The sequence below is a fragment of the Nicotiana tabacum genome, chromosome 11, assembly GCF_000715075.1.
Source record: "Nicotiana tabacum cultivar K326 chromosome 11, ASM71507v2, whole genome shotgun sequence".
Lineage (NCBI taxonomy): Eukaryota > Viridiplantae > Streptophyta > Magnoliopsida > Solanales > Solanaceae > Nicotiana > Nicotiana tabacum.
The window spans coordinates 17,459,152-17,531,240 of NC_134090.1; the positions used below are offsets into that span (position 1 = coordinate 17,459,152).

The following is a 72,089-nucleotide window of genomic DNA, read 5'->3' on the forward strand; positions in this document are numbered from 1 at the left end:
TGGAGCGATAAGTTGCAATTTGAGGCTTTCAATTCTAAGGAAGGAATTTACAAAAAAGAATAAAATCAATTAAGTTGACTATTTTGTATTAGTACTAAATTATAATTGAATATTAAAAAAGAAGAAGATTAAAGTAAAAATAAAGTAATTTGCTATTAAATAAAAATTACATTGTATTCAAAGAACTAAATAAAAAAAGGAGAAAAGACTAAGGAAAGCTTCGGGGGGGTTTCGAACCTGCGTCACCACAGCATAGGAGAGAATTTAAGTGCCCAAAGCAACCACTTCTTCCATCCATCACTTTGTCTTTGAGGGCACCATTAAAATATTTAAGGGGTCCTGTATATAAGTACACATATATATAATATGTATATACAGAATTTTTGCCGAGGCTAACGGGGTCATGTGACCCCTCAACTACCAACCTAGGTCCGCCCCTGTGAGCGACGATAAATCATACAACAAAGGAGAAATATACCAAAAGAGACACAAATATTTAACGTGGTTCGATCAACTGACTTACGTCTACCGCGGAGATGAACAATCCACTATATAAAAAAGAGAGTACAAAATATCGAGAGAACAACCTCACGAAGAGGTAAACATAAGTGACACACTACACTTGTCCTGTAAAGTTCTCCCCCTAAACACTACTCTCAAGCTCCTATGGCTACATTGTGGATGCTGCTGAATGAGAAGGACAGATCTTCAATTTATAGAACTCCAAACATTTTCCTACACGAAAAAGGACTAGCCAAATATGAGAGATTTGTAGTTTCCTTCTACAAGAAGGAAAACCCAATTAAGATAAATATGTTGCCCTTTCCTTCAACAAATAGGAAAATCAAATATGGTAAGAAAATTATGCCAAACACCTAACAAGTAATTCTTTGAATGGGATCAAGCTATTTATAGAAATTTGGGGTCGGTTAGAAATTCTTTGAATGCATGTGATCAAGCTATATATAGAAATTTGGGGTCGGTTAGTAATTCTTTGAATGCATGGGATCAAGCTATATAGAAATTTGGGGTACGCAGTGCTCTGTAGTCTGTACAATCAATTATCAATTGTATTTTTGGTGCGCTTGTATGCTATATATGTTCTTTGATTAAGAATTTAGATGTAACAAAAAATTCAATAAGACAGATAAAACTCTTAACTTCCTCTCGGATAAGCTTCTTCAATGAAGCAACAAGGGCTCGGATGCAATGTTAGTGAGATTATTGATTTGTGATTTGAGAATCTGACTATGAGTAGGAAGAAGGGCACGGATCAATAGGAGTTTACATGTTTGCGACTATAAGGAACCTTTATGTTAAAATTATTATATGTAACCTTGCCTTTAACTAGATAAATCTATTAGATTTATATGTTCATGTTCGCAGTCAAACGTCTGATTTCTCATGTTGATCGTTCTCCATTATCAATATATCTTTATCTTGAGATATATATATATATTAGACTTCATATACCTTAAGGCTTAACTAAAGTTAATCATAACTTCATATAAATTAGTAAATAATAATGCATTCCTTATGTTATTTTACAACTTTAATCACATAACTTTGTGATTCCAGAATGTTTAATTTCAATTTGTCCTCCTATATTTGTCAAAACATTATTCACGACTTGGTTTATATGATATATTATTTTTTTAAAATTTATTTTAAGGAACTAATTCCGTACTCATGTATACATATTCAACAATGTGCAATTCAAAGTTCATTATTGTCGGTATGTATTTCTCGTGCAACGCATGAACTTAGAGACTAGTAGTAAAAGAAACTTGTAGAAACTAATAATCATCCATCACATCAACAAATAGTGTTTCTCTATAGTGGAGTAAGACCCATGGTCTGTTCACGTTAGATTCTAACTAGCCACTTAGTGCAAAAAGGAAATTAAAATAAGGCATTTTAACTAATATTGGGAATTTGATATTTCCCCTGCACTCCAAATGCACCCAGGTTTCTTCTAGATCGGCGAATAGGTTAAGAATGTTTTCTTTTGCCCGTATTACGTACTAGTAAATAAATATATTTACTTTTGCTCATTTATTTATTTTTAAAATAATCGATATGGTTTACTTATAGTTTTTATTACCTTGTTTTTACTATATTCCAATGCTTGTAATGAGTATTTTGATTTTCTTGTGTGCTTGATAATTATTCTACAGAATGAATTGATAGATTTTAACTTGTTTGGGCACAATAGTAAAATAACTTAGGCATCAATAATGAGATATACTTCAGCAAATTTCTTTTTTTATATAGTATCGAGAGATGTGGCGGGATGGATAAGATCCCTCTACCCTTAATTAGATGTATTCGGTTCGAGTCTTGGGAATCGATAAGTTCTTGATGGGGACCGCTTTTTCTTTGATGAACCCACCCGAATTAGTCCAACCAATGTATACGTAATACCAAATGATTATAATAAAATAATCTATAAATAAGAATTTGGTGGGAAGAAAAAAAGAAAGGCAGACCCAGAGGATTGGCCTGCCAGAAAATGCTCAATATTTAGTTTTCAAAAACAAATAAAATAAAATAATTAAGGATACCATTTCACAACACAATGGAAGTCCCACGAACTGATAGTGGTGAGCATGTTTAAAATTTTGGGTTGTCAATAATGTGTTATGTGGACATATTTTACCTGTTAATTTATTTTATATATGTACCTACTACGTAAACAATGTATAATTTTACTAAGCAGATTTGACTTTGCTATTTTCCACTGTGATTTTAGTGGTGAGCAATTATCACAAATTTATATATAAGCTTACCTGGGCCAGCTCTTTCAAGAAGAAGAAACCTTTTAATTTATTATCAACAAACTGATGCTCTTTGCTTCATATATTTCACTCATTTTTAAAAACATAATGTCATCTCCAGAAGTACTAGCTGGACTCAAAATTTGAGTTAAAGATTGCATCAGACAAGACAGAAATTTTAAGGTATAGTTCCCTCTCTAGATTGGAAATTCTTGTTTTTGCTTTAAGATAGTCTTGGCTAGATTGTGTAGCAATTGAAATTCTATGACAATGGTTATTTTTCATTTACGGGGGTTGAAAAGTGGCTTTTTTTAAATTTTATCCATAAATTGCTAATGTAGTGTTGAGTGCTTAATACTTGCATCTTGGAAAACATTAAAACTTTTTTCAGGAAACTAAGTCAAAAGATAAAAAAACATATCCTCAAAAATGTTCTCCGTCCTACCAAGTGAAAATGATGATTCGAGGCAAGTGCACATATAGCCATTCTCAAGGATGTTATCTAGAGATTAGCCAATACTTTTTTTTTCCTGAAATTTTAAATTAAAAATCTTTACTTTAGGACAATTCAAGGTATTTTTATTCTAAAAATTTGAACTGAAAAACTGAAATTCACGATGTATTATCTAATTTCTAAATAGCAGCCCTTTAGAGTGGCTACCTAGTGTCATTTCCAAGTTTTTTTTACACCTATAGTATTACCTCTAATCTCTTTCTATATTTCACTTAAACTAAGCTTAGAACTCTTTGTAGTTTATGAAAATGTCCTTTCTTAAGTATTATTTCTTCTTTGTCTATTTTTGCAACACTATCTAGGCGGATGCAGTTTATGTGTTGCAGGTTCAATTAACCTAATATTTCCGACATGAAGCACACATATGTGAAACTTCACTAAAACTTCTAACAAATATTTAACTCTAAACACATAATTTCAAAAGTACAATTAGTTAAATGCTAAGAAAATTAAAGATTAAACTCCGTCGAGTTTAAATCTTGGATCGGCCTGTATACTAACTGCTAGTTTCTTGATTAATCCCAGGGGAAATTTGGAGATTTTGTGACCAAAATGGAAGCAAATGAAGCAAGGGAATCATTTTTCACAACAAAACTATTTGGTCAAGAAACCAAGAGAACATGTGAAAGAATTTGGAGATGCTTAAAAAAAGATAAAGTCACTAGCATTGGCATATATGGAGTTAAAGGGGTTGGAAAAACAACCTTAGCCAAGCTAATAAATCATCTTCTCCAACAAAAAACTCAATCCCAAGTTATTTGGATAAATATTTCTCAAGAATTCAGCATCAAGGAATTGCAAAATGATATTGCTGCAGCCATTGGATTGGATCTTTTAGAGGAAGAAGATGAAGAGAAGAGGGCGATCGCGTTACACGAATCATTCAAAGGGAAAAAGGATTTTGTTCTAATTTTGGATGATGCATTAGAAGATATACCTTTAAAGATGTTAGGGAATCCTTTAAAAGTTGAAGGGGGAAGGTTGATAGTAACAAGTTGTTTGCTCGAAACGTGTCGAAAAATGGGATGTCAAAGGAAATTTGGAGTGAAAAAACTAGAAGAAGAGGAATCTTGGAGCTTGTTTATAGAAAAACTTGGAAATGAGAAAGTAGTAATTCCTCAAGAAGTAGAAGAAATGGCTAAGTTTGTGGTAAATAATTGTGGTGGCCTTCCACTTAGGATAATTACAATAGCTAAAAGCCTAAAAGGGTTAGAATTGGATGGTCTTAATAAGTGGAAAAAGGCCCTGGAAAATATTATTCAAGAATCTTTTAAAGGGGAAAACAATGATGTTATACAAATGTTGCTGTATAGTTTTAATTGTTTGAAGGAGCAAAACTTACAACAATGTTTCTTGTATTGTTGTTTGTATCCAGAAGATGAGAAAATTCCAAAGGATCAATTGATAAGTAGATTCATTTTAGAGGGGCTAATCGATACAAAGGAGACTCGCGAGGCAGAGTTTGAGCAGGGATATGAGATATTAAGCAGATTGGAAAGTGTTTGTTTGTTGGAAAGTGCCATAGACAGCAAAGGTAATCAATGTGTGAAAATGCATAATTTGATTAGAGACATGGCAATGAGGATCACTTATGAAAATCCTATGTTTATGGTAAAAGCCGGAGTTCAACTCAATGATGCACCAAAGGAACATGAATGGCTGGAAAATTTGGACAAGGTATTGTTAAAACTTTATTTACTTGACATTATATATAAAGAGATAATAATTGTATGTTATTTGTTATAATTAAAAGGTTTTGCCTAAATCAAAAGTTATTTGCTAAGGTTTAAAGTAAATCGGCCTAAGACATCTCATAAACTATGATCTTTTGTGTACATGTACACTGATGTTATTTCTAATATAATAATGAACTTATGAATAAGTTCATAAGATTATCTTAATAAATAATCTTATTAAATCGGCCATGATGTTTAGTAAGCGGTGTCAATATTTTAAGAAGTGAACTTATGAATAAGTTACTGTAACAAGATTATCTTAATAAATCACATTTAAATGTATTAACACAATTATCTTCGACGAGCTTTCTTTTTCTTGAAATGTTTTCATGATAGTCGCACTTTTCGTTTAGCTGAATATACCATTTTCTTATTGCATGATAGTTGTTTGGATGATATATTCATATTGGTAATATTTACTCAGATAAAACATTAGGAAATCTAACTCAATTCTTTCGCTTAGTCTTTCAACAGGATGCTATTGTTCTGATTTATGGAAATCTCTCTCAAATTAAGTAAACTTTGACAGCTTAAACTTTCTTTCAAAAACTTGAAATATATAGGAGAATATTTTATTAATTTTTACTGAATTACAAATTAAGTAGAATTTCGATTAGATATTTAAACTCTACAAAATATATAAACTTATAAAGTGCTACTCATATTTCTTAGTCTTGGAATTTCGTTGAATTGTCTTCTCTAGGTTTAGCGTTCTTAAGGTTCTTTTTTCAAAAAAATAAAAAATAAAAAAAAATATATATATATATATATATATATATATATATATATATATATATATATATATATATATATATATATATATATATAAAAAGATGAAGCCAGTTTGCAAAATATTCTTGTTTAAACTTTTTTCTTGGAATTCCGCTGCATTTTGTTGGCTGGTTAGTGTTCTTAAATTGATTATTATTAGTTATGAGGAGAAAACAAAAATGCTAGCAAGAGGATTTGAACTTGGGACCTTTTTCACATGACATGGAGCACTGCCGGACGGCTGAGCTAAATATGCTTTGTGTGGCAAGCGGTGTCATCCAAATATATTTACCTATTATATTTTCCTTTAATCATTTTCTACACATATAATTTAGAAAATTCTTTTAGCGAAGCGGTGTCACCAACGATAAGAATGAAGAATTTTATTAATACTCCTGATTCAGGTGCCCTTTTGCATTTAGGTCATCGAAAATTTTGTTCCTAACAGGTATCTCTAATGAGGAACAAGATAGCTGAAATTCCAGCAGGAACATCAGCTAAGTGTCCTAAGCTAACAACCTTAATGTTGCAGCAGAATTATCACTTATGGAAAATTCCAGATTCTTTTTTCGAGCACATGAAGGCGTTACGTGTTCTTGATATAAGTCACACTTGCATTGAGAAGTTACCTGATTCTGTATCCGACTTGGAGAACCTCACTGCTCTTTTACTTGCATTTTGTTGGAACCTAAGGTCAATTCCAACTTTGGAAAAACTCAAGGCGTTGCAGGAATTGGATTTGAGTGGCACCGCGATTCAAACTATGCCTGAAGCCCTTGAGACTATGTTGAACCTCAAATCCCTGAATTTGCATGCAATGCGTTGGCTCGAGAAAATACCAATAGGGATATTGTCCCAAATCTCCTCTCTCAAACGGTTAGTGTTATCGCATCATACAGACGTAGAAGGGGAGGAACTAGAGGAGCTAAAAGAGTTGGAAGAATTTCAAGGTAGGTTCTGTAATGTTCAAGACTTCAACCAATTCATTAAAGCTCAAGAAAATGAGGGATGCCTTAGGTTTTATAGAATTTTAGTAGGTCAATATGATGGCTTGGGACCAATGACACAAATCCAATTCAATCATAACAGGTTTTCCGATAAATTAGTCAAGTGTTACGGACTTGGGAAAGAAGATGAAGTGTTATTGCTTCCACAGGACATCGAGCACCTGAAAATTGAGAGCTGCAATAACTTCAGTGGCTGTCTTTCAGATTGTTTGCCGCGTCTTTATGATTCTAAAGATTTAAAGTACTTCAAAGTACGTTGGTGCAACAAACTAGAGTATCTTATGAGGATAGAAGAGGGACAAGAATCCGTCTTATTTCATTCTCTCGAGCATCTTGATCTCCTCGAGTTGCATAGTTTCATTGGCATTTTTGATGAATGGGAAACAAGTTTAAGAGATTCTATTTCACTAACTGGTATCTTTTCTTGCCTTAGAATGATACGAATCGAGAGATGTCACAGTATTAAGAAGCTATTTCCAATTGGTTTATGCTCAAACATGCAAAATCTTGAGAGAATATATGTACTCTCTTGTAGTCAAATAGAGGAAATAATTGCAGACGAAAATGATGGAATCATCGTCCTTCCTAAATTGACAAGAATATACTTATGGTCTTTGCCTGAATTGAAAAGCATATGCAATGGAAAAATGGAGTGCAACTCAATCAAGAAAGTGTCAATAAAGGAATGTGATAAGTTAAGGAAATTGCCTTTCTTTTTTTCCCCTGAAGAGGAAGATGAGAAATTTACCATTCCTTCAACTCTTAGAGAGATAGCTATACATTCAAGTGATAAAGAATGGTGGGAATCATTGGATTGGGATAGTCCAAACACTAGAAATGAGCTTCAGCACTTTGTTAACTATTGGTAAGAATTGTGTTCTTGATTGAAGTTAAGGTATTCAGACAACTCAATAAAAGGGCAGCCCGGTGCACTAAGCTCCTGCTCTGCGCGGGGTTCGGGAAAGAGCTGGGCAACAAGGGTCTATTGTACGCAGTCTTATCCTATATTTCTGCAAGAGACTATTTTCACGGCTCAAACGCGTGACCACCTGATCACATGACATAAATTTTACCAGTTACGCCAAGACTCCCCTTCAGAAAACCCAATAAGTTATGTAATAGTTTTTATGCCTATGACTCCAAATGTTTTTGTTTTGGTTTTTTCCTTTAGTCAGCTTCTATAGTTGAAGCTGAATTCTTGGTGGTGTAATTCATGTTGCAATGTCTTTTTTTTTTTTTTTTTTTTGTTAATTCCTGCTGATGTATGTTTCATCAGCAGGAATTCTCTCTGTCACCCGACTTCTTAATATGTTTAAGAAGCGATCGTTTGCCCAAGTCACTTTCATATACATGTAATCATATCTTGTATCAAATACTACGAAATGCGTACCTAAAATAATAAACTTTCAACTGCATATATATTCTAAAAATAAATCCTTGCTGTCAAATATGTTTCTACTGCAATACTCAATTTCTGAAAGTAAAGTAAAAATAAAAATCAAACCATCAAAGCACTTGGAATACAAAATGGCAAAGGAAAAGCATACACATTGATCAGATCCAAAGTATCGTCATCTATTTTTTCCTGTGGTCCTAAAATATTTAAAATTATTACTATTTTAAAGATAAAAATAGGGCTAACAACAAAGGAAAAGCTGCATGCGGCCGTGAAGCAACGAGTTAGTATGCTTTTGTGAAGAAATGAAATGTCATATATGCTCAACACTTCAAAAGAATTACTATCGTGAGACAATATGTGTGAAAAGTAGAAATCTGAACAACACATATGACACTAGAAAATTATAATTAAAAAAAAGATGTTAATTATAACTTCTGTTAGCTTCTTTTTAAGTACAAGTACTAAATTAATCGCCCATTCTATATTGGAAATAGTGCCTAAGCTTTGGGAGACGGCTAATCATTACATTAAATTGAGAATATCATCATTATGAAAGCAAAATTTGAAGCTTTCCTATCTCCTTTGTTTATCTACCCATTTTGCTTTTTGTACATTTTGACGAAATTCCTTATGTTTCTGTTATTAGGCTGAATTTTTTTTCTGCTTTTCACATGAACATAGTTTTTAGAAAAAAGACTTTATTTTTACAAAAATAACCACAAGAAGTTAAGCAACTTTCGTTAATTATGATTTGTCACCGTTGGATAAACCCTTTTATTTAATGAGCTTTTTTGCGAAGCCATAGCTCGTATACTTGTAGCAATAACTTTAGATCACAATAGCTATTTTATTATCAAATCCGGTACCGGTAAAATATTTCTATCTTAATAAATTTTTGTTCCAAGCCTTCGTAATACTGCTAATGGTAAAAAAAGCTTGTAGAAACTCATAATCGCCTATCATATCGACAAGTAGTGTTTCACATTACGGATTCTTAGAAGTGTGTGACTGATTCCTGGCTCGGAAAGTGCATTACGGATTCTTAGAGTGGAGCTTGTGCTCCACTCATGATCTTCGAGTGTGAAGACTTGATTGTCCACGACTTGATTATTCACGTCATGTAAATCAGATTTAGCTTACTGGAGGTGTAGCAGATTGTTTAGTAATTCTTCCTGATGTTGCACGTGAGCAAAAAAAATTATATTGTGCAGGACATTCTGCAGAGATTCGGTGTTCCTAGCTTGTTTCTGCAAAGATTTGGTGTTGTCCATGGGCATTGTCTGCCATAAACTCAAGGTTGATATTGATTTGAGACCCAAGAAAAAGAGCAAAAAACCGCGGCGCAGTTTTCAGATTTAAACTGCTTGATCCATCTTTGATCTTAGCACAGTAATCTTAAAAGGCAGTAGATATCGCGATGCCAAGTGTTGCGGAAGTCAAATGTATATAGTGTGAATGAGTCACAATTACTATACCAAAAATTATGACAGCCATCAAATCATAAATAAGACAATAAAGCAACAATAAAAGGAACATCATAATTTACGAGGTTCGGCCAATTTAGCCACTTCCTCGGACACAACCAATATTTTATTCCACTCCAAAATACAAGTGAAATAATACTAAAGAAAGAAGATAGTATGAATTTTCTTCACCGTGACTCCACCTTCTTCTATGATTTCTCGTACGAAATGATACCGAACATCAATGTGCTTCGTCCTTGCATAATAAACTTGGTTCTTCGCTAATTGAATAGCACTTTGACTATCATAAAAAAATGTGATACTTTTTTGTTCAACACCAAGCTCTTTTAGCAACCCTTAAAGCCAAATTGCCTCCTTCATAGCCTCTGTAATAGCCATGTACTCTGCCTCTGTTGTAGACAAAGCAACTGTTGACTGCAAAGTGGACTTCCAACTAACTGGTGCCTTTGCAAAAGTAAACACATAACCAGTAGTTGATCTTCGTTTGTCCAGATCACCTGCAAAATCTGAGTCATAATATCCAACTATAGACTGATTGCCTTCCTGCTCAAAAACTAACCCAACATCTACAGTATTATGAATATACCGTAGAATCCACTTTACAGTTTGCCAATGCTCCTTTCCTGGATTATGCATATATCTGCTAATAACTCCAACAGCTTGTGAAATGTCAGGTCTCGTACAGACCATTGCATACATCAAGCTACCAACATCATTTGCGTATGATACCTTTGACATATACTCTTGTTCAGCTTCATCTTTTGGCGACATAGTAGTACTTAACTTAAAATGGGGAGCAAGTGGAGTACTAACTGGCTTAGTCTTTTCATCTATGCCAAAATGTTGTAGTACTCTTTTCAAATATTCTTTCTGAGATAAACAGAGTTTCTTTGAACGTCTATCTCTTATTATCTTCATGCCAAGAATTTTCTTTGCCTCACCCAGATCCTTCATCTCGAACTCCTTCTTCAGTTGAATCTTCAACTTATCAATTTCTTCCGAATTCTTGGAAGCTATCAACACATCATCAACATATAGGAGAAGATATATAAAGGAACCATCTTTAAGCTTGCGCAAATACACACAATGATTGTACTTGCTTCTCTTGTACCCTTGCCGCAACATAAACTTGTCAAATCATTTGTACCATTGTCTAGAAGATTGTTTCAATTCGTAGAACGATTTTTCAAGTTTGCACACCATATTTTCCTTTCCAGCAACTTTGAATCCTTCTGGCTGAGTCATGTAGATTTTCTCCTCCAAGTTTCCATTAAAAATGCAGTTTTTACATCCATCTGAACTAGTTCCAAATCCAACTGTGCTACCAAAGCCGACATAATTCTAATGGAGGAATGTTTTATAACTGGAGAAAATACTTCATTGTAATCAATTCCCTCCTTTTGAGAATATACTTTGGCCACCAATCTTGCTTTGTAGCGAACGTCTTTTTGGTTAGGAAATCCTTCTTTCTTTGCAAATACCCATTTGCACCCAATTGCTTTCTTTCCCTTCGGGAGATTGGCCAATCTCCATGTATGATTCTGATGAAAGGACTATATTTCATCATTCATGGCAATCCTCCACTTATCTTCTTCTGAACTTTGGACTGCGTCTTTATAAGTGGTAGGAACATCATCAGCTACAATTGAGGCGGCACAAGCAACCTTCTCTATAAGACGAACAGGTTTTGTTATTGTTGTTTTTGGCCTGCTAGTTGCAATTAATTCAAGTTGTTGTTGAGGTTCCTGAGTTGGAATCTCTCTCTCTCTCTACTGGCTCTTCTTCTATAGGATAATCTTCATTTGTTTCCTCCGCTGCTTCTTGTGTAGGAAAAATAAATTTTTCCTCAAACTCCACCTGCTTAGAAGCACCCTCATTTTGTTTGGTATCTTCTGTTACCTTATTTACCATAACAGATTTATCAAAGGTAATATCCCTGTTGAATATTACTTTCTTTGTCATAGGACACCATCAGCAATATCCTTTGACTCCAGAAGTAATCCCCATGAAAATAGTCTTCTTTGCCCTTGGATCCAATTTTGACTCTGTCACATGATAATATGCAGTTAAGCCAAACACGTGCAAAGAGTCATAATCTACAGCAGGTTTTCCATACCATTTTTCAAATGGTGTCTTGCCATCAATAGAAGCAGATGGTAAACGATTAATGAGGTGGCATGCATATGTAACTGCCTCAGCCCAAAATTCTTTGCCCAAGCCAGCATTGGACAACATACATCGTACCTTCTCCAGCAAGGTCCGGTTCATACATTCTGTCACTCCATTCTGTTATGGTGTATGTCTAACAGTGAAGTGTCGGACGATGCCATCATTTTCAAAGACCTTATTAAAATGATCATTTTTGTATTCACCTCCATTGTGTGTGCGAATACACTTGATCCTCCTGCCTGTTTGATTCTCCACCATCATTTTCCATTTGAGAAAAATTCTCAACACTTCATCTTTGCTCTTCATTGTATACACTCACACTCTTCGGAAAAAATCATCAACAAAGGTTACAAAATAGTGCTTCCCACCCAATGAAGGTGTTTTGGAAGGACCCCAAACATTAGAGTGTACATAATCCAAAATACATTTAGTATTATGGATCACTGTACTAAATTTAACCCTTGTTTGTTTCCCTTTGACACAATACTCGCAAAAATCCAAGTTGCAAGCCTTTACTCCTTTTAACAATCCTTGATCTGATAAAGTTTTCAAGGATTTTCCTCCAACATGTCCCAAGCGCATGTGCCATAGCCTGGTTGCTTCTGCCTATTTTTCGTCACTGGATGTTACTGTTGTTGTCCAAATAACTGTACTACCGCGATAACGGTACATGTTATTGTTCTTACTATTGACCTTCATTACCACTAGTGCGCTGGAGCATACTCTCATCACTCCATTTTCTTTAATGATTTTGAACCCTTTTGATTCTAGGGCTCCCACAGAGATGAGATTTCTCTTCAAACATGGTACATATCGAACATATGTTAATATTCTCATCATTCCATCATGGTTCTTTAATCGTATTGAACCAATGCCATATGAGGTAAGAGGGATGTCATCCACTGTGTGGACGACTCCATATTCTCCTTCTTGAAAATCAACAAACCAGTCCCTATTGGAACACATATGATAGCTACAAGCCGAGTCCACCAACCATATGTATGATAATGTTGATGGCTCTGTTGTAACTAATGAGAAGTCTGAATCATTACCATCAGCTACATTTGAATCCATAATGGCCTTTTCATTGTTATGTTTGGCCTTATTCTTCAACTTCGGACACTTTTTCTTCTAATGCCCCTTTTCTCGGCAAAAGGCACATTCATCTTTGCTGGGTGTAGATCTTGACTTGGATCTTCCTTTCTTTGTCCTCGTTTGATTTTGAGGACGACCACTCACAACCAGTGCTTCTCCTTCTCCACCCTTCTGTTTTTCACCCTTTCTTTGTTCATAGTTGTACAAAGCCGAACAAACTTCTCTGAGAGAAATTTCGTCATTTCCATGGAGTAGAGTAGTTTCAAAGTGCTCGTACTCATCAGGAAGTGACCCCAACAACATCAAGGTCAAGTCACCATCATCAAAAGTTGCATCCATATTTTGCAAATATGTGACCAACTTATTGAAACTAGTGATATGTTCATTCATCGTGGTACCAAGAACATAGGTGAAGCGAAACAGTCTCTTCTTCATGTACAATTTATTTTGACTATTTTTCTTCAAAAATTTATCCTCCAGTGCTTTCCATAATTTACTTGCAGAAGTTTCCTTTGTGTATGGATATTTCTGCTCTCTAGCAAGGTAGGATCGAATGGTACCGCAAGCAACACGATTGATAATTCTCCAATCTTCTTCTCCAATAACATCTGGTCTCTTTTCTTCAATAGCAAGATCTAGCCCTTGTTGAAAAAGGACATCTAGAACCTCGCCTTGCCACATCCCAAAATGTCCTGACCCGTCAAAAATTTCTACCGCAAATTTCATATTTGACACAATTCTTGTCATAAGCGAAGATGCTAATGATGACGTAATGTTGACACTTGATGTATATTCTTCTTATTTATTGTCTCCCATCTTTGATACAAATATTATTTAATAGCTGATGACACAAATCAAGATTTAATAGCTGATGACACAAATCAAGATTATTTCCTTTCTGGTGTGGAAGATCTGACTAAGCTGCAACCACAGAGCATACTCAGACAGAACCTTGACTCAATTACCAAGATAAATCTTTTCTGATGTGGAAGATCAGACTATGCTGCAACCACAGAGCATACTTAGACAGTACCTTGGCTCTGATACCAATTGTTGCGGAAGCCAAATGTATATAGTGTGAATAAGTCACAACTACTATATCAAAAATTATGACAGCCACCAAATAATAAATAAGACAATAAAGCAACAATAAAAGGAACACCAGAATTTACGAGGTTCGGCCAATTTAGCCTACTTCCTCGGACACAACCAATACTTTATTCCACTCCAAAATACAAGTAAAATAATACTAAAGAGAGAAGATACAAATGCCTTAAGAAGATAAGAAGGCAAATAAGAGGTGTGTTTAAATCCTAAATATTAGGCCTTCTTTTATAGGGTAAAGTACCAACCAAAATTGGCACTTCACCGATGTGGGACTTTGGCACTCAACACCAAGAACCTTTCATGAATATCTTTGGAAATCAAAACTCTTATTCACTCTGCCTATTTACCTTATAAGTCCACATTGTTGCATATTTGGCAGGTTTGCTCTTACCACTTCCTCTCAATGGGGAGCAATGGTGACTAAGTTAAATGTCCCAGCTGATTGGAAAGGTCTGTCTCTTATTCTTTTCTCTTGCGCCTGGGGACGTGCACGAGCATTTAAGTCCAAGATTGACCTATTTTTTCCCTCTCTTCAATTGCAGAGTGGCAGATTTATCTATTACTCTTGGCATCGGCTGTCTTATTTTACGTATTCTTTGAGAATTCTGATTCTTTCTGGAACTTTCCTGATCCATCTTCAAGACCAAAGATTGATATTGTCCATACAGATCCAACATCTGATGACTGGAGTAGCTTTGGACCTGTAGATTTGTAAGTTATTATAGCCTTGTCTAGAATTAAGGATGGCCAACCTGAAGAAAGATTGTGAAATAAGTCTCTACTTTTTAAGGCATTTTATATCAGATTGCAGAGTTAGATTTATATCAGATTTGGCCTGAGGTATGTGTATATGTGGTATTAGTGGGTATCCGGATTTTGTGTATGGACAAGGTCTGAGATCTTGCACGGGATGATGTTGGGGCTTACAGTGTTTTGTGTCATTAATGGATCTGCATTTCAGCATCAAGGGGAGTTAGAGGAACAAATTTGGATTCACAGAAGGTCTTTTCAGCGTAGGTACCGTGGTTGCGGTAGGACGGGGTGTTTCATAGGAAATGCAGTGGTTTATAAGCTTCTGGGCTACGTGGTTCGTGTTAGGATCGTATGTATTTGCGACTTTGATTAGGGTTATTGCATATCGACTGTCCGAAGAAATGGGTCAGCTCCGTGGTGTTGGGTCAGCATAGCGATGAAGTAATTGGTCCTTTGAATAGGAATTCTCTACTGGCATTTGAGGCACCACTCTCGGATTGGACGGTTTGTGTGACTCATTTGAGTTGGGGAGGTGCAGTCTTGATGGTTTAGTTGTGTACGGGTGGATCTCGGAGGGTTCTCGGTGGTTTGGCAATGGATTGAGTTGGTTGTCTTCTATGGGCGTAAGGAATATGTGGTACATTGCGGTTTCTCCTAGATCAGTATTTGAAATTAATAGAGGGTGGCATTGTTGGCCATCATATGTGAAGAGTGTGCATTTTTGGAAAGGACCTCGAGTTTTGGTTTGCGGGTGCGTGGCTAGTAGCATGGTGATTACTGGGGTTTGAGGCTTTCGAGGTTCATGTGTTGTTACGTAGCCAGAATCCTATATGGGTGCTTCAGCAGAATGATCGGGTATGAATGATATATCAGCCATTCGATTTGCGTAGTTGAGTTGGGTATGAAAATTTTGGTATTCCGGAGGTTGGGGCTAGATGCCCTCATATATGGACTATTTCCGTTTGCGGATTGTGAAGAAATGTTGAGAATGAGATAATTAATAGCATGTGTTATCAATAGGTTGTTGTGGATCTTTTGAAGAATATCTATCTAATTGGGAAGGATCAGGATTCGGTTGTGAGCTATTTGGAGGATCAACGAGAATATGTGTTTTGTATCAGGTCAAATTTGTGTGCTCCTGTGAGATTGTCATTTTGGTCACGTTCTCAGGTAGAATGGACATTATTTGTGCCTCTGGCCTACGTTATATGCTACTCTTTTATGTTGTGGTGAGCTGTGAGGTTGTACGATTAATCCCCACGCATGTTCTAATTTTGTTCAGGCCTTATGGCGATGCGGGTGAGATAGCCCTCGTGATGTTGATTTGCTCAGTGCACCTTATATATACTTGCTTCTCTCTTATTTTATTACTTCTATTCATTGTTCCCACAATTTTACTTGTGCTCTCTGCTGTGCTTGATATCAGTGTTCATATATTCAGTGAACCTGAGCATTTTGGCTTGATGAGTATTTGGGAGCGGGCTACACGCCGCAGGATGTTATGTGGGATACTCTTTCCTTGTGTTTATTAGTGTTGTGCCTTCCCTCTGTGGGACGATTTGATGAAAAATCTATACTTTTGTTGTCACACATGTTGTACTTGTTAGATAATTCTTCTACTTTGTTTTTTCTTTATTTGTGTTGCATAATTGAGTTATTGCTGATTTGGTGTGTAGTGTAAGAATCTGTGTGGTTCCATGATGAGTTGTTAGTTGGATTTATTGTATTGGCTGAGATGAGGTTCTTAGACCTAAGATTAGTGTTATGGTATTGGGGGGTTGGGAGTGTTTGGAAGTGAGAGGGTGTTTCTGCTAAGATTTGGGTAATGACCCTTGGCGGGCGAGAGAGCTTCGTGACTTGTTGACTTCATGGGCGGCTATGAGATTCCGCATGTCTATTTATCATGGGTAGTGTTGTGGAAGTCCGGAACAAGATTGTATTCAATGTGAAGTATATTTTCGGCATCCAGGATGTTATTTGAGCAGCTATGGTGGTCAGAGGTTATTGCTTCGAGTATGTGAGTTATGTGGAACATCATATGATTGTATTCTGGATTGGAATTTTTGGCTCGATTCAGCTTGTTCGGGTGTATGTATGAGGAGCTCATGCAGTGGTTTGATGGCCTTGGAACGACTCCGGGCACGTTCGAGGACGAACGTATGTTTAAGTGGAGGAGGATATAACGATCCAACTGGTCGTTTTGAGCAATTTCGTATGGTTCGGCAGTTTGAGGTCACAAGTAGCTTCATATTATGTGTATCGACCTGCGTGCGTAGTCCGGAAGTGATACCGAAAAGCTTTTATGTGAAAATATGAAAAAATATAGTAATTTCTAGAGTTAAAATTTAGTTTTTAGTTGACTTTGGTCAATATTTTTGGTAAATGGACCCGGATCTATGTTTCGATGACCCCGGCAAGTCCGCGGTAAAATATGAAACTTGGGCGTATGCCCGGAATTGAATTTCGAGGTCCCTAGCTTTATAAAATAATTTCTGAAGAAAATTATTGTGCTGGTTTTTAAAGGAAATAAAGAAATGAATTAGTGTTTGAACTCGTTGGTATCGGGCCCATATTTTGATTCCGGATCCTGGTACAAGTTTGTTATGATATTGAAGTCCTATCTGCGAAATTTGGTGAGAATCGGAATTGATTTGACGTGATTTGGACGTCCAGTTGAAAAGTTAGAAAATCATGAGTTTTGAGGTTAAATTCATAGTTTTTTTTATGTTATTTTGATGATTTGATCGCACGAGCAAGTCCGTATGATGCTTTTAGACTTGCGTGCATGTTTGGTTTGGAGTTCCGAGGGCTTGGGTGAGTTTCGGATAGGTTTAGGCTATATTGCGCTTGTTTTTGGATGTTTCATCGTCGTTTCTTCAAGAAAAAATGATACTACATTAAGCAAATGAGATCCAAATTCAGTTTTTATTGAACCATTAGATCCGTATCAAAATTACGGAGTCACAGGAAAAAAATTCATCAAATTTGGACATCGTATGAGGAAGTTATGCTCATTTTCGTATCGGGAAAAATTGTTGGTTTCTGGTGTGGTCGCAAATGCGAACTTATTCATTGCAATTGCGATGCCCTATTCGGAAATGCAAACTTTTTGTCGCAAATGCGACTTCTGCCAGCCCTGCCTTATTCGCAAATTGTGAGGGTTCGCAATTGCGAACCCTGGGTCGCAAATGCGACAGCTGAGGCCTGTTAAGTGAGGTTTTTGACGGGATTTTCACTCATTTTTCAATTTTCTCAAACCCTAAACCTCCATAGGTGATTTTCTAAAGACCCAAACTTCTCCAAATCATTGGGTAAGTGTCTTTAATCAATTTCCAACTATATTTTGTGATTATATCTTAGATTTAACATCAAATTCATGAGAATCTAAAGGAAAATTTGGGGAAAATTGTGAATTCTTTCAAAAATGTAAAATGATGATTTAAATGACAAAATGATATCAGAATTAGATAATTTTTGTATGGGTGAACTCATAGCGGAATGTGTGTTCAGTTTTTATAAATTTTGTCGGGTTCCAAGGTGCGGGCCCAGGGAGTTGACTTTTGTTGACTTTTTACAAATTGTATAATGTTTGATGTATTCAAGTCGTTTTTGGCTAGATTGAGTCAAGCGTTAATGAATTGGTAAAGGAAAAGCTAAATTGAGTAAATTGGCCGGATTGAGGTAAGTATCTTGCCTAACCTTGTGTGGGGGACTTCCCCCTAGGATTTGAGTCTTCTATGCTAATTGTAGTCCATGCATGCGAGGTGACGAGTGTGTGCTCGAACTTATTTGTGGGAAATTTTGCTTTAGGGTTCTTAGGTCCTTATGTCCATTATGTGGGAAGTATTCTGTTATGATCGAGTTTCCTAATTGCTAAAATTACCCTTATATGCTCCATGTGATGTTGTTAGCATTCCTCTAACTCTACTTGTTACTTGACCCTTATTTGCCTTAATTGAAGTGATTGTCTTCCTTATTGTTTGATACTTTTTGAATGTGAGTTCCTCTATGAATTCGTGCAAATATGTTGTATGTCCAATTGTTGTGGTTACCGTGTAATTATCACGTGCTATTTATGACTTGTTATTTTGTTAAGGTTATTGTGCTTCTTGGTCTTTCCGTGATCCTTATTATGTACTATTTATGCTTCAATTGACGATTATTCATGTTGAACAAGTCTTATGATATTCTCTAGGTAATTTTTCATTGTTGAGTATTGACTCAAGTTGAGATCTATATTACGAAGCTAACTGTTAAAACAAGATTGGTTATTGCTGATTCCCTTACCGAGATGTTATTATTTCTATTACTGATTCCCTTGCTGGGATGTTATTGTTTCTATTGTTGATTCCCTTGCCGGAAAGTTATTGTTTCTGTTGTTTAGGTGAAGAAGAGTGTAAAGCATGAAGGTGATGCAGTGCATGAGATTGTGAGTGAGTGTTAATGCATGAAGGGTGATGACGTGCCGATATTGTGAGTATTAATGCACGAAGGGTGATGCTGTGCCGATATTGTGATTGTTAATGCACGAAGAGTGATGTCGTGCCATATTCTGTGAGAGTAAAAGCATGAAGGATGATGTCGTGCCACATTATTGAGTAAAAGAACGAAAGGTGATGCGTGCCATGATTATGAGAGAGTAAAAGCACGAAGGGTGATGTCGTGCCGTTTCTGTTGATTTCTATGGTGAGGACGAGAGTAAAAGCACGAAGGGTGATGTCGTGCGCTTGTTACTGTTTTACTATTTCTATTGGTTTCAAAGTTGATAATTACCTTGCTTCTCTACTTATTTACTGTATTTGAGGTTCCCCTCTATATTTTGCTCCCATGTCGTTGAGTTATTAGTAATATCGTGATTTAAAATAAAGGAATTTATACTACGTTGCCTTGCATGATCTCTTTTCAATTTGAACTCTCCGTAATTATATATATATATATATATATATATTTCAATACTTCAAATTTCAAAAATTGTTACCTTTATTATTCATTTAGTTTCTCAATTAAATCTTCTTTAACCGTCTGAGGTGTATTTTACTTAAACGGGGGTTTTTACTAAGTCGTAATTTATTAAATCTCATGTTAAAGGTAATACTTTATTTGATGTTGCATTTTATTTGAAAAGGGTACTTTCTTTACTCAAATGATTTCTAAAATCAACTTTATCTTCTCACTGTTTTTCTTAATTGGTCTAGAAATTATAATTTACTTTATGTTATGTAATTGAGAATGTTGTTGTGAAAAGTGAGATGGAAAAATATGTGGGCACAAGATGTCATGTGTGCTGAAGGTTCGAAAGTTATGATTATGATATGAGAAACCGAGGATTGAGTTGGTCGGGATTGTGTATAGACATGATGTGATTGATTGAGTTGACATTGCCTTCTTTATTTGAATACATTCCTACTTGTCTGTGTCCCTATTACGTCAGTGTTGATCTACTTGGTTATTTGATTTACTTGATTATCGTTTGTTACTATACGTGCTCTCCCTTTGTTTTCTCAATTGTTGTATTTTGATTTCTCTCTGTCGTTGATATTACTTTGTTACCTTTGTCCTGATATTTTATTATCATATCCTATTCGTTTCATTTGACTAGTAGGTGTCTTGACTGTTCCTCGTCACTACCCCGCCGAAGTTAGTCTTGATACTTACTGGGCACCGTTGTGGTGTGCTCATACTATACTTCTGTACATTTTTTTTTGTACGGATTCAGGTATTGATTGATAGTAGCTGTACGGATTGTCGCGGTGGAGACTCAAGGTAACCAGTTGCTGCGTTCGCAGGCCTCGGGGTCACCTTCGTTTATTATTTACGTTCCATTGATTCCATCTCGTTCTGGAACAGTGTTGTATTTATTTTGTATTACTACTCTTAGAAAGGCTTGTGACTTGTACCACCGGTTTTGGGAATTGTGATTTATTTAGAGTTATTTAATTTGAAGTTAGTAAATGTTAATGTTATTTCAGTTAATGTTAGGCTTACCTAGTTTAGAGACTAGGTGTCATCACGATTCCTTCGGAGGGATTTTGAGTCGTGACAAAAATAAGATATAAAATTAAAATTATAAAAATATTAATATAAAAATTAATTATATACACAATATATGATAAATTAAAAGTTCAAAAAAATAAAAGATGAATAAAATAATAATAAATCAAATTTGGTGTTGACGATTTGGTGTGACACTATTCACACACTAAAATGGTGCAAATTTTGGTGTTTTATTGGAGCAAAAAAACACCAAATTTTACATCAAATTTAGATTTGGTGCAAATAATAGTGCACGATGGGAGATGCCCTCAAAACTCTTATTCTATTTGCCTACTACATATCTTTTAAGTCTACATTGGCGCACATTTGGCAGTGTTGCTCTTACCACTTCCTCTCAATGGGGAGCAATGGTGACAAAGTTAAATGTCCGGTGGTTGGAAAGGTCTATCTCTTTTTCTTTTCTCTTGCGTCGGGGGACGTGCACGAGCATTTAAGTCCAATATTGACCTGTTTTTTCCCTCTCTTCAATTGCACAGTGGCAGATTTATCTATTACTCTTGGCATTATTTTTGGCATCAGCTGTTTTATTTTACGTGTTCTTCGAGAATTCTGATTCTTTCTGGAACTTTTCCGATCCATCTTCAAGACCAAAGATTGAGATTGTCCATACAGATCCAACATCTGATGACTAGAGTAACTTGATATTGCGCTTGGGCCGCAAGGGGCCTCTTCCGGAGTCTGTACACCTCCAGTGAGTACGGGTACCCAGTGTGAGACGTGATATAGCCCGAGGGGCTGATGTTGTTCTGTGTTATTGCCTGAGGGGCTGATAGGAGTGATTGTGAGATAGCCCGAGGGGCTGATTCTGTTGGTATTGTACCTGAGGGGTTGATTTTATGTATCTATCTTTCTCCATGTTTTTCATTCACTCGTTTAAACTGCTACAAGATGTTTTAAAAAGGCTTTTACTGAATTAAGGTGTTTCTACGAGCTTTTACTATGTTATTGCATTACTCCGATCTTATACTGCCTCGTTGTAGCATTTTGCTGTGTTTTACATGTTTTCTTATTGCTCAGCTGTCTTTACTTTTATTACTCACTGAGTTGGCGTACTCACATTACTCCCTGCACCCTATGTGTTGATTCAGGAGCCTCGGGTCACGCTAGCGAGAGCTGATTGCTTCCAGCAGGTTGTTCGGAGTTCACTAGGTAGCTGCTCGACGTTTCCAGCCCAATGCTTCTCCCTCATATCTTTACTTTCCTTTGTACTAGCTCTGTAATAGACTGTGTAGTCCTTTTTCCTACTCTTAGTTGGATATTTAAATGCTCATGACTGGTGACACCCCGATGTCGGGCTGTGTTTGTTTCCGCAGTTGTTCTATTTCACTCTATTTTAGGATTTACCACTTATTTATGTAATTATGAATTATTATAACTGTTAATTGGTTTGGGAGTTTGTGTTGGCTAGCCTTGTTTCACGAGAGGCGCCATTACGATCGGGTCCGGTTTGGGTTCGTGACACTCGGTAAGAAGTGTATTAGTCGTTTCCGTAAGAAATATTAGTGATGGTTTATTTTATAAATTGATAATTACTGTAAGTAGAAGTGTAATAATGGTATTCTTAAGTAACGTTAACGATTAGTAAACTAGTGGTATCCTTATATAAGTAACGTTAGTGATTGATTAGCCGATACATTGATAATTATACACTAAATGGAAGTGTATTAATGATATTTGTGAGAAATGTTTGTGATTGTTTATCTTTAATTTGATAATTAAAGTAAGTGGAGGTTTATTAGTGGTATCGTTAAGTAATATTAGTGGTATCTTGAAGTAACACTAGTGATTCATTAGCCTATACATTGATAATTATACTAATTAAGTATGTATTAGTATAGTCTTAAAAACTATTACTGATTCATTAGCTTATGCATTAAGAATTACACTAAGTAGGAGTGTATTAGTAATATCAGTCAGAAATGTTAGCGATTCATTAGCTTATAAATTGATAATTACATAAAGCAGATGCAAATTAGTGGTATGCTTAAGTAATATTAATGATTGATTAGCCTATCTATTAGTAATTACACCTATTAACTGAAAGTTTATCAATAGTAGTCTTAAGAACTATTACTAGTTGATTAGCTTATACCTGAGAATTACACTAAGCGGAAGTGTATTATCGATATATTTTTGTGTGTGTGTTTTAAAATTACTTTTATATGGACACTATGTCTTATATCTATGTATGTATGTGTGTATATATATATGTACATAATATTTAATTGATTTAATATCCTAAATTTTAATATTCAATATTTCTTCTAGATGTATGTATACTTTATCTGTTGTACATTAAGTTCATATATCCATAACGTTAGAGCAAATGAAGAGCCACTGTGTCAATATATTAGTTATGTAATTTAATGAGGAGCCAAAGATCTACAGTATTAAAGAGATCAAATTTGGTTCCTATATAGTGCTCCAACTTATATAACGCAGCCTGGAATACTAAATGTCTATATCTTCCTGATATAGATACAGAAGGCACACCAATGACTAGGTTATCAATCTTGCTATTGTAGTTCTGGCCTTATTCTGGCATGCTAAGCTAGATTATTAGGAGTATACAATATTTTCTTTTAATAATGTGAAGGAAAGCCTGGAAGTTGGTCCAGCTTACATTCAAAATACCTCTTTCTTTCCTAAAGTTACTCTGCCACGTTTGCTGTTACCTTGATTTAATTTTGCAGTACTTCTATTCATGTATCAGCTATTACGTGGACTCAAATATGTACACTCAGCAAATGTCTTAAGCCAAGCAATTTGCTCCTAAAAAATTGCGACCTCAAGATTGGAGAATTCGGATTGGCGAGTTATTATTATACCCTTGTCTCGAATTAAGGATGGCCAACCTGAAGAAAGATTGTGAAACAAGTCTCTACTTTTTAAGGCATTTTTTAATATGTATACCTTCTAATTGATGATGTTAAAGTTTGAGGCTAATATTGCCTTTTTGAATGATAATTTTTTTTAAAGATTTATTTGATCTTAGAAGAAAGAATTGTTGCAGCATACTATAGGTTGTTTTAGCGTGACAAGTTTAAAAAATCCATTTTAAACTTATTTTTGTGCTATGAACTGAGAATCTTCAAAAATTCCTACCCCATTGGTGATTTCTTCAGAATGTTAATCTTCACACCATGAACTTAAGGTTATTAGTATATGGACAACTATATATCTCTCGAGCACAGGTTTAGGTTAGGCCTCAATATGATATTAAAATGAAACATCTAACAACGCCAAGAAATGTTGGTTAATATGCTTTACTCATTTTTTAAGTCTTACGTAAATGAAATAATACCAAAAACATTAGCAACGACGGTACGATTTAAACAATCGTTACAGTATCGCCAGCAAGTATAATGAATTAAATAGTGCAAATGAGCAAAGAAAATGTCAGAAAAAAATTGAGAAGAATAAAGATTACTCGAAATGATCTTCATCATTCAAAAAAATATCTTTCAAATTATTAAATCCTTTTCGATTTTTACAAATGTTACAACTTCACGATAATTTTGTCCTAGGCTTATCATTAGGTTACATGCTTCGGATACCTAGCATATGCTACGTGAGCCATATCCGCAAGTAGCAATTGCTGCATAGAATGTGGTGGGCGATGCAATATTACCAAGTCTTCATTTTGCGTCCTTCCCAACTTCGCCAAATGATCAGCACAATTATTTCCTTGTCTCATAGTATGGATTAGAGTAATTCCAAGTTTGGATATGAGATTCCTGCATTCTTCCATCAGAACACGATCGGGGTGACTTTCAGTGACATTATCCGCCACGGTTAGCAACATTAAAGCATCGCTTGAGTCGGTTTCGATAAGAACCTTCTTCAAGTTGTAGTTTTTTGCTAGAGTCAGCCCACCATGTATGGCCCACAACTCCGGTGTGATACTTGATGTCGCTTTCATGCTAGGTCGGCCGTAGAATCCGCCTATCCATCTTCCTTTGTCATCTCGTGCAATACCTCCGAAACCTGCTAATCCTGAATTAGGCATAAAACTGTCATCTGTGTTAATCTTGATATATCCTTGAGGAGGAAAAGACCAACTTATGTAGATAGGTGCATCACGCTGTTTGATTGATGGTTGTACGTGACAAACTCGAGCAGTGTTTCCGATAAAAGGAAAATGAATGCTTTGTTCGTGAGAATAAGGCAAGTAAAGTGCCATGGCTATTCACACACTTAATTATCGGACTTCGGCTACTAAAACTTTGATGGAAATGAAAAGAAATGAAAACTAGAAAGCAAATCAAAATCAATTTAGAGAAGCTTTGATAGATTTTAAATGACTAGGAAGTAGGTTACTTATAGTTATTTATTTAACATAAACCTAGTTGGACTAGGATTTTTCCTATTTTTTCCTAATTCAGTTTTAGAAGGTTTAGGAAAGTGAAAATAGGTTTTCTAAGGGGGGAATTACGCTCCTTGTCACTTGGCTCAACAGTCCATCAAAAAATGGCCCACGTTTAAAGCCCTTACCTGATATAGCCCAGGTTGTACATAATCTAAAAATTATTTTTCACCAATTAGCCTACCCTATTTTTTTCTTTTCTTCATTCTTCTTCTTCCTCTTTCACGACTTTGCACTCTAAAGTTTCTCTACCATTATATATATTCTTCAATTCTCCTTCCAAATTCAAAATTGATAATCACTATTAAGATGAGAAGAAAAAATACCACTTAAGAGAATTATTATTTTTGGAGTCACCATTAAAGGTCATTCGAAACTTCAATTTCAGAAATTGGATTTTTCGATTTTGTTAGTTGTTTGGATTGGGTGTTGGCCCAATTGATTGGGATCGTCAAGAGGAGTTCAAAACTCAAATTTGAAGTGATTTGGAGCAGATTTGAGTTGAATTTCAGAAGATGTCCAAAGAAGAAGAAGAACTAGTGAAGTTCCATTAATATGATTCTTTTGTATAATAGTGTATAATATTGTATAAGTAATGTATAATAGTGTATAAACACCTCTTATAGATTATTTTATACAAGGATGATACATTATTTACAGGTGTTTGGTGGATTTCTCACATTTCTTCTTCTTCTTCTTCTTCTTCTTCTTCTTCTTCTTCTTCTTCTTCTTCTTCTTCTTCTACACATATATACATGGTGTATCACTAACATTTTCACTACTGTGCTTATACATTTTTATATATACACTTTTATACAACTATATATATAATATACCTCTTTGTATAAAAGTGTATAATATTGTATAAAAGTGTATAAGCATCTCTGACTAATTTTTTGTACGATTTTCACTTGCAATTCTTGATTAAGACTATTCCAAATCTCTACTAAATGACTTCAAACTTTGTATACAGTCTACTTAGACTAATTTTAATAAGTTCAAACAATACACACTCCAAATTTCTCATAAAATCATATTCAAAAACTAACAAGATTAGCATTAAAGAAGATGAGATTTTAGATTTCTCGCGTCTGTTTGTGAATTTTCGTAGTTGTAATAGGTATGTAGAAACTTGAGGAAAAAGGAGAATGGAAATATTTCACGCTTGAAGATATAGAGAATAAAACAAGTGGAAAAAAGATTCAGATCTAAGCTTATTGATATTTGGCTACACATTTGCAAACTTGTAAGTGGGCTAAAATAATGCAATGTCAACTTATGGAGTGCATTATTATGTAATTTTGTCTTTTCTAAATGAGAAGAAAAATAAAGAAAAAAACTAAAGTGATCATTTAGAATAATTTAGAAACAACGTAAACTATTATTTCGGTTTGTAAAAAATCCTTTTCCTAAACTAACTTGGACTGGTTTGGAAATTATCCTTTTCCTTCATAAACTTGGATTTTATATTGGAAATCATTACATTAAATTGAGAATATCATCATTAATTATTAAAGGAAAATTTGAAACATCTTCCCAAAATTCTGTTTTCCTATCTCCTTTGTTTATCTGCGCCCATTTTGCTTTTTGTACATTTGACGAAAATTCCTTATATTTGTGTTGTTAGGCTGAAATTTTTTCCTGCTTTTCACATGAGCATAGTGTCATTGTTCTTAATTTTTTAGGGAAAAGACTATTTTTACAAATGACCACAAGAAGTTAAGCAACTTTCTTTATTTATGATTTGTCACTGTTGGATAAACCCTTTTATTTAATATGCTTTTTGCAAAGCATAGCTCGTATACTTGTAGCAATAACTTCAGATCACAATGGCTATTTATTATCAAATTTGGTAGCGGTAAAATATATCTCATCTCAATAAATTCTTGTTTCAACCCTTCGCAATACCTCTAATGATGAAACAAGCAAGTACCCTTATCCAAATCCGAACTATTTAGCCATTTAAGAGAGTGACCAAAAAAGGGAGGAAACTAAAAGAAGACTTTTGCAACAATGTGCAATTCAAAGTTCATTATTGTCAGTATATATTTCTCGTGCAACGCATGAACTTAGAGACTAGTAGTAAAAAAACATGTAGAAACTCATAATCACCCGTCACATCAACAAATAGTGTTTCTCTCTAGTGGGGTAAGACCAATGGCCTGTTCACGTTAGATTCTAACTAGCCACTTAGTGCAAAAAGGAAATTAAAATAAGGCATTTTAACTAATATTGGGATTTTGATACCCGGGTTTCTTCTAGAATGGTGAATAGGTCAAGCATGTTTTCTTTTGCCCGTGTTACGTACTAGTTGTCACACCTCCTTTTTCCCGAGGGGGATAGGGGAATTTTTCCAATTAAAGTGACAATAATCGAAACGGGATTATTATTATTCAAATTCAGAGTCCCCACTTGGGATAATTTATGGTGTCTCAAGTTACCGGTTTCAAATCCCGAATCGAGGAAGTTTTGACTCTGTTTTACAGTCCGCGAAATACAGAAATTCGGGTAAGGAATTCTGTTAATCCGAGAGAAGGTATTAGGCATTCCCGGATTCTGTGGTTTTAGCACGGTCACTCAACTATTATTAATTGCCTAATTATCTGATTGATGACATATTTTATACCTATTATGCATTTTCAGCATTTCAACTGCTTTTAAATTATTTATGGAGTTATTTCTGGAACAAATTACGGTTGTCGTACACTTGTTTGTTTTTGTAAATGTTGCGAATTGTGTCACGGGAACCATACCTACAATTTATTACATGTGTATTTTATTAATATTTGATGTTATGATCGGGTTACATGAAATGCACAACCGAATTTAGGAATTAAGTATCACAACTACGTCACGGGAACCGTACCCGCAGTCGTAATGATTGATTATTAATCGCGCCTAAAGCAAACTACGAATGTATATTAAATTGTTCATCTCCTACATTTTGAAGGTCATGGATTGTGGAATCTGTTGTGGAAAAACATGAAATTATTCAAGGTGGGATAGCTTTGTTAATAACGAGAAAATGGGCCAGACATATTATTCTGGAAATGGGTCTGGCAGTTTATTTGTTAGGCCCATGTCCCTTTGCTAAAATTAATCGAGAAATTTTCATAAAGCACTATCTTTTAGTGGTAATTAGCTATCTATAGATACCATTTTCTATATTACGGATTGTAGATACTTTTTCTGTTGTTATAAGGTGTATTAGATGTATTTAAGCTACTGTATTCATGAATACAATAGCAAAAATAGGACAGGGAAGTCCAGCTAATCAGTTGTTGTATTCGAGTGTATTCGACTGTATTCACGGCGTGAAACAGGAGATTACACTCTTTTTAAACGAAAAGTGAATCAATTAAAATAATAGACTCCTAATATAACTCAACAATCTCAATTATAACACACAAAATTTGTATTTCCAGTTATAAAAAGGATTCTCAACCAAAAAATACCCCAAAAACATAGCAATCTTCAGAGAAATTATATAATACATTCGAATACATAAATTATATTAATTAAAAAAGTTATATGAATACATTCATGACATATAGCGGACAGTGAATACAATGAAATACATAGAATACAGTGGGATACATTGAAATACAATGAAAAAAAGACAGTGGATACAATGAAATACATAAAATACAACGAGATACATTGAATTACAAAGAAAAAAAGACAATGAATACAATGAAATACATGAAAATACAACGTGATACATTAAAATACATTAACAGAAAATCAAGTTGCTCTGCCCCAAACTCCGTCGTCTTTGTTCAAGAACAAACCCTAATTTCCAGCGAATCCGCCGTCGAGCAAAAACCCTGAATCTTCAAGTTGCTCGGTCCCAAACTCTGTCGTCTTTATTCAAGAACAACTCCAATATCACGTTATCAGAATCCAAATATTTAGTTTCTTCTTTCTCCGATATTAACATATGTATAGCTTTCAAATAGCAACAAAGAAGAAAGAAAATAAGAAAAAGAGAAGAAGAAGGAAGTGGAAGTAGTGTCTGAAATTTGCTCAAATCAGGTATACATTAAAAGATTTAAGAGAAAGCAACGTCCGATGGAATTGGAGAAATTGGGATCGGAGAGAACGTAGGTGATGTAGGTGAGAAGAATTTTGAGATTGAGTATCGTGTTTTCAGGGAATGGGGGAAGAGAATGACATGTATCAAAGTAGAGAGAAAAAAATAGTGTAACTGAATAGCGTATTTAGTGGCTTAGGGGTAGGAGTTAACCAAAACTAGATATTTTTCTATAAGCATTAAAAGGTATCTATAGAATATAATTTTTTAAAATATTATTTATTTAAAATAAATAAGGTGTTAACCTTTGCTATAGGATGTAAAAATTCCAAACTAATTCCCTTAAGCACAGTCATATGGTCAGCTCAAAATCAGAAACGGGCCAGACATATTCCAATAATCAACACAAAATATTATCCAAAGCCCAACTTACCAATGATTTTTCTTTTCAATAACAAACACTAAACAAACCAAAAAAATGAATATCATTTTTCATGCTCTTATCAGATTCCAAATTAATTCCTTAAGGACGCACAATGAATTTGTGGACTCGGAATATTTTTTATCATTTACAGTTTATCCAGTTTCTTCTAACAGTTTTCTAATTTCTGTTTTAACACAGTAGCGACTACAGGTAGATTTGACAACAAACAAGAAAAATCACACACATTTAATGCACAAAGCCTAAACAGAGGCATAGCTAGAGCAAATCATATCTTTGAGTGAAAATCCAAACGGGAAATAGATTACATACCTATCAGCAACGACAAATAGAAGAAGAGATGACCAAATAAAGGCCTAACTTGAGAGCAAATAAAGCTTGACTGAGCAAGAATAGCTGAACAGTAATCAACAACCCATTATGTTGAGTGTAACGACCCGACCGGTCGTTTTGAGCTCTAGCGCGTCGTTCAGCAGTTTGAGGTCATGAGCAGCTTCACTTCAGGTATTATGACTTGTACGCATGGTCAGAATTAAATTTCGGGAAGTTCGGAGTTGATTTGGAAAGAGAATTCTCATTTCGGGAGCTTTAAGTTGAAAGGATCGATTAAGATTGGATTTTTGAGTAAACGACCTCGGAATCGGGATTCAAAGGTTCCAGCAGGTTCGTATGAAGATTTCGGACTTGGGCATATGTCTGGATCGGGTTTTCGAAGACCCGAGAACATTTCGACACCTATTGTGGAAGTTATAATTTTTGGAAGAATTTCATAAGTTTGGGTTGAAGTGCATTTCAGTGTTATCAATGTCTGTTTGGGATTCCGAGTCCAGGGATAGCTCCGTATGGTGATTCTGGTGTTGGGAGCGCGATCGGAAGTGAATTCGGAGGTCCATGGGTCATTTTGGAGTCATTTGACTAAAGATAGAAATTTGAAAGTTTATGAAGAGTTTGACCAGAAGTGGACTTTTCATATCGGGGTCGGAATCCAATTTCGGAAGTTGGAGTAGGTCCGTAATGTCGAGTATGACTTGTGTGCAAGATTTGAGATCAATCGGGCGTGATTTGATGGGTTTCGGCATCGAATGTTGAAGTTTGAAATTCTAAAGTTCATTAAGCTTGGATTGGAGGGCGATCCATGGTTTAAGCGTTATTTGATGCGATTTAAGGCCTCGAGCAGGTCCGCGTTATGTTATAGGACTGATTGGTGTTATTGGACGGGGTATTGGGGGCCTCAGGTGGATTCAGGGTGGTTATCGGATTGATTTGGAGTTGGGAGGAAGAGCTGAAGCCTGTTGTCATCTGGTGTAACCGCACCTGCGAGGTCTTGGCCGCAGGTGCAGAGCCGCAGAAGCGGCCAAAGGGGCGTAGATGCGGTTGAGAAGGGAGAAGGCTGAGACCGCAGATGCGATCATGTTGCTGCAGAAGCGGGACTGCACCCGCGGAAGGAGAAGCGCAGAAGTGGAAGAATGGGGCCTGGTGAAGGACAGCAAATGCGGTAGTAGGGCCGCACCTGCAGAACCGCAGAAGAGGTCAAGTGACCGCCGGTGCGGAAGTTCTGGAGGCAGTGAGTTCTTTAAAAAATGGGATTTGGCCCATTATCCTTCATTTTTCTTCTTGGTTGGGTGATTTTGGAACCTTTGAATAGGGGGATTTCATCATCAAACATGAGGTAAGTTAATTCCACCCCTTGTGAGTTAAATACATGGTATTAATACGGATTAAAGTATGGAAATTGGTAGAAACTTGGGGGTTTTAGTGGAAAGACCTTGAATTTGTATTTTTAGATTTTGACCACGATTTTGGGTATGAAATTGAGAATAAATTATATATTTGAGTTAGTGAGGTTGTGGGTAAAGCTTATCTTCAAAAAATTTCGGAATCTGGGCACGTGGGCCCGAGGGTAATTTTGTCAACTTTTCGACCGGGGTTAGGAATCGTTATAAATTGGATTATTATGAGCAATTAAGCATATATTAATGGGTTTACATAATTATTAGCTAGTTTTGGAGCGTTGTGCATCAATTTGAGTCTTCGGAAGGGTGTGGAATGCCGATGATGGAACTTCGGAGCGAGGTGAGTCTCTTTTCTAACCTTGTAAGAGGGAATTTTCACCATAGGTGAATTAAATAGATTTGTGCTTCTACTTGTGGGGGCTACGTACGTACGAGGTGACGAGAGTCCGTGCGTAGCTACTATTATGCTTAAGTTCAGGTAGTCTAGGACCCAAAAGCATGCTTTACTTGCAATATTTGAAATATTGCTGTCAATTTAAAATGCTTAAAATATATTGAATGTGTATAATGATTTTCTAAAATATTGGACATCGTTTTTTGATTTTTAAAAAGAGAAATTGCTTTTCTTTGAATAATTGCTCCCTAATGAATTCTTGATTGACTGTTTGTTGTGTTTATTTATATTTGACTGCGTCGCTTGTATGATTCGCGAGTGAGGTAATAGATGCATCTATGGTTCGCACCATTCGACCCTTTGGCAGTGCACAGTTTAAATATTTGTTGGATCGGGCCGTACGACCTCGGCATGATTTGCGCATGCTTGCTTGAGATTTACAAATTGATATTGCCTCCTCGGTTTGAGATACTTTGATAAATAATGGGTTATGAATTTGGAGACTTCTAAATATAAAAAGGAATGATTACTTGTTTCTTGACTTACTTGAGTACTGTCAATGTTAATAAATCTATGATTATTAGCATTATTAATATATTATTATCGGACCATTAGTAAGTGTCGAAGTCGACCTCTCGTCTCTACTTCTTCGAGGTTAGACGGGACACTTACTGGGTACACGTTTTTGTACTCATGCTATACTTGCTGTGCATTTTTGTTGCATATGCACATGTACCCCTAGCGGCCTAATGAGCATAGCAGCATGGATGATACAGTGACTTAGGTGAGCTGCATCTGTCGAGGCGAATCGCAGCCGGCATAGTCTCTTTCAGTGTATAGTATTTACCTTCTGTCCAATTTGTATTTCGGACAGTTATTGCACATCATTTGATTTACTAGAAATAGCTCATGCACTTGCGACACTGGATTCTGGAATGATTATGGGATTATTAAATAATAAGTTTGTTAAAGACATCATCTTATTTCAATGAATTTCATTATTTATTGTTTAATGTATAAAATGAATAATTTCAATAAATACTAAAATGAGAATCTAATTAACTTCTTGGTGTTGGCTTGCCTGACAGTGGTATCCGGCGTCATCATGACCCTTAGTGGATTTTCGACCGTGACATTGAGATTCTTTAGCTTCCAAACCCAGAAAATGCACCAAGAAACAGTAAAATTGAAGCAAGCCGTTGAAAAATTCTTATCTAAGCTTTCCTTTTTTTTTTGTTTCTCTTTTTCTAGTGAGAGTGCAGATGATCCTTCCTCCTTTTAATGAGGGAATGTCACCCCTTTTTTATAGAATATGAGGTGTGTGCTATTGTGAGGAATGAAAGAGAGATAGATATTTTCTTTTCTAAAAACTTCTAAGACCCTCCTAGATTTCTTTAATTCAATTAACTCCTATAAGTTCTTAATAATTTACAAACTAGGACAAACAAAACAAGGCAAAGATCAGAACAAAGCAAAGATCAAAAGAAACAAAGCATTGTGCATTTAAACCTAGTGGACGAAGTACTTCAACATTTAAAATCTAAACTAACCCTAAACCTGAATAAATTAAACATGAATAGGATTTGAAATGAGGCGGAAACAGAGATTATTAAAGAACCTATTACCATAAACGACTTTCACAAAAGGAAAATTGCTAAACCTAATTTAGAAGCCCGTTCAGATGATGACCTAATAAATTCAACTAAGCACAACCAAAATACACTGTAATTAACCTAAAGCTAAACCATGCAAACTAAGCAAAAAACAATTATGAAAAAAAAAACGGAAAGAAAGATTACCCCAAAAAGAAAACAACCACAGAGATGAGTTGGTCTAGCAGCAAGCTCGGATAGATTCCGGTGGCCACAATATGAACTGAGACTAATATCAATCGATTGCTCTCATCAAGAACAGTCGATTGATGTTGGTCTTGGGTTCAAATGAGCCGAAATTGAAAGGGAAATCAGAAAACAAAAAAGACCTAGGGTTCAACTTTTCAGATCTAAAATTTGGGGATTTCTGGGTTTATTTGAAGGAAGTGGTTAAGAGATATAGAAAGAAGGGAAGATGGTGATTGCATGGTGTCAATTTGGGCGAGTTTGGAGCGTTGCCGCCGCCGTGAGACAATTTCCAGCGAGCGGCGGCTGGCGGTAAAAGATTTTAGCGGCGGTTAAGGTTAGGATTTAGAAAGAGATGGGGAATGGGAGGGTTCTGAAGGGTTTTGGCGGGGGGGGGGGGGGGGGGGGGTTCAGACATATATATTAGAAGTGAGTGGTGAGTTTCCAGCCGTTGATGAGGCGATCGATGGCTGAGATTGGTTAGGGGTAAAACGACGTCGTTTGGTACGGGGTAAGGCTGGACCGAGTGTTCCGATTTGGACCTGGTTGGGGCGGGTTAATTAGGGAAATTTGGGCCTAGACCTTATCTTGGCCCAAATCCGGAACCAACACAAATCCTTTCTCTTTCCTTTTTCTTTTGCTCTTTTTTTTTTGATTTTTTTAAAACTAATAAAAATAATTAACGACCTAAATAAAGTCTTAAACCAAATCTAATTTATAGAATTAAACTTAATTGCCTATTTCTAGCATTTAGAATAATTAATTAACTTCAAACTAAAGAAAGAAAAATACTAAATTTAAAACTAGAAGCTAAATATGTAAAATGACCCATATTTTGTGATTTTGTTTAATAATTCAATTAATTAACAACACCTTAAAAAATGTAAACAACAACCTAAAATATAATGCATGAAATTTGAATATTTTTAGGGTATTTTCCATGATTTTAAAATACTAAAATGCAACTAAATGCAAACAATTTAACAGATATTTCTAAAAATTCTATAAAAATTAAAACAAACTAGAAAATCTTTTTTGTGACTTTGTAGGAGTATTTTTCTGTCGGGCAAAAATCACGTGCCCACAACTGCCCATCTTTGCTCAGAAACACGAAGAGTTTTCGGGCAAAGATAAAGTGAGCGAATATGAGTGATTTTTGCCTGTTTGGATACTCCATGGGAAGCGTTTTGAAAATTTTTGACCGAACCTTGCTTTTGAGGTTGCCTACATATCCTTGGCTATAAAGGAATTAGGTCAGTGTAGCTTTGGAAGTTTTGGTAGCTGGGACTACCGAGAAGTTGTGATTTCACTGCTGCTGCTGCTGTTATTACTTGCTGGACTCCTTATTACACCGAAATCAAAAATGAAAAGAATCTAAGCAAGTCTATCAGCTATGAGTTACAAGATTCCTATCTATATGTCTTCAAAACTTGACCTTGAAACTTCTATAGTTCTGCTGTGCATATTGAAGAGTTGACTCGCACTCTCGAGGCCAGCTTCTGTTACTTCTAACTTGAATTGATCTCACTCTTCAGGCGGGTTCATGTTGTTGTCTTGGACTTTGAACTTAACTCTGAAATGAATTTCCTCGTTCTCCTGGTGGGTGCCTGCTACTTGACTTGATACTTGAAATAAATTCTCTCGTTCTCCAGGTGAGTGCCTGCTACTTGACCTAATACTTGAAATGAATTCCCTCGTTCTCCAGGTGGGTGCCTGCCATTACAACAAAACAGACAAAACAAAAGAAAATTGTCTCTCTTGACCTCTTTACTTAACAATTCCTTCCATTTATTTTTGTGATATTAGCTTTATGTTTGTGTTTGGCTTTTAAAAACATGATGCCACATCCAGAAGTACTAGCTGGACTCACAATTTGAGTTAAAGATTGCATCCGAGACAAAACAAAAGTTTTAAGGTATAGTGCTCTTTCTAGATTGGAATTTCTTGTTTTCTGTTTAAGATAGCCTTGGCTTGATAGATAAATTGCATAGTAATAGCGCCGGTTAACCACTCTTCAACCATACTGAAGCGGACCTATGTTAGGAATAGAGGGGTCATCGAACCTCGTTAACTTCCGCAAAAATTCTAGATATATATGTGTATATAACTATATATGTTGAAAACGATCATATATTTTACTTGGAACCCTTAAACTCAAAAGCTATATAGGAGCACCGGTTGAGTAATTCACTCATGTGCCCCCGCCATCCTAAAATCCTGGGTCCACCTCAGCAACCATATATTCGAAAATAGTCTCCGTCATGGATATTTATATTTCAATGGTAAAACTCCTGCCAGTATCCTGGAATTTCGCATGTGAAATTTAAAATTAATCGAAGAAATGTTTTCAGAAAAATAAGTCATCTTCTTGGTATTTAGTTGTAAGAGAGTATGTTTTAAGGAAAATATTTTCCACCAAAAGGGTTACGACCACCTCAAACTCTTAATTCCATGTTACTATTCTAGCCAACTTATACATTCTCATCAATTTTTAATAAATATTTTAAAAATATATATTTTCTCTCTAATCAAATATTAAAAAATAGTTTTCAGGAAAATAAGTCAAAAAAAAAAAAAACATTTTCTCAAAAAAGTTTTCCGTCGTACCAAGTGAAAATTATGAACTCCTCAAGGGAAAAAACCGTCCCATTTTGAGCTCGCTCATGCGGATGTTCCCACTGATCTTAACTTTATAAATTGTCAGCTTCTGTCTTTCCATACGAAGTCTGGCACTTTTCTTGTCTGGTTTGTCCATTGTGCCAAACATTTATTTGCCAACATTTGCCGTGTTTTAACTAGTTTTTTTTTTGGTTCATGTTTTAACTAGTTTATTTACACCTATAGTATTTCCTCTATCTATACTCTTTCCATATTTCACTTGAACTCAGCGTAGGACTCTTTCCATATTTTTATAGTTTATAAAAATGTCCTTTCTTAAATTTTATTTCTTCTTTGTCTATTTTTGCAACACTACGTACGCGGATGCAGCTTATACGTTGCAGGTTCAATTGAACCCAATATTTCTGACACGAATCACATATATGTGAACTTCACTAAAACTTCTAACAAATATTGAACTCTAAATACATAATTTGAAAAGTACAATTAACTCAGTGCTAAGAAAAATTAAAGATTAGACCTATCGAGTTTAAATCTTGGATCTGCCTATGTACTAGCCGCTAGTTTCTTGATTAATCCTAGGGGAAATTTGGAGATTTTGTGACCAAAATGGAAGCAAATGAAGCAGGGGAATCATTTTTCACAACAAAACTATTTGGTCAAGAAACCAAGAGAACATGTGAAAGAATTTAGAGATGCTTAAAGAAAGACAAAGTCACAAGCATTGGTATATATGGAGTTAAAGGAGTTGGAAAAACAACCTTAGCCAAGCTCATCAATCATCTTCTCCAACAAAAAATTAAACTCAATCCCAAGTTTTTTGGATAAATATTTCTCAAGAATCCAACATCAGGGAATTGCAAAATGATATTGCTGCAGCCATTGAATTGGATCTTTTAGAGGAAGTAGATGAAGAGAAGAGGGCGATCGCGTTACACGAATCGTTCAAAGGGGAAAAGGATTTTGTTCTAATATTGGATGATGCATTAGAAGATATACCTTTAAAGATGTTAGGACATCCTTTAAAAGTTGAAGGGGGAAGGTTGATAGTAACAAGTTGTTTGCTCGAAACGTGTCGAAAAATGGGATGTCAAAGGAAATTTGGAGTGAAAAAACTAGAAGAAGAGGAATCTAGGAGCTTGTTTATAGAAAAACTTGGAAATGAGAAAGTAGTAATTCCTCAAGAAGTAGAAGGAATGGCTAAGTCTGTGGTAAATAATTGTGGTGTCCTTCCACTTAGGATCATTACAATAGCTAAAAGCCTAAAAGGGTTGGAATTGGAAGGTGTTAATCAATGAAAAAAGGCCTTGGAAAATATTTCAAGAATCTTTAAAAGGGGAAAACAATGATATTATACAATGTTGCTATATAGTTTTAATTGTTTGAAAGAACAAAACTTACAACAATGTTTCTTGTATTGTTGTTTGTATCCAGAAGATGAGAAAATTCCAAAGGATCAATTGATAAATAGGTTCATTTTAGAGGGGCTAATCGATACAAAGGAGACTCGCGAGGCAGAGTTTGAGCAGGGATATGAGATATTGAGCAGATTGGAAAGTGTTTGTTTGTTGGAAAGTGCCATAGACAACAAAGGTAATCGATGTGTGAAACTGCACAATTTGATTAGAGACATGGGAATGAGGATCTCAAATGAAAATCCCATGTTTATGGTAAAAGCTGGAGTTCAACTCAATGATGCACCAAAGGAAGATGAATGGCTGGAAAATTTGGACAAGGTATTGTTAAAATTATATAGACTTCAACTTATATTTAGAGAGATAAATTGTATGTTATAATTTGTTGTTATTAAAAGGTTTTAATCGGGAGGTCACGTGTTTGAGCCGTGGAAACAGTCTCTTGCAGAAATGTAGGGTAAGGCTGCGTACAATAGACCCTTGTGGTCCAGCCCTTCCCTGGATCCTGGGCATAGCAGAAGCTTAGTGCACCAAACTACCTTTTTTTTGCCTCAATTAAAAGCAATTTGTGAAGGTTAAAGTTGAATCGGCCTAAGACACCTCATAAAGTATGTGCTTTTATGTAAATAACGAAACATTGCACAATTATAAATAGGGTTATGGTCTCCAAATCAGACGTATGATTATGAATTCATTCCCCTTGGTTTGAAAGATCAATAACTGCATGACTGAATAATTTTATTAATACTCATGTATTCAGGTACGCTTCTGTATTTAGTTTATATTCTTAATGTTATACTATAGATCTTAAGGAAAGTAATATTCGTCCTCTAATATTTAGTTCCTAACAGGTATCTCTAATGAGGAACAAGATAGGGATATTGCCCCAACTCTCCACTCTCCAATATTTAGTTAGAAAAACTCGAGGCATTACAGGAATTAGATTTGAGTGGCACTGCGATTCAAACTCTGCCAGAAGCCCTTGAGACTTTGTTCAACCTCAAATGCCTGAATTTGCATGCAATGCGCTGGCTCGAGAAAATACCAATAGGGATATTGTCCCAATGCTTAGTGTTATCGCATCATATAGACGTAGTGTTGTGGAAGCCAAATGTATATAGTGTGAATAAGTCACAACTACTATACCAAAAATTATGACAGCCACCAAATAATAAATAAGACAATAAAACAACAATAAAGGGAACACCAGAATTTACGAGGTTCGGCTAATTTTGCCTACTCCTCGGACACAACCAATATTTTATTTCACTCCAAAAATACAAGTGAAATAATACTAAAGAGAGAAGATACAAATGCCTTAAACGGATGAGAAGACAAATGAGAGGTGTTTTTAAATCCTAAACATTAAGCCTTCTTTTATAGGGGGAAAATCCCCCCAACTATTGCTAACCCACCGATGTGGGAATCTGAAATTTTGACATTTCAACAAATCTCCACCTTGGCAAAAATTCCACGTCTTCAATTTTCTCTCTATAACAAATTTTGGTTGTGTCTTCATCTTCAATCTTCAGTGTTCAACAATGTTGATCAAATCCAAACAATGTTGAAACTTGACCGCAGTCACCACCTTTGTCAGCATATCAGCAGGATTCTCTGTAGTATGAATTTTCTTCACCGTGACTCCACCTTCTTCTATGATTTCTCGTACGAAATGATACCGAACATCAATGTGCTTCGTCCTTGCATGATAAACTTGGTTCTTCGCTAATTGAATAGCACTTTGACTATCACAAAAAATTGTGATACCTTTTTGTTCAACTCCAAGCTCCTTTAGCAATCCTTGAAGCCAAATTGCCTCTTTCACAGCATCTGTAATAGCCATGTACTCTGCCTCTGTTGTAGACAAAGCAATTGTTGACTGCAAAGTAGACTTCCAACTAACTGGTGCCTTTGCAAAAGTAAACACATAACCAGTAGTTGATCTTCGTTTGTCCATATCACCCGCAAAATCTGAGTCACAATATCCAACTACAGACTGATTGTCTTCCTGCTCAAAAACTAACCCGACATCTACAGTATTATGAATATACCGTAGAATCCACTTCACAGCTTGCCAATGCTCCTTCCCTGGATTGTGCATATATCTGCTAATAACTCCAACAGTTTGTGAAATGTCAGGCCTTGTGCAAACCATTGCATACATCAAGCTACCAACAACATTTGCGTATGGTACCTTTGACATATACTCTCGTTCAGCTTCATCCATTGGCGACATAGTAGTACTTAGCTTAAAATGGGGAGCAAGTGGAGTACTAACTGGCTTAGTCTTGTCATCTATGCCAAAACGTTGTAGTACTCTCTTCAAATATTCTTTCTGAGATAAACAAAGTTTCTTTGAACGTCTATCTCTAATTATCTCCATGCCAAGAATTTTCTTTGCCTCACCCAGATCCTTCATCTCGAACTCCTTCTTCAGTTGAATCTTCAACTTATCAATTTCTTCCGAATTGTTGGAAGCTATCAACATATCATCAACATATAGGAGAAGATATACAAAGGAACCATCTTTAAGCTTGTGCAAATACACACAATGATCGTATTTGCTTCTCTTGTACCCTTGCCGCAACATAAACTCGTCAAATTGCTTGTACCATTGTCTAGAAGATTGTTTCAATCCGTACAATGATTTTTCAAGTTTGCACACCATATTTTCTTTTCCAACAACTTTGAATCCTTCTGGCTGAGTCATGTAGATTTCCTCCTCCAAGTTTCCATGTAAAAACGCAATTTTTACATCCATCTGAACTAGTTCCAAATCCAATTGTGCTACCAAAGCCAACATAATTCTAATGGAGGAATGTTTTACAACTGGGGAAAACACTTCATTGTAATCAATTCCCTCCTTTTGAGCATATCCTTTGGCCACCAATCTTGCTTTGTAGCGAACATTTACTTGGTTAGGAAATCCTTCTTTCTTTGTAAATACCCATTTGCACCCAATTGCTTTCTTTCCCTTCGGGAGATTGGCCAATCTCCATGTATGATTCTGATGAAGGGACTGTATTTCATCATTCATGGCAATCCTCCACTTATCTTCTTCTGAACTTTGGACAGCATCTTTATAAGTGGTAGGAACATCATCAGCTACAATTGAGGTTGCACAAGCAACTGTCTCTATGAGACGAACAGGTTTCGTTATTGTTCTTTTTGGCCTGCTGGTTGCTATTGATTCAAATTGTTGTTGAGGTTCCTGAGTTGGAATCTCCTCTACTGGCTCTCCTTCCAGAGGGTAATCTTCATTTGTTTCCTCCTCTGCTTCTTGTGTAGGAAAAATAAATTTTCCCTCAAACTCCACCTGCTTAGAAGCACCTTTATTTTGTTTGGTATCTTCTGTTACCTTATTTACCATAGCAGATTCATCAAAGGTAACATCCCTGCTGAATATTACTTTCTTTGTCATAGGACACCATAAGCGATATCTTTTGACTCCAGAAGTAATTCCCATAAAAATAGCCTTCTTTGCCCTTGGATCCAATTTTGACTCCGTCACATGATAATATGCAGTTGAGCCAAACACGTGCAAAGAGTTATAATCTACAACAGGTTTTCCATACCATTTTTCAAATGGTGTCTTGCCATCAATAGCAGCAGATGGTAGACGATTAATGAGGTGGCATGCATATGTAATTGCCTCAGCCCAAAATTCTTTGCCCAAGCCAGCATTGGACAACATACACCGTACCTTCTCTAGCAAGGTCCGGTTCATACGTTCTGCCACTCCATTCTGTTGTGGTGTATGTCTAACAGTGAAGTGTCGGACGATGCCATCATTTTCACTGACCTTATTGAAATGATCATTTTTTATTCACCTCCATTGTCTGTGCGAATACACTTGATCCTCTTGCCTGTTTGATTCTCCACCATCGTCTTCCATTTGAGAAAAATTCCCAACACTTCATCTTTGCTCTTCATTGTATACACCCATACTCTTCAGGAAAATTCATCAACAAAGGTTACAAAATAGTGCTTCCCACCCAATGAAGGTGTTTTGGAAGGACCCCAAACATCTGAGTGTACATAATCCAAAATGCCTTTAGTATTATGGATCGTTGTACCAAATTTAACCCTTGTCTGTTTCCCTTTAACACAATGCTCACAAAACTCCAAGTTGCAAGCCTTTACTCCTTTTAACAATCCTTGATCTGATAGAGTTTTCAAGGATTTTCCTCCAGCATGCCCCAAGCGCATGTGCCATAGCTTGGTTGCTTCTGCCTCTTTATCGTCACTGGATGTCACTGTCGCTGTCCCAATAACTGTACTGCCACGATAGCGGTACATATTATTATTCTTCCGATTAGCCTTCATTACCACTAGTGCACCGGAGCATACTCTCATCACTCCATTTTCTGCAATGATTTTGAACCCTTTTGATTCTAGGGCTCCCACAGAGATGAGATTCTTCTTCAAATCCGGTACATATCGAACATCTATCAATGTTCTGATCATTCCATCATGGTTCCTTAATCGTATTGAACCAATGCCATATGAGGTAAGAGGGCTGTTATCCGCTGTGTGGACGACTCCATATTCTCCTTCTTGAAATTCCATGAACCAGTCCCTGTTGGGACACATATGATAGCTACAAGCCGAGTCCATCAACCATATGTCTGATGATGTTGATGACTCTGTTGTAACTAATGAGAAGTCTGAATCATCACAATCAGCTACATTTGAATCCATAATAGCCTTTCCATTGTTATGTTTGGCCTTATTCTTCAACTTCGGACAGTCTTTCTTCCAGTGCCCTTTTTCTCGACAAAAGGCACATTCATCTTTGCTGGGTCTGGATCTTGACTTGGATCTTCCCTTCTTTGTCCTCGTTTGATTTTGAGGACGACCCCTCACAAACAGTGCTTCTCCTTCTCCGCCCTTCTGTTTTTCTCGCTTTCTTTGTTCATAGCTGTACAAAGCCGAACAAACTTCTCTGAGAGAAATTTCGTCATTTCCATGGAGTAGAGTATTTTCAAGGTGCTCGTACTCATCAGGAAGTGACGCCAACAACATTAAGGCCAAGTCACCATCATCATAAGTTGTATCCATATTTTGCAAATCTGTGACCAACTTATTGAAACTGGTGATATGTTCATTCATCGTGGTACCAGGAACATAGGTGAAGTGAAACAGTCTCTTCTTCATGTACAATTTATTTTGACTGTTTTTCTTCAAAAATTTATCCTCCAGTGCTTTCCATAATTTACTTGCAGAAGTTTCCTTTGTGTATGGATATTTCTGCTCTCTAGCAAGGTAGGATCGAATGGTACCGCAAGCAACACGGTTGATAATTCTCCAATCTTCTTCTCCAATAACATCTGGTTTCTTTTCTTCAATGGCCAGATCTAGCCCTTGTTGAAAAAGGACATCTAGAACCTCGCCTTGCCACATCCCAAAATGCCCGGACCCGTCAAAAATTTCTACCACAAATTTCGCATTTGACACAATTCTTGTCATAAGCGAAGATGCCAATGATGACGTATTGTTGACACTTGATGTAGATTCTTCTTGTTTATTGTCTCCCATATTTGACACAAATATTATTTAATAGCTGACGACACAAATCAAGATTATTCCTTTCTGATGTAGAAGATCAGACTAAGCTGCAACCACAGAGCATACTCAGACAGAACCTTGACTCAGTTACCAAGATAAATCTTTTCTGATGTGGAAGATCAGACTATGCTGCAACCACAGAGCATACTTAGACAGTACCTTGGCTCTGATACCAATTGTTGCGGAAGCCAAATGTATATAGTGTGAATAAGTCACAACTACTATACCAAAAATTATGACAGCCACCAAATAATAAATAAGACAATAAAACAACAATAAAGGGAACACCATAATTTACGAGGTTCGGCTAATTTTGCCTACTCCTCGGACACAACCAATATTTTATTTCACTCCAAAAATACAAGTGAAATAATACTAAAGAGAGAAGATACAAATGCCTTAAACAGATGAGAAGGCAAATGAGAGGTGTTTTTAAATCCTAAACATTAAGCCTTCTTTTATAGGGGGAAAATCCCCCCAACTATTGCTAACCCACCGATGTGGGAATCTGAAATTTTGACATTTCAACACGTAGAAGGTGAGGAACTAGAGGAGCTAAAAGAGTTGGAAGAATTTCAAGGTAGGTTCTCTAATGTTCAAAACTTCAACCAATTCATTAAAGGTCAAGAAAATGAGGGATGCCTTAGGTTTTATAGAATTTTAGTAGGCCAATATGATGGTTTAGGACCAATGACACAAATCCAATTCAATCATAACAGAATTTTCGATAAATTAGTCAAGTGTTACGGACTTGGGAAAGAAGATGAAGTGTTATTGCCTCCGCAGGACATCGAGCACTTGAAAATTCAGAGCTGCAATAACTTTAGTGGCTGTCTTTCAGATTGTTTGCCACGTCTTTATGATTCTAAAGATTTAAAGCACTTCAAAGTTCGTTGGTGCAGCAAACTAGAGTATCTTATGAGGATAGAAGAGGGACAAGAATCCGTCTTATTTCATTCTCTCGAGCATCTTGATCTCCTCGAGTTGCATAGTTTCATTGGCATTTTTGATGAATAGGAAACAAGTTTAAGAGATTCTATTTCACTAACTGGTATCTTTTCTTGCCTTAGAATGATACGAATCGAGAGATGTCACAGTATCAAGAAGCTATTTCCAATTGGTTTATGCTCAAATATGCAAAATCTTGAGAGAATATATGTACAAGAATATACTTGTGGTCTTTGCCTGAATTGAAAAGCATATGCAATGGAAAAATGGTAGGTTGAGGGAATTGCCTTTCCTCTTTTCCCCTGAAGATGAGAAATTTACCATTCCTTGTGATAAAGAATGGTGGGAATCTTTGGAATGGGATAATCCAAACACTAGAAATGAGCTTCAGCACTTTGTTAACTATTGGTAAGAATTGTGTTCTTGATTGAAGCTAAGGTATTCAGACAACTCAATAAAAGGGCAGCCCGGTACATTTTAATATACATGTAGTCATATCTTGTATTAATACTACGAAATGCGTACCTAAAATAACTTTGAACTGCATATATATATATATATATATATTCTAGAAATAATTCTTGCTGTCAAATATATGAACTGCAATACTCAATTTCTGAAATTAAAGTAAAAATAAAAGTCAAACCATCAAAGCACTTGTTATACAAAATGGCAAAGGAATAGCATACACATTGATCAGATCCAAAGTATCGACATCTATGTTTTCCTGTAGTCCTAAAATATTTAAAATTATTACTATTTTAAAGAAAAAATAGGGTTAACAACAAAGGAAAAGCTGCATACGGCCGTGAAGCAACGAGTTAGTATGCTTTTGTGAAGAAATGAAATGTCATATATGCTCAACACTTCAAAAGAATTACTATCGTGAGACAATATGTGTGAAAAGTAGAAATCTGAACAACACATATGACACTAGAAAATTATAATTAAAAAAAGATGTTAATTAGTTAGCTTCTTTTTAAGTATAACCACTAAATTAATAGCCCATTTGATTTAGTTCAAAGACAAATTTGTAGGGCAAATAGCACATGAACAAATACTGAATAAACAATAATTCAAGAACTAAATTCACTACTTTTTATTCTTAAGAAAACTAAAATAAAATGAAATGTCATATTGTTTAAGTTTCCATTGGTGGAGGATTTTCTAAAACTTGCAATCGATATATATATTTTTTTCTGATAATACATTTTGGACCGATGACTCTTTTTTAACATCCAAGAAATGCTGGTTAATATGCTTTACTCATTTTTGAAGTCTTACGTAAATGAAATAATACCAAAAACATTAGCAATGATAGTGCGGTTTAAACAATCGTTACAGTATCGCCAGCAAGTATAATGAATTAAATAGTGCAAATGAGTAAAGTAAACGTCAGGAAAAATAGAGAAGATAAATATTACTCGTAGTGATCCCCGACATTCAAAAAAAATATCTTTCAAATTATTATATTCTTTTCGATATTTACAGATGCTACAACTGAACAATATTTTTGTCCTAGGCTTCTCATTAGGTTACATGCTTCGGATACCTAGCATATGCTATGTGAGTCATATCCACAAGTAGCAATTGCTGCATAGAATGTGGTGGGCGATGCAATATTACCAAGTCTTCTTCTGCGTTCTTCCCAACTTCGCCAAATGATCAGCACAATTATTTTGTTGTCTCAGAGTATGGATTAGAGTAATTCCAAGTTTGGATATAAGATTCCTGCATTCTTCTATCAGAACACGATCGGGGTGAATTTCAGTGACATTATCTGCCACGGTTAGCAACATTAAGGCATCGCTTGAGTTGGTTTCGATAAGAACCTTCTTCAAGTTGTAGTTTTTTGCTAGAGTCAACCCGCCATGTATAGCCCACAACTCCGGTTTGATACTTGATGTCGCTTTCATGCTAAGTCGGCCGTAGAATTCGCCTATCCATCTTCCTTTGTCATCTCGTGCAATACCTCCGAAACCTGCTTGTTCTGAATTAGGCCTAAAGCTGCTATCTGTATTAATCTTGATATATTCCTGAAGAGGAAAAGACCAACTTATGTAGATAGGTGCATCACACTGTTTGATTGATGATAGTACGTGACAAACTCGAGCAGTGTTTCCGATAAAAGGAAAATGAATGCTTTGTTCGTGAGAATAAGGCAAGTAAAGTGACATGGCTATTCACACACTTAATTATCGGACTTTGGCTACTAAAACTTTGATGGAAATGAAAAGAAATGAAAACTAGAAAGGAAACCAAAATCAGTTTAGAGAAGCTTTCATAGATTTTAAATGACTTGAAAGTAGGTTATTTATAATTATTTATTTAACATAAACCTAGTTGGACTAGGATTTTTCCTATTTTTTCCTAATTCTAGTTTTAGAAGGTTTAGGAAAGTGAAAATAGGTTTTCTAAATGAGAAGAAAAATAAAGAAAAAAACTAAAGTGATCATTTAGAATAATTTAGAAACAACGTAAACTATTATTTCGATTTGTACAAAATCCTTTTCCTAAACTAAATTATTCTATTTGGACTAGGAATTCCTTATTTTTGTGTTAGTAGGCTGATATTTTTTTGTGCTTTTCATATGAGCATAGTGTTAGTGTTCTTAATTTTTTTTTAAGGGAAAGACTTTATTTTTATTAAGCAACTTTCGTTAATTATGATTTGTCACAGTTGGATAAAGCCTTTTATTTAATAAGCTTTTTTGCAAAGCCGTAGCTCATATACTTATAGCAATAACTTCGAGTTCATTACTCAAATAATCACGCAATTATCCAAAATTATGGATTAAAATTATTTTTCTTTCATTTGTAACAGGAAAGTCGCTCAACTATCCATGTACCATATTTGGCTGCTCCCCTTCACTTGAACCTGCAAAAGGAAATCAGGGGTTAGTCTTAGGCCTTTCTGTAAGCAAAAGGGTAAATTAAATTCTTTTTAGCCCATCCTGGCAGCCTATTCTTCCCTTGAACAAAAGTTTTGTTCTTTTGACTAGCCTTTTCTTTTGCATTACATTCACTTTTATAGTGACCAGTCTTAACACAATGTGTGCATATTTTGTTCTCAGGAAGTGTGACGTACTTGCTTTTGGGATCCCACTTAGGTGCAAGGGTCCCATAGGCAAGTCCTCTCTTATTACTAGTATTGTGTTCTTGTAGCCATGATAGTGCATCAGAGGACTTATTCCATTTACAAGTTCTGTCTAGTTCATGCTTAACCTTGCTTAGATCTTCTTTTAGGACTCTTATCTGCTCATCCCTTTTGTACATCTCATCCTTCATTTTTCCTAACTTTTCTTCTAAGGTGAGATGTGTGTGATCAACTTTCTTTTTACCTATTCCTAATTTCAGTTTTAGATTTTCAGATCTAAGCTCTAGCACAATGGTGTCAAGTTCAAGAACCTGGTTCTTCAACTCAACATTTTTACTATCACTTTCACTAGTCCTGAGTTCCAGATTTTTGCACTTAGCTTTCAAGATTACACATTCCTTAGACAACTGTTCCTTTTCATTGTTTATGACCTCAGATTCATCAATGAAATCTAGCAGTAACTCAGATAGCCTTTCTTTAGACAAAAATCTAATCTTGTCTTCGAGATGAATCACACTTACCTCAGGTTCATCATCTGATTCTCCAATGGCCATAAGTGCTTGTTCATCTCCATCTTCATCTTTTGAATCCTCATCTGAGCGCTCTCCCCAAGCAGCAACCATACCCTTTGTTGATCCTTTTTTCTTCTTGGGATGAACCTGTTCCTTCTTCCTGTTTTATCGTTCAGCCCTTTTCTTCTTCCATTCAATTTCCCATTGAGAACAGTTTTTGATCATGTGGTCAGTCTTACCACATTTATAACAGCCCTTGTTGGTCTGTTTTTCAGGGACCCTTGGTTTATTGTAAGCACCTCTTGAAGAACCCTTTCCTATCATTAGATACTTCTTGAAATCCCTCGTGATCATAACCATTTCATCCTCCTCTAGATCTGCACCTTCAGCGATTCTGAGAGCCAGACTCCTTTCCTTCTTGGGTGCATCCATCTTCATGGTTTGCCTTCTAAGTTCATAGGCAGTGAGATTTCCGATTAGTTCGTCCAACTTGAGAGTGGCAATATTCTTTGATTCCTGAATAGCAGTGATTTTGCTATCCCAAGTGACTCGCAAAACCCTTGTCAAAATTTTCTCAACATTGTCTTCTTCAAGGATAATCCTTCCAAGAGACTTAAGTTCATTTGTTAGTGTTGTAAACCTTGTATACATCTCTTGGATGGTTTCTCCTTCCTTCATAGTGAAATTCTCATATTGAGAGTACAACAGTGTTCCTCTTGATCTCTTCACTTGAGGAGTTCCTTCGTGAGCCACTTGCAAAGTATCCCGAATTTCCTTAGCAGTAGTACAATTTTGAATTCTATTGTACTCGTCTAGACCAAGTCCACACACAAGCCATTTCTGGGCCTTAGCATTCTTTTCCCACTTCTTTAAGTCCTCAGCATTGCAGTCAGCTCTAGTCTTTGGCACATCCACTCCTTCAACATTATTCTTCATGGTGGCTAAGGGACCATCAGTAACAATGTCCCATAGTTCATAATCCTCTCCGATGATGTGATCTCTCATCCTGTTTTTCCACCACGAGTAGTACTGGCCATTGAAGAGTGGAGGCCTTGCAGTGGATTGTCCTTCCTAGTTTTTAGGTGGTGCACTCATATTGATCTGTTCCTAAGGTGTTAGCCTCTTCAAGGATAACCCGATCTGATATCAATTGATGTTTTATACTTCAATACCACACAAGGGGAGGAGGGGAGTGATTTGTATGGTATCCAATTTTTTGCTTAACTTGATTATAAAAGGACCTGGTTCAACTACTACTGTTGCGGAATAATAAGTACAGAAATTAAAGAACACAAAGATTTTACATGGAAATTACCTGGCTCAAAAGGTAAAAAAACCACGACCTACTTTCCAGTAGGATTTTTCCAAACTCTCCACTAAAATCACCGAGCCAAAAACTGCATTTACAAAATACTTTTGTAAACCTAAGATTAACTCTAATCCCATTGTAGCAACCAACCTCTAATTGTTGCGACAACTTCAAGTTAACTCTAACTTGAAAACTCTGAGTACGTAATACAATTGCTTCTAGATAAAGCTTAAAGATACAATATGAAAATACCTACTACAATTGAACTAGAATAAAAGACAAACACTTGGAACTGGTTTTTCTATCTGGTTCAAGTTGCTTCAGGTTTGCACGCTTGAATTACACACAAATTGCTTGTAAAATTGCCTTGCTATTTTGCTCTCAATTCACGTTTAACTTCTGCTATGTGCATTACCTATAAAAGAGAACAACACTGATATTTATAGAGTTAGTAAATAGAGATTGACTAGAATTCTGATGCTACTCTTCCTTGGTGGAAGAGTTCTAGTTGATCTCAACCTCTAACTCCTTCTCTTTCTCAAACCATGTTCTCTTTGAGTAAGGAGTCTTTCTCCTTATCTAATATGCAACCTTTTCGATTAGGATCAGGAAATATCACTTTTGGTAAGTTAAGTTTATCTCCTTCACGTGTAACTCACATGCTTGAGTTGACCATATCTGTGCTTCACTAGGATGGACCTGGTCCATGTCTAAGTTCCTTTGTCAATCTTCAAAATTCTCCTTTACATGGGCCAAGAGAAGAATGTAGAAACTCATAATCACCCATCGTATCAAACAAGTAGTGTTTCTCTCTCGTCTGTTAAGACCCATTGCTTGTTTTAGATTGCCTGAAAGCATTCTCTTCCAAATACACCCAAACCGAAGAGTTTAATCCTAATTAATGTGGAATACTATTTAGCCATTCAGGAAAGTTTTTTAAAAAAGGGAGGAAACTAAAAGAAGACTTTTATCGGTATTCACGTTAGATTCTAATTAGCCACTTAGGAGAAGTGCAAAAAAGAAATAAAAGAAACTAATTTTAGGATTTTGATATTTTCCCTTTTCATGTGTGCTTGATAAGTATTCTACAGAATGAATTGATGATTGTAACTTGTTTGGGCACAATAGTAAAATAACTTAGGCATCAATACTGAGATATACTTCGGCAACTTTTTTAGTATATAGTATCGAGAGATGTGGTGGGATGGATAAGATCCCTCTACCCTTAATTAGATGTATTCGATTCGAGCCTTGGGAATAAACAAGTTCTTGATAGGGACCGCTTTCTCTATAATAAACCCTCCGTGATGCTTATCTGAATTAGCCGAGCCCGTGTATGCGTAAAACCAAGTGATTATAATAAAATAATCTATAAATAAGAATTTGGTTGGAAGAAGAAAAGAAAGGAAGACCCAGAGGATTGGCCAGCCAGAGAATGATCAGTGTTTAGTTCAAAAACAAATAAAATAAAATAATTAAGGATACCATTTCACAATACAATGGAAGTCCCACGAACTGGTAGTAGTGAGCATGTTTAAAATTTAGGGTTGTCAATAATGTGTTATGTGGACATATTTTACCTATTAATTTATTTTATATATGTACCTACTACGGAAACAATGTATAATTTTATTAAGCAGATTTGACTTACTATTTTCCACTTGATTTTAGTGGTTCAATTATCACAAATTTATGTATAAGCCTAACTTGGCCAACTCTTTTAAGAAGAAGAAACCTTTTAATTTATTGTCTTTTGACCCCTTTGCTTAACAATTCCTTCCATTTATTTTGTGACATTAATTAGCTTTATGTTTGTGTTTGGCTTTTCAAAAACATGATGCCACCTCCAGAAGTACTAGCAATTTGAGTTAAAGATTGCACCAGAGACAAAACAAAAATTTTAAGGTATAGTGCTCTCTCTCTAAATTGGAGTTTCTTCTTTCTTTAATAGTCTTGGCTTGATAGATAAATTGCGCAGTAATAGCGCGGGTTAGCCACCTTTCAGCCATTTATTCAAAAATAGCCACTGTCATGGAGTTTTATATTTCACTGATAAACTCCATGCCAATATCCTATAATTTCATATGTGGAATTTAAAATTTATCGAAGAAATGCTTTCAGAAAAATAAGTCATCTTCTTGGTTTTTAGTTGCTAGTAAGTATGTTTTAAGGAAAATATTTTCCACCGATAGGGTTACAACCACCTCAAGCTCTTAACTCCATGTTGCTATTCTAGCTAACTTATACATTCTTATCAATTTTTAATAAATATTTTTAAAAGAATATATTTTCACTCTCTAATCAAATTAGAAAATATTTTTTAGAAAAATAAGTCAAAAGAAAAAAAAATCATTTTCACTCTAAAAAATGTTTTCCGTCCTACCAAGTGAAAATTATGATTTCGTCAAGGGGGGAAACCGTTTCCATTGTACCAAATACTAATTGCCAGCATTTGCGGTATTTTAAGTTTATAACTAATTTATTTACACCTATATTATTACCTCTGTTAGGGGTATACATGGACAAAATTGGTTTAATTTTTATCGAAATCAAACTAAACCAACTATATCGGTTTGGATTGGTTCCGTTTTATCGATTTTTTCGGGAGGTTTTTATTACATGAAAATTATTTCAATCTTACTCCATTAAAGTCATAGAAAATGTTTTGATAAGCGTTTAGTAAAAGTGAAAAAACTAACAAACATATGATCTATATATTAAAATATTCTTATGAAAGAATTATTTTAGTAACACATGATATTTATTTTCTTAATAGTCTAACAATAATTTTTTGTTAACGTACGCTTTTAAGGTTAATCGAATTTAATAAATAAGCATAAAATCAATATAAAACCTAATAATGATATGTTCTATTTAATTATAAAATTGTCGAACTACCATTTCAAATTCGAAAAAGGTATAAGAATTTAACAGATTTTGACATATGAATATAAAAGAACAAAGAGATTGAAGCGTTTCAATGACGCTTAATAAGAAAGTGATGATACAACCCATTATTTAACGTAAATAAATATGGATGCACTTCATAATTCTATTAAATATTACATCCCATGAGAGAATCTCAAACATTTCTAAAGAAAATTTTATATAAAATCTAAAATTTAAAATATATATATATATATATATGTCGGGTTGGTTCAGATTTTTTTTATTCAATATCAAACCAAACCTAATCGAATTTTTTAATCGGTTTGGTTTGACTTTTTGATTTGGTGCGGTTTTCCGGTACAGTTTAAACTACTCTTTCAATATTTCACTTGAACTCAGCTTAGAACTCTTTGTATTTTATGAAAATTCCTTCTTAAGTTTTATTTTTTCTTTGTCTATTTTTGCAACACCATGTACACGAATGCAGCTGATGCGTTGCAAGTTCAATTGAATTCAATATTTTCAACCCAAATCACACACATGTGAAGTTTCACTAAAATTTCTAACAAATATTGAACTCCAAACACATCATCATACTATGCTATAAGCTTGAAGATCAAAAGTTGAATATGAAAGACTAAAATAGCCTATAATATTTTTGGAGTTATATTAATAATTCGTTCAATATTAATAAACAAAATATGTAAGCTAAAAAATGTAACTTTGTATTTGGATTGCCAAAGAATTTATTAAGGTACATTTATCTAAATATTTCACTTTATAAAGTTAAACTCTTTAACTTCCCATGCGTATAATAATTGTTTTGAGTTAATATTTACGGTTATTATATTTTATCTTTTCTTTCTATTTCTTAGCTTAAATATTCATATTGTTATAATTTTTGAGTGCAATCATTTTCTTATAAATGCAATTATGATTCAAAGCGTTTTACCAACCATGTACAAAATAATATAATTTTTTTCACTTTTGTACTAATTATATGGAAAACATGCGCAACGTGCATGCCTAGAGACTAGTAACTTCAAAAGTACAATTAGTTCAATGCTAAGAAAACTAAAGTTTGCGCCTATAGAGTTTAAATCTTGGATTTGCCTATGAGCTAACTGCTAGTTTCTTGATTAATCCCAAGGGAAATTTGGAGATTTTGTAACCAAAATGGAAGCAAATGAAGCAGGGGAATCATTTTTCACAACAAAACTATTTGGTCAAGAAACCAAGAGAACATGTGAAAGAAATTGGAGATGCTTAAAGAAAGACAAAGTCACAAGCATTGGTATATACGGAGTTAAAGGGGTTGGTAAAACAACCTTAGCCAAGGAAGCCAAAACCGAGAGGGTTCATCTTCACTTTTGTTTGCCATAGCTCTGATATGCAGTGTTATATGAAGCTTGAAAGAAGATGTCATTTATAAATGAACAATATCAGCTGTTGCTTAATATCATATCTAACAATATCAGTAGCTTGATTTCAGAAATGATATTGAATCCACCATGCGAAGAAGGTATTCGCGAAAATGCCTTAGCTAATGAATTTCTTGGTGGAAAATAGAACAGTTCATATGGTGGAGGAAATTAAAGGCGAAGAGGAAAATTTGGTTGGAGAGATGCATCTTCCCGCCTCCAAATCCGCCAACATTGTCACCAACTTCATGGGAACAATTAATCTTCTTGGTCATCTAGGTGGTTTCCTCGCAAATGCTAAACTTGGCCGTTATTTGAGTGTTGCAATCTTTGCTTCAATTGCTCAATGAGTAAGATTTTTGAGCCAATTAGAGATAGAAAAGTTGTCTCCCAACAGAATGCACAAACTTTTATTGAAATTCTGGCCGTTCCCTTTGCACTCTCGTTCTCTTTTTTCCGGATCTTCTCTTTTGCTTTTTCTGTTTTTCTTTTTGAGTGTGTGTTTTCAATTTCCGAGAAAAGAATATTGTTGGAGGGCGCCATTCTAGCTTAGAGTTGTAGGAATTTTTTCTTAGCTAGGTCTAGGTATAGGTCTAGGAATTGAAAAACTTAGGGTAAAGTTTCTATAATTGGGTATTTTATATGGAGATGAGAAGGGAAGATTGCCATTGGATTAGAAGAAAATAGATGGCTAGGATTAAATCTTGCACTTAAGTGGGCTAATGGGTTGGGAAGAATGGGCTAAGGGTAATTGGGTTGGACCATGTCTATTTGGGTTTGAACTTAGGCTAAAAAGACAAAATAATACAATGTATCTATAAAAATGTAAAAATTACTCTAAATTAAATAAACTAATATAAAACTAAATACTACGAGTGAAACTATTTTGTTTTTTTTTTTATTTTCAAATGTTATAATACTATAAATATAAATATACTAATTGACTTTAACCTTTTGTAATTTTTATTTTTTATGATAAAAATAAAGTACAATAGTCAAAACTATTTAAAATAGCGATATTAGACCTAAACTAAATATTTAACGCTAAAATGTGTAAAATCTTGGGGAGGGTCAAAAATTACATGTCTACAGCGGCCCCTCTTTAACTGGAAACGCGAAGAGTTTTAAGACAGAGAACGACGAGGGGTCAGAGCTACTACCTCACAGACGAAGGCCTAAAAAAGATGGAGCGATCATGAAGTTGGCTGCGATCCCTATGACTGCGACATAGCTGGATGGACCCCAAGTGGCTGTGATACTGATGGTTATGACCCGAGTGGCTGTGATCCATGTGGCTGTGATACGTATGAATGCGATCCATGCGATATAGATGGCTACGATCCACGTGGCTGTGAGGCAGCTGGACTGTATGCCGGACGTATAGTCCTATAGCCCTGTGATGAAAGACCTGGTGTCTGCACGAAGAAGGTGTAGGGCTCGTGATGCTGTGGCAGCTCAGTATAGCCGTCGGATGGAGGATAAGACATAGGCATAAGCATAGGCATCTCTGAAGAGGGTGGAGCATATGGAGTATTATTTTCTACCCTCCTCTTTCCCTTCCTAGCCTTTTCTCGACCCCGAGAACCAGTAGGTTCATTGTTACCTTGACCCTTGCCTTCCATCTGCATAATATAATACATATTTAGATTGAAACATATAAGAAACTAGCTATAAAACGAGAGTTATTTAAAAAACCAACTTTTAAAAGCTCATCAACGTACTGTTCCTCGTCCAAGAATTCTTCGTCTTCACTTGTTTGAGTTTCATCAGTTGATTCTTCATCCTCATTTTCTATAATTCTTACTTCATTTATATCAACTTCTTCCAATATGTGTTCAGGATGTTCCAAATCATTTTCTAGCTGATCGTCCACTATTTGGTGAACACTGGAGATATCGTTTTGATATGTAACATATAACACATTCTCGACTTTCACCCTACCTACAGGCTTAGCTTTTATTACAACCCACCAATTGGACTTATTCCGCCGCAATGGATAAGGAGAATAATACACTTGCCTAACATTATGTGCAATTATGAAAGGATCATAGCGATCATACTCCCTCGTATGATTAACCTCAATTATGTTGTATTGGTTGTGTACTCTTGTACCTCTTGTTGAATTAGGGTCAAACCACTTGCATCTAAAGAGTATCAATTTCTTATATGGCCAACCTGTATATTCTAGTTCTATTATTTCTTTGAGCATACCATAATAATCAATATCTCCAACTTGGTTTCCATCACCACCGTGAACCCACACCCCGCTGTTGTTGCTATTTTTATTTTTAAAGCAATCCTCTGTATGGAACTTATAACCATTCACTACGTACTTAGACATTGTTGTGACCTGAAGCCCAACTCCTCACGATATATCTATCAAAAATTGATTTACACCATTATTTGAATCATTTACCTACATAGTGTTAAAAAAATTCATAAGTTAGCATAACTTACAAACATTATTTACCTACATAGTGTTAGAACATTTTTAGGATAAACTTACAAATTGTTTGAACCACGTATCAAATCTCGTTGAGAAATGGTACAACTTTGGGATAATTTAGCAACAGATGAAGTGTAGCTGACTTGTACTCCATATCGCTCAAACTTCTCTTACTAACATCCTTAGAACATCGGCCTAGTTGATTGAATATGGACATTGGCAGATATAATGGGTCATTCACACATTTGACTGTGCGCCAATTGGGACTATTCCTAGAACATGACATGTTACTCTCAAAATAATAAGAACAAAAATGAGCAGTTTCCTTTTCAAGATGAGCTTCGCATATAGATCCTTCAATCCTATTCCTCTTCTTAACAAATTGTTTGCATTTACCAATTGTCCTACACAATGTCATGTTATCCAAGAACATTCAAATAAAACAGAAAATTACATCAAACTTATAATATTACCTCTCAAAGGGATACATCCATCTGTATTGAATAGGCCCTCCAAGTCGTGTCTCATGTATAAGGTGGATTGGAAGGTGTTCCCATCATATCAAAAAAACCACATAAAAAAATCTTTTCCATCTTACTAGAAGTTACACGAATGTTCTGATCCATCTGGAGTAGGTTTTCTTCCCTTAATGTGGTAGAACACAAGTCTTTGAAAAATAAACTAATCTCTGTGATGGGTTTCCAGATTCTTTCAGGCAAACCATAAAATGCAATAGGCACTAAGGTCTCCATGAAAACATGACAGTCATGACTTTTCAAATGGCTCAACTTCCCTACCTCCATATCTACTTTTTTTTCCAATATTCGACGCATAACCCTCAAGCATCTTCAATTTCGTAACCCAATCACAAATTTGCCGTCTTTCCTCCAAAGTGAATGTGTAACTTGCTTTGAGCTTGAACACCTTACCATTGTTTGCTGTCTACAAGTATAATTCAGGCCGCATGCAATATTCTTGTAAGTCCATTCTAGCCTTCGGGTTATCCTTTGTCTTGCCTTTAACATCCATCACTGTGTTGAACAAATTGTCAAAATAATTCTTCTCAATATGCATGACATCAAGGTTATGACGGAGAAGATTATCCTTCCAATAAGGAAACTCCTAAAATATACTTTGTTTCGTCCAATTATGAGTAACACCGTATATGGGGAATCTATAAGGTGGAGCTTCAGTAACTTTACTGAAGTTCTGGACCCTCTCCCAATTTCCTCACCCGAAAGTATCATAGGTGGAGAATCATATTCCATTTTAATTTTTTTGAATGCATTTTCCATCCTTCTAAACTCATGATCATGAGGCAAGAATTGACGATGACAATCAAACCATGATTGCTTTCGGCCATGTTTCAAAGTGAACACTTTACTATTTACCATGATTGCTTTCGGCCATGTTTCAAAGTGAACGCTTTACTATTTTCCATGCAGTATGGACAAGCTAGCTTCCCAGCAATCATCCACCCAGACAACATTCCATACGCAGGAAAATCGTTAATAGTCCACATTAAATTTGTCACGACCCAAATTCCACTAAAGGTCGTGATGGCGCCGGACACCACTGTCAGGCAAGCCAACCAAAATACTTAATTTAATTCTCGTTTTAATAATTTTGAAACTATGATTTTCCTTCAATTTCACTAGTAAAAGATAATCATTTCAAATCAAATATGAATGTTAAGAAGTTAATACAAGATACCCCATAACCATCCCAAAATTCGGTGTCACAAGTGAATGAGCATTTACTAGGGAATAATATAAAATACAGTAACTATCCGGAATACAAGGTGGACAGAAATGAAAAACACCATAAAATAATCTTAAGGGGACTCTGCTGGCTGTGAGTCGTCTCAATAAATGTAGCTCACCTAAGTCTCCGTATCAACCATGCCGCTATGCCACTAAGCCACTAGCCACACATAAACCTGTGCAACAAAAATGCACAACAAGTATAGTATGAGTACGAAAATAACGTGTACCCAATGAGTATCCCGTCTAATCTCGAAGAAGTAGAGACGAGAGGTCGACTTCGACACTTACTAGCGGTCCAATGATAATATAGTAAAAAGTGTGAGGAATTTATGGATTTCATAAAGCAAAATTTAACTCATAAAGCTGAAAAGAAGGTAAACAACTTCTCAAATAATAAAGGATTTCCAAAGATTTACTTTTCATTTTCTTTATCAATTTATCTCTCGCCAGGAAGGGCAATTATCAACATTTAAAATTCTCAGGAAAGCAATACAAGCATGTGCATATCATGCCGAGGTCGTACGGCCCGATCCAACATAAATGTAAAATGTGCACTGCCGAGGATCGAATGGCGCGAACCATAGATGCATCTATTACCCCGCTCACGAATCATACATGCGACGCGGTCAAATTTAAATAAACAAACGCCCTGCTCGCGAATCATGCATGCAACGCAGGTACACATAGAAATACATGCTTGAACAACCAACTAAGAATTTATCGGGGAATGTTTATCCAAATAAAAGCCAATTCTCTTTTAGCGATTTAAGAAAATGAAGTTTAATCCTTTTAGAAATTCATTTACCAATTCGATAGTATTTAAGCAATTCAACTGCCAACAAGATTACAGATATTCCAAGTATAGCATGCTTTTGGGTCCTAGACTACCCGAACTTACACATAATAGTAGCTACACACGCTCATCACCTCGTGCGTACGTAGACCCTGAAAATAGGAGAACATAACCAATTATTTCACCTATGGGGACAATTCCCTCTTACAAGGCTAGAAAGGAGACTCACCTCGCTCCGAAGATCCATAACCGACATTCCACACCCTTCCGAAGACTCGAATCGATGCTAAATGCTCCAAAACTAGCCAATAATTATGCAAATCCATTAATATATGTTCAATTACTCATTACAATCCAGTTTGTAACAATTCCTAACCCCAATCGAAAAGTTGACAAAATTACCCTCGGGCCCACGTGCTCGGATTCCAAAATTTTTTGAAGATAAAGTTTACCCATAATCTCACGACCCAAATATATAATTTTCTCTTAATCCTATATCCAAAATCGTGGTTAAAATCCAAAATTATAATTTCTAGGTCTTTCTACCAAAACCCCAAATTTTCCACTAATTTCCATGTTAAAATCTACACAATCAATGTATTTGACTCATAATAGATAGGATTAACTTACCTCCAAGTTGATAGGTGGAAGACCCTCTCAAGAAGCTCCAAAATCACCCCAAAATAGAGAAAAATTAGCAAAATGGCCAAACCCCGCTATTTAATGTATTCTGCCCAGCAACTTCCGCACCTGCAGACTCCTCGCCGCTTCTGCGGAGGCCCCATCGCACCTGCGCCAATAACCGCTTCTACGGCCTTCCATCTCACTTCTGCGCTTGCACAGATGAGGTCAATGCCCTTCACCTGCGGCCCTTCACCTGGGCGGTCATGTTCCGCTTCTGTGCCTCCTAGGCCGCTTCTGCAGCTCCGCACCTGCGGCCCAAGCCTCGTAGGTGCGGTTACACCAGAAGGCAACTGATCATTTCTTCTTTAACTTCCAAATTTGATCCGTTAACCATCTGAAATCCACCCGAGGCCCCCGGGACCCCAACCAATCATACCAGCCAGTCCCAAAACACATTACGGACTTGCTCGAGGCCTCAAATCATATCAAACAACGCTAAAATCATGAATCGACCTCCAATCCAAGCTTAATGAACTTTAGAATTTCAAACTTCAACATTCTATGCCGAAACCTATCAAATCATATCCGATTAACCTCAAATTTTGCGCACAAGTCATATTTGACGTTATGAACCTACTCCAACTTCCGGAATCGGATTCCGTCCCCAATATCAAAAATTCTACTTCTGGTCAAACTTCTCAAAAACCTTTAAATTTCTATCTTTAGCCAAATGACTCCAAAATGACCCACGGACCTCCGAATTCACTTCCGATCGCGCTCCCAACACCAGAATCACTATACGGAGCTATTCTCAGACTCGGAATCCCAAAAGGACATCGATAACACTGAAACACACTTCAACCCAAACTTATGGAATTCTTTCAAAAATGCCAACTCCCACTATAGGCGCCAAAACGCTCCCGGGTCATCCAAAACCCGATCCGAACATATGCCCAAGTCCGAAATCATCATAGGAACCTGTTGAAACCTTCAAATACCGATTCCATGTCCGTTTACTCAAAAATTCAATCTTAGTAAATTCTTCCAACTTAAAGCTTCCGAAATGAGAGTTCTCTTTCCAAATCAACTCCAAACTTCTCGGAATTTAGTTCTGACCATGCATACAAGTCACAATACTTGAAGTGAAGCTGCTCATGGCCTCACACTGCTGAACGGCGCGCTAGAGCTCAAAATCACCGGTCCGGTCGTCACATTCTCTCCCACTTAAACATATGTTCGTCCTCGAACGTGCTGAGAACTATACTGAAGTAGTCTGAAATTACTATTTAACACCTCGAGCACCTACCCGTGCTACCACAACTCAGTTGAGCACAAAAATTTGATCAAATCTTATGATATTCTCTTTTACTCTAATAATTAAGCTTATATCCCAATTCCAACACCCGAGATTCTTCGCCAAGCCTACTCCCAATATATGAACACCATGTCAATCACTACATGGGGTGCCAGAACGTGACTGTATACCTTTGCCAAATTCTCTCCATGCACCACATCATTAGTGGGCCATAATAACATTCTCTGATCATAATAACCGACATTCCCCGAATTTGATGCTCACAATGCACCTCATCATATATTTAAGTCTTATTCCAACTTCTTACAATACTGCCAAGACGGAAGAGATGCATAGAAATATATAACCAACTACCGAATCAACAATTCATTGTGTCCATACTCCTGACAAGAACCATCCCCTTATTCTGAACCAAATATTGGTCTTTGCTCCTAAATATACCTCATACAATCATATTGCACTAATCCTAAATCCAATGATCTCGTCTCACCCAGTACGAACTGCTCAGGCAATAAGCCATCCCGGACATGATCAAAAGTCTCCTATAATGCCACAATGTGCCAATAGGCTACCAATTCGAACGTGATACAAAAGGAAAATGAACTCTGAAAAGAAAATCCAATTACCCCGCTCGCGAATCATACATGCAACGCGGTCGACATAATTGAACAAACACCCCGCTCGCGAATCATACCTACGACGCAGGCACACAACTAATATGAGTTTTTTTCATACCCAATTTTTCCCTGTATATTTTTCATATATACAAAATACTTTCAAAATAACATATGTATGCATATATAAGCATTCCCAAGTGTTTTAGTATTTTTCCCAATTTTTAAAAGATTTTTTAAAACCAATTTATTGTCCATTTTAGCAGTACAAAATCAATAATTACTTCCAAAATCATCAATTTTGGTGAATAGTTTATTTTATTCCTATATTTATGCCAAAATATAGTTAAGGTAATTTTTATATATTTTTACAAATTTATTTGGTATCTTTAAAGCTAAATTGCATATAATTGCAATTCTAGCTAAATATTTATAATCATAAAATTGGTTCCAGTATTTTTAAATTAATATTTATATATTATTTAGTGATTCAGTACTTTTAATATGTTTTCAAAATTATTTTTACTATTTTTGTAAAATAAAAGGGAAAAACTGGCTATGTAAATTTTAGCCTCATTTCGTTTCAATTGTAGCCCCATTAAATTTCAATTTTAGCCCCCAATTGACCCAATCTTAACCTCCAATTGGACCAGCTCAATTTCAATTTCAACCCAACCCCTTAACCCGTTTATCCAACCCGCCCGATCTTCCTTTAATCTAGGCCGTTGATCGTTTTGATCAATGACCACGATCACCCCTTACCATTTTTAATCCACCGACCCTACCCTAATATGTTCATTTCCATCTCTCTACCGCCTTTGAATACTCTCCTCTCTCAAACTCTCTCGAAGGTTCCCTGGAACCCTAGCCTCTCTTATCCTCTCCGACCATAACCTCACTGGAATCCATGGCTTCTCAGGCCATGGATGGCTTGTACTCACCTCCCTCCACTCTCAAACGTCTGGGGTTCGAAGCTTTGAGGTATGACCTCAGTGGTGTCCGTTAAGATCCTCTTAGATCCATGGTTTTGAAGCCTCTCCGGCCTTGCTTCGGCACATCTAAAGCATTTCGAGCCTGGTTCTAACTCATCTGACTCAAGATCGGACTTTTCTTCCAAGCCTTTCTCATTTCTAAGGTTTCTCTGAAACCCGAGCCATTCGAGGTTTTTATCTGGTTGTTTTATTAAATCTATGCTATATCTGTGCTTTACTGGAGTTTTAAAACGTTTTCCCCAATTTTTTATTTCAAAATTTGTTTCTCTTCGATTTAGGGTTTCTGAATTTTTTATAAATGTTTCTCTCACTCTTCCTCTTCTTTTCTTTGTGTGTATCTGTCTATGCTTGTTTGTATGTTTTCTTTTTCTACCTAGCATGTTCTTCTCCTGTATCTTTATGTTTTCCTTATTTTGCATGTTCTTCTATTGTGCTCCGTTCTTTCTTCTACTGGTTTCTATATGATGCTTTCACATGTTTATCTTATGTGTTCGTTTACCCCTATGTTCCTTTACTGTATTTTCTACTAAGCTTTTAGGTCTTTAGTTGCCTTCTTCTGGACTTTGTTTGAGTTCTTTGTTAAACATGTTTCCTTTACTGTTCTATCTCGTTTCTCTTCTGAAACTTGTTTAAGTTCCAAGCTTTCTTAAAACGTGTTCTTTATGCTTCAAAATAGCTTTCTCACTTTGTTGTTTCAAACTTGCTATTACATCTTTTTTTTCTCTCATAAGTCTCTGAAAAAGACCTCTGAGCCTGTTTTCGTTATTTGTCTTCTTTTCTCTGTATCTGACTCGAGTTGAAAACCCTAGGGTTTGGGGTTTTTGGCGAGTTTCGATCTTATGTTTGAGACTACGGTTCTATTTTGGAACTCTATGTTTTTCAGACTAGTTTTGAGTTTTTGTACTGAACTCGAACTTCTTTAACTCTGAACGTTTCTATGCTAGGCTTTTCTAATTAGCATGACAACTCTTTCTTGATTCACATGTCTGTGCACTTTATATATGATGAATTCTTCCTTCAAAAAAGGTTTTGCCGATTTGTGATTGATTCAGAGTTCCTTTTAATAAGGATCGATTGATTGTTACTGATTTTTCTTTAATTAAACCTTTTTTCACCTTTTCTGGTTGTATTAATTCATACCAAAACTCAATTTCTGATTTTTTACTGGCTGTTGATTATTTACCCTTTTTGTACTACTTTGGAAAAGATCTTGATCAAACTCTTTCCTTAATTATCCTTTAACTGTTTAAAATCAGAATCCCTTAATTGAAGAGGAACTTGTGTAATTGATTTCTGAATTATTCTCTTACCTATTTCTACTTGCTTTATGCACTATAAAGGGCACGACCCTTCTGCACTTTTGAGGACTTCCAATTCAATACTCTTTAAGACCTTGAGTTCAACACTTACACAACACTTATTGAACACTTTCAATTTCAATACTCCTACATTTTCAATTCAATACTCTACTCTCTTCTGAAATCTTCTGGCTGTGTGTTTGCAATTTGGCTTTACTACTGCTCTTCTCTTCTTATTTCCCTGAAACTGGTATGTTCTAATTTAACTTTCGGCTTCATCCCTATGTGTTTGCTTTATAGTTTCAACAATCTTGTCTACTTTGCTGTTTATGTTCTGTATTGAATATGCTGTTCTCTTTGCATCTGTTGTTGTGTGAATTCCCCATACCCTTATTCCCTTCTATGTGTTTGAGTTAAGGTTCAGGCATGGCAGTATCCAAATTGCTCCTCATGTCTGGACCTAATCCTTTAATGGATCCTAACTCCCAAACAATGTGGCTAACGGACTGGTTAGGGGTGTGCCAGCACTCCTAATTGTTGGGTATGACCACCAGCCTGTCTTGGCCTTCCCCAAAATCCCCTCTATGCACTTTCACTCTCTCTTAGATTCTAAGTTCTGCCCCCTTCCTATGAGCCTTGCTTTGGGACCTTGATCTCCCTCTGAACTTGGACATTTGAGGGCCGACCCTTCCATACTACACTATAATCCAATTCTATAATGTATTTGGGTATAAGCACTGCCTGGAGTCTACTTGAGACTCTTAGGGAACTTTGGCACATCCCAAATAGGAGAAAGGCTTTGGATTTTGATCTTTGGAGTTGGTTTACTTCATGCTTCAGACAGAAGTCTGAATCAGGCTCTCCTTGGTTGGGATTTTAGCTTTCTGATGTAATGTTTACTTTCTTCTCTTCATTCTAGGCTGTAATAATTTGTAATAACTCATGGGGGCTTATAGTGAAAGGGGAAGGGTACTCATGTATGCATAAGGATAGATATCATGCTCATTAGTTCTTTATTTCTGCAAATCATGGCAAGTTCTGCATTTCGACATTTTTGAAATCATGTTTTAGGTTCTGCACTTCTACATTTTCATGTAGAAATCCTGTCTATAAACTTCTGCACTTTTGCATCTTAGAAATCCTGCCTATAAGTTCTACATATATATCGTATCAATAGCTTTTGCATTTCTGCATCTCATATAAAGAACATGACTATAGGATTCTGCATTTTGCCTATCATATAGAAAGCATGTCTATAGGGTTTCTGAATACTGCATACGTATCCATCACTAGGCAAACAATATATAGGCTTAAATAATAAAAATCAGCGTTTTAGACGCCATGCCTATAGGATTTCTGCATTTTCGTAAAGGTTAAAATCAATCACACTTAGAAAGCATGCCTACAAGAATAAGCAACTAATTCGAATCCCTCAACTTGCTTATAAGTTTAAATCAGTAATAGCATTGCTTAACGCTTGTAGAACTTGTGTTCCTGCTGTTAATAAATCTGCTTCTGAAATCAGTATCTTTCTCTCGTATTTAGATATCATGCCTATAGGTTTCACCTAGCCAAGCTATAAGGTAAATTAGCTAATTAAATTAGACTCTGTTAATTCCAACCAGCAGGCAGGTCTGATTCCAGTTTCTTATCTGAAATGTGTAATAGACCAGTCTGCCTCCTTAACATTTAAGTTTAATTCAGACCATAACCAGTATCTACAAGACATGCTAAACAATCTGTCTTTAAGTGAGGAGGCCTATCTGAGCCTTTTAAATTGTTATGTGTTTCCCATATTTGCCTTATGTGTTTTTGTTTGTCGCTTTAGAATTTTATCCTTTTAAACCATACAAAGCCCAAATATCCCTTCCCTTTAGGACTAGTAGTCCCAAATGCCTCCGGGACTGATAGGATTGGGGTGGGTACTAGCATACAATAAGTAAATGAAACCATTCCATGTTTAATACCTCAATGGGGTGGAAAATGATAGATATGGATATGATGACCGGTGCGCTAATACTACGTGTAACCCCTCTTCTGAGGAGTGATTACTGGGTATTGCATTGATGTGATCCATATTATTTATAAACCTAGGACCCCCTTCCTTTTACTTGTTTATTTTATTACTTTCAAAATTTCAAAACTCTTTTTTCTCAAATTTCAGCTTCCTTGTTTCTTCAAACTTTAACTTATTTGCAATCACAATGTGACAACCCCTCATATTTGAAACTCTTATTTGCTTATTTATTGTTTGTACTTAAGTCACAATTGTAGCATGGTCGGGAACCACACTAGTGGATCTTGAGGGGTGCCTAACACCTTCCCCTCGAGATAATTTCTAGCCCTTACCCAAACTCTGGTTTTTCTAAACAAATTCTTCCTAGTGTCCTAATGCACTTAATCAATAGTTGTCGACTGTTCAAATAAGAAAAAAACCAATTCCCAAAAGGGCACGAGTTGTCCTCCCAAATGTCATAAACCCGATTTCGTGAGAAAAAGGGGGCGCGACAGCATGGCGACTCTGCTGGGGTTTTCTTTAAGGCTTTTACGATTTCATGCTATTTGTGACTTTATGCTTCCTTGAATGTCTTTAATGCCTTTAAGTATTTATTTTGCTCTCCTAGTTCAAAAATTGACTTGGCTCTTCGTTTCTTCTCTTTATTTCTCTTAATGCTTTCTTTTACTGCTTTCCTTTAATACTGTTGTAATATTGAGCAATTATTGTAATTATTACCTTATGAATGTGCAAATACATGACAATTTGTTTAATTATTGTAACTGCATATTCAATATCATATTCCACTCGTGCCAAACAAAATACCATAGCAACACTTATAATGAGTGGTTGCGCCCTTCCAATATTATTATCCCCTAAATTTGGCAAAGAAGTATTTGCGGTAAAACCAGTCGATCAACGGTGTAGTCGACGGTTCCGTGCCTTTCCCTCTTGAGTTGTTCGCTCAAGGGTACCAGTCTAATACCCCATAGAAACCCTACTCTATTTAATTGTGCATGCATCACTGTCAAAACCTAGCCGAGTCAGTTATGTTGTCTATATAATGACTCTTTAAGATAGCCTTGTCGAAAGTCCACTAGGGTTTCCTTGGAACCCAAACAGACATTACCATGTTCTGTGCATTTATTTGGAGAACTAAATGCTGCTTATGCCAATTATTGATAGTTAAATAGTTGAGTCCGGCGGGGGTAAGGGCCTAACGCTTTTATTTTGCAGAAATGAGGCACGAAGTCCCCAGATTCGGCATGGTCACCAACATCCACCCGAAATTGCTAAATTGGTGGGAAGACCTTCATTCCAGTGATCAGACCCTCATCCGAAAATACTTGGAAATTTACCTTCCCTTCTGGAAATCCAACCTAACAACAAAATTATTGAAGCTGCCACCCTGTTCTGGGATTGTGATAGGTCTGTGTTTTTCTTCGGGGAGATTGAGATGACACCCCTACTAGAGGAAATATGAGGACTGGCTGGTATACCATGGAAGACTCTAGGTTTGTTAATGCCAGAGAATCGCAAAGGTAGACTTTTTCTCAAGATGATGGGTCTAAAGAAGAATCCGGATTTAACTTGCCTGAAGGAGTCGTACATTCCCTTTGATTATTTGTACGAGAGGTACGGTCACAACAAATCCTACCATACCTATCCTTATGAGTTCGCACTTACGTCATTAGGACATATCCATCGAGAAGTGTCAACAAGGAGACTCACACTTCGAGGGATGCAACTTGCTACTTTAACTCTGGCTCATGGTGCATCTTCAAAAGGGTGAATATCGGCAAGAGATTCAACGTAGAGACTGGGATGATCATATAACCTTCCATCAACCAAGGCGAATGAACTACATGCCCAACATGTTTGCTCAGCTAGGAGATGCCAAGAGGTGGGTAGAGTTGTTTGAAAATCTAACTGAGATCAAATACAATGGATATTCAAGTGGTTCCCTACTGAAGAGTTCATCGCCCAATCCAGGGACGCTCCATTTCTGATACTGATCGGTTTGAGAGGAACCTACCCTTATGTCCCTCTCTGAGTTATGAGACAGGCTGGTAGGAAATAGGTTATACCAAGGGTCGACAAGATGAGTCACTTCTAGGCCAACTTCCAAGCTGATGACAGTCCTTATATGTGCCAAGCTCAGCATATGTGGCATTGCAAGATCATCATGGGGAAAAATACTATCGAGCCCGACAAATATCATGCTGGCTGCACACCATACTATTCAGGTTGGTTGGAGGTAATCACAATGGTCTGGGCCAACTCGGGTTTGTTTGAGGTCACAGAATCATCGATGAAAGGACAAAAGCATAGGTCAAATACAACCAACTGCGCAAGAGGATTCGGGAATGTGAAAGCGAGCACCGGGAGATACAAGAAGCCAACCAAAAACTGATTGAAGAATGGAAAGACATGGCTGTCAGTGACAACAAGCGATTAGGATACTTGGAGCGGGGTTTAGTGGAGCTGGAAAGAAAGTTTCTCAAAAGGATCGAGGACTGCCAGAATGCTGAGGGAAACGAAGGTGGACACCTGGCCAGAGCCTACTTGCTGCTGGGACTTCGTGAGCTGGTGAAGCTGTTCGATGGAGCCAAAGATGCCGAGTCTGGGGAAGGTCCTTCTGGGACCAAGTAGTTAGGATTCCTTTTCTTTTGCTTTAAATGTAATAAGGCCAATGGCCATTAGTGACATTTTACCTTCTACTAATTTAGTGTCGTTTTGGGACTCGTCTTATCTTTATCAATAAAATGAGGTATTTAGCATTATAAGTTCTCTAAATCAGCTTGTCTCTATGCCTACCTCGGGCACAACGAGGCTCCCAAATTAGGACACGGTTTATATTCTCGTACTATGTGTTTAAATATCGCAACATCTTTTCCTTATAATCCGCACTAACTTGCTACCTTTTTGTTTTTACTTTTGTTTTATTCCCCTCCCCAAAGGTTAGTTCATGCACTCTGGCATCGTCATCATACTCCACAATATCCAAGGGCCCTCCACCCACTCCTCCTCCTAGTCCCGTCAGAAATAGGAACAAGGGAAAAATGGAAGATTTGAGCAACATCAGAAAGGAAAACTCGGTTGAACGGGTAGAAATTGTAGACATGTAATTTTTGACCCTCCCCAAGATCTTTTGTATATTAGCGTAAAATATTTAATTTAGGCATAATATAGATATTTTAAGTAATTTTGACTCTTTTACTTTATTTTAGTACAAGAAAACAAAAAATTACAACAAAAAATATATAATATAGTAATAAGTTCATTAATATTTGTAGTCATTTTAATCTAAATAATAATAAAAATAGTATCGTATTTTTATTTTTAATATAATGTTTGAAAATACAAAAAAAAAATAGATTTGTTTTAAGGGTTAGTTTTGTTTTAATAAACTATTTTTATAGTAGGACTAATTAATAAATGGGCGCGTATTTTTAATCTCATTCGCGGTAAAAGAATAGAGCTTGGGCTCGGGCAACCCATCTTTAGTCCTAATTTTGGACCTAGCCCACAAGTGTTACGCCCATAATTCATAGGCCCATACCCCTTAACCTAAAACCCTACTACTAACCTATACCTATATATATATATTAAAAAAGCCTAAAAACAAAAGAGGAGGAAGCTGGAAAGCAGCAAAAGCTGCGCAACCAAAACGACCCTACCTCTAAGAACAACCCCCCCGATCATCGTCTTCCCGGACTCACCACTGTGGTGCTCTTCTTCTTCATGTAACAGCCAGTGTTCAGCAGCGTTGTAGCAGTGCAAAACAAAACCCTACCCCCTCGTTCATCATTTGCTTGAAGCAGCCATCCATGGCTTGTTGTCGAACGAAATAACAGACCCCCCTTCCCCACGAGTTTATCTTCTCCATTGGAGCTAACAGATGGAGGAAAAGCTTGGAGGAAAAGCAGCAAAGCTGCGCATGGATCTCTAGCACAAAAACGACCCCCCCCGTTAGTCATCTTCTCCAGACAATCCCTAAGTCGACGAGTAGCTGCTGCCTCGTCCTTCACTGAACATCCAAAGTCCAAACGCCGCTGCTTTCGTCTTCAACCCATCGTCCAACTTCACGTCGCCCAGCCTCCATTAAACCAACCAAAAGTTCAGCCTCCTCGTCTCTGTTTCTTTTTCTTCATTTCACAACCGAGGACGAGTCGAGGTCATTGTTCGAGTTGAGGTTAGCGATCTTGGTTCGATGTCATTGTTGGCTTCGGTTAGCATAGCTGAAGCTCATAATTTTGTATGCAACCAAAAGGTTAGAAATCTTCAACTGAAATATCCACTTCTAAATCATTTTTGGTTCAATGTTATATGTATATAGGAGTTGGCCTCTATTTGTGTGTATTTCTTTATGTATATATAATTTTGATTCAAGTTGTGGTATTTTTGTTGAGAGTGTGATTTTTGTAATGAAGTTGAATTTGGGTCTTATGAGTTTGTTGTTTGGTTGTTATATTGTTGTTATGAGATTTTGGGTTTTCACTTCAAACAACATTTCAGTTAATTGAATACCAAGGCATTTTAGCATGTTTTGTAGTTTAAGGGATATTATATGCCAATTGTGGGTGAATATACTGTTTTGTTATGGTTAAATTGTATTTAGTTTTCTATTTAGGCTAAGTAAAGTAATATATGATTGTAGAATTATTTAGAAGAAGAGCTAGGGGCGACGAGTTTTCTGTTGGAATAGGATTCGTTTTTGACTAATAAATGGGTTCGATTAATTTCCTTCATGTTTAATCTTAAATAGCGGAAATGCATAATGTGAAAGATGCGTAGTTGCTTTAGACGCGTAATTGAAATTACCTTCCTAAAACTCGGGTGCGCATTGATACGACCCAAATCCAAATCTCGACAAAATCGATGTGTTGACACTCACGGGCGCATTGATTTTGACGGGGTTCGAAACACGTTTTCGCGACATCGTAATTCTTATATAAATAAATAATGATAGAAAAGAGTTTCACAAATTGAGACGAGCCTCACCGCGCAAAAATAAATAAATGTAGGGCCCTTAGTAAATAATTATCGAAATAATTAGAATTTGGAATGGCCGTTTAACGAACTTCATGGCTTTTCCCAAAATAACATTACGTTAGTATCTTTAGGCACGATTTAATTAAATAACCTTCTTAAAATTCGGGTGCGCATTGATGCGACTCAAATCCAAATCTCGACGAAGTCGAAATGTGTTGATAACTACGGGTGCATTGATTGCGACGTGGTTCGAAACGCGTTTTCATGACATCGCAATTCTTAAAAAAAAATATAATTATAATAAAAGCGGTGTAAAATTAATAAAAGGCACATGAACTAGCATGCATTAAAATCAGATAAAATCAAATACAACAGTTAAGCGACCGTGCTAGAACCACAGAACCCGGGAATGCCTAACACCTTCTCCCAGGTTAACAGAATTCCTTACCCGGATTTCTGGTTCGCGGACTGTTAACAGAGTCATATTTTTCCTTGGTTTGGGATGCAACCGGTGACTTGGGACACCATTAATCTCTCAAGTGGCGACTCTGAATAATTAATAATCAAATCCCGTTCCGATTGTCCTTTAATTGGAAAAACTCCTTTACGCCCCTTTGCGGGGTGTAGGTAGTGAAAAGGAGGTGTGACAGCTCTGGCGACTCTACTGGGGACCGAACCCAGAATCTCTGGTTCAGGGTTCAGAATTCAAGCTTAGAAAAATTGTTGTATTTAATTATATCTGATTTTCATACATACTTTGTGCTGAATGTGCTAAATGTTACCGCTTTGATATTATCTGAACTGTATATAAACTGTGCCGACACCCTTTTCTCTTCACCTCCGGGGATGTGCTTACTGGTTAAGACTCCCTATTCTGTTAGTGTCATACCTTGAAATAAGAAAGAGGCCGGACAAGTTACGAAGCCAGATGGCCTTTTGGTTCCCGGTAAGTTGCCCCCTCCTCGATCCGAGTTGTCCGCTCGGGTACACAGTCTAGAACACTGACCTAGGTTTTGAACATAGAATAACATGACTTTATGCCGGATCCCTAGTAGGAACGCTTATTTGCATCACGTTGCATTTTGACTTAGGGGACTCAACACAGGGGTTGGGTCCGTCTAGGACCAGCAACCTGAAATGAAAAGACCATCCTGATGCATTCTCTTGTGCTGTGCATTTATTTGCCCCGAACCTGCATGTTGACCGGTTTCTGAATCTCGGGTGTTGGAAAATTGAAAAAAAAGAGTTATTTTAATTTTGAAAAAAACAAGAAAAAGAGTCAGTGGTCAAGTGAATATCGTTCGGATTTTGGGTCAAAGTTGGCATATAGGGGAAGGAATCTGTCATTTTGTTTTTAGGTTTGTATTCCTTTTGATTAGAGCATATGGGTCGTTTGATCTTCGAGTCTATATCGCATCGTTAAGTTGGTCAGTTTTGTCGTTATTATGAAAATGGAAAATTCCAAAAATGTTTTATTGTCGTTTACCTTTTATTTGCACGAACTACGCCTGGTCTGATTCGTGCGAGGTCACGATACGTAGGCAATCCACATAGGATTCGACCGCAACCAAAAAAAAAAATGGAAAAGAAGAATTGAAAAAATGGGAAAAGATGTTGTGAATAATGATGACCTACCCAATCCATTCTAACATGTTTTGTTTTGAATTGTGAAGAAAGTTGAGGTGGTCGGTTGTGGTAAGCTGGAAACACAAGATCTGAGGAAAAATGATAACTGACATCGAAGCTGTTACGAGTGCTCAAGAGACTCAGGGTCAGAGGGTTCAACAAAGGTCTACTGTG

General features: G+C 36.2%; 2 protein-coding genes across 2 annotated transcripts; both read left to right on the plus strand.

The window, feature by feature from the left end:
• The first annotated feature begins 3,843 nt into the window (after nucleotides 1–3,843).
• On the plus strand, nucleotides 3,844–21,498 carry LOC107803563 (putative disease resistance protein At4g27220). Its single transcript, XM_075224118.1, has 9 exons — nucleotides 3,844–4,968; nucleotides 6,247–7,670; nucleotides 14,439–14,509; nucleotides 14,602–14,762; nucleotides 14,864–14,899; nucleotides 15,021–15,161; nucleotides 15,833–15,982; nucleotides 21,180–21,248; nucleotides 21,343–21,498. The coding sequence occupies exons 1-9, from the start codon at nucleotides 3,844–3,846 to the stop codon at nucleotides 21,496–21,498; spliced, it is 3,333 nt and encodes a 1,110-aa protein (XP_075080219.1).
• Nucleotides 21,499–33,901: 12,403 nt separating this feature from the next.
• Nucleotides 33,902–44,634, plus strand: LOC142165749 (disease resistance protein RPS5-like). Its single transcript, XM_075224119.1, has 4 exons — nucleotides 33,902–33,984; nucleotides 37,145–37,575; nucleotides 37,726–38,027; nucleotides 44,473–44,634. The coding sequence occupies exons 1-4, from the start codon at nucleotides 33,902–33,904 to the stop codon at nucleotides 44,632–44,634; spliced, it is 978 nt and encodes a 325-aa protein (XP_075080220.1).
• The last annotated feature ends 27,455 nt before the right edge of the window (nucleotides 44,635–72,089 follow it).

What these genes read in the sequence shown, in the direction of transcription:
- LOC107803563 (XM_075224118.1), top strand. Translation starts at nt 3,844, where the DNA reads ATGGAAGCAAATGAAGCAAGGGAATCATTTTTCACAACAAAACTATTT. An exon ending in TGTCCCAGCTGATTGGAAAG is followed by an intron (nt 14,510 to 14,601) that starts GTCTGTCTCTTA and finishes CTTCAATTGCAG; the next exon opens with AGTGGCAGATTTATCTATTA. An exon ending in AATGTCCGGTGGTTGGAAAG is followed by an intron (nt 21,249 to 21,342) that starts GTCTATCTCTTT and finishes TCAATTGCACAG; the next exon opens with TGGCAGATTTATCTATTACT.
- LOC142165749 (XM_075224119.1), top strand. Translation starts at nt 33,902, where the DNA reads ATGGTGATTGCATGGTGTCAATTTGGGCGAGTTTGGAGCGTTGCCGCC. An exon ending in CCAGCGAGCGGCGGCTGGCG is followed by an intron (nt 33,985 to 37,144) that starts GTAAAAGATTTT and finishes ATCCAACATCAG; the next exon opens with GGAATTGCAAAATGATATTG. An exon ending in AAAAGGGTTGGAATTGGAAG is followed by an intron (nt 37,576 to 37,725) that starts GTGTTAATCAAT and finishes GTTTGTATCCAG; the next exon opens with AAGATGAGAAAATTCCAAAG.